Raw genomic sequence first — 72,089 nt, forward strand, 5'->3', positions numbered from 1 at the left:
GTTTTCTGTTATCAGGACATACATTTGGCACATTGGATATATCATTGGGTCCTGCCCCTGATGTGTATCCACAAAGGGAAAAACTGCCGTTTGATTACTCTACACAGAAATAACGTCCGTGGCGTGAAAGTGTTGCTGTGACCTAAGAATGTTAAAAAGTATCCCACGTAGTTGTGTGGTGATGAACAACGACTTTCTCCATTACTGCTCAAAATCTATTTATCTATCTATCGCTATCTATCTATCTATATATCTGTCTGTCTTTCTATCTATATATCTATATATCTATCTATCTGTCTGTCTGTCCGTCCGTCCGTCTATCTATCTATCTATCTATCTATCTATCTATCTATCTATCTATCTGTCTGTTTGTCTGTCTATCTATCTATCTATCTATCTATCCTGTATGAAATAATTATTTTAATTTAGCCTTTGCGGTTATAGAGGTTTCATTTTCATATAGTATTTTTCCTTTTTTAGATTAATTGACATAATTTTCACTTTGTATATACTATGTGTGTCATACATGCATTTTTGTTGTGATTTATTCTTTTTGATCTCTACTATTGGTTAAATATAATGCGTACAATAGCCATATACTTATTATGTGACGCTAGAATTGCATGGGTGGTTTGCAGTGAAATAAAACGTGTTATTTAAATTGTGCTATTTTTGTATTATGTACATTAGTGTTCTACTGAAAACATGGGTTATACGTATATCAAATGTTATATATTGAGTCATATCGTTATGTTTATTTGGTATTAATTGTATCTTAACTCGGTGTTCTACCATTTCATGCATGGAAGGACGCACGAAAGGCAAATTGGATTGAAATTCGTTTTGCAAAAAAGCAGTTGGATAAGATCGAGGACCTTAACAACGATCTTTTGTATAATTAATTTATGTCTGCAAATTAGGTAAAGCTAAAATGCTAATATAATTACCTACGACAACTTCTGAGTCAAATGAGTTACAATGTTCCAGTGGATTCTCCGCTAAGTCTTGGATACTGTATGAATGCATGACCATATAAAGAAATATTGTTGCATACTGTTCTCAGGGAGCCTACTCGTCATGCTTCTTCATATCATCGTCCGCCTTAATTCGGGTATATCATGTCATTGAGTTGTTCGTCTGTGCGTACGTCCACGTGTTAGTCCCTCTATTAGCATTTCCTTGCCTGGCCCATTTCTTTGCGATTGTTGGAGAGACTTACATAAAACTTTGAACACATATTATGACCGGAGTGTGTCACGTGAAGCCTAAACAGGCCATCATCTGCTCAAGTTCAGGGTCACAGCTAGTGGCAACACAATTATGTGATTTGTATAATTATTCAGAGTATAAATTTGCATATTTTAATGAAGCCTTAGCTAATTATAGATATAATGTATAGTCGGCCTGTCTCATACCATGTCCAAGCCTCCTGCCTCTTGTTTACCTGAAGGGAAAATATAAAACAGCGACGTGTATGCATGTACTGGCATAACCTTTAAACCAATGAAACTTTAGCCTTTATATTCCTTGACTTAACAGGGTCTGTTTTATTCAAATTCACATCTCCAGCTTCAAGGTCAATGCCACAATTCGTAATTAATATGAGTCAGTGCCGTTTCATCCTTATCAGGTGTTTTTTTTTCTCTCAGTATAATCTCGTCAGATGTTTCTATGAAACTTTACCCAGGTCCACAACATGTCCTGAAATAGGCACGCACCTTACTCCATGGACAATTGCATTAGGGACCGACCATTTCATTTTCTGGGAGTTGGGGTTGAGGTTCGGGTAGAAGTTAGAAAACTATAACTATAACAAATTCGACCTACAGACATGCCAGTATACCTTACTGTCCAAGGAACACCGAATCAGGTTACACGTTGTCTATTTGCACAAAGAAACGTATGTACACAACCGTGAAGTACTCAACACTCTATCTTTGCGCCAGTGCTTACATCACATGAAACGTATGTATCGCACGCACCTTCTCTATGTACCTGTAGAACTAGCACATAAACTGGAATGAACTAATACGTAGCCTTGTCAACGTGATATATAATCGTTTAATTGTGGTAAAAAAAAATCGATAATATAAAAAAAAATCCTATGGACTTATAAAACTTCAAAAGTGCTCACTAAGGATATGAACGAATTAGTAGAATACATATATAGAATCCTGTAAGGTACTAAGATTTATAATGACTGTAAACGTTTTACCCACGTGCAATACAAAAATTCGCAATATATGACTACTATACTTCATTCGCCTGCAAAGATTATGAAAAAGAAAACAACAACAAAACGAAAACAATACGTTTCAAACAGTAGATGGAGACGACTTTTGCTGTACTTTGGTGTGCGTCATAAGTTAAAGAATGTCACAGTTTCGTAAGTTTCCAATATTTAAGACATACCTAGAAAACGTTTACATCGAGAACTAGTTTGCCAACGAAAGATGAATGAATTGTACTGGTGGGAGTTGTGCATGTTTAAAACTAACGATTTTGGAACATGTAATGGCGAGAAATACAATAACGAAGAGGGGTGGGAGGTAATCAGGTATTTTATGGCGATTACTTTGACGAAGTAGAGGTAATACTGAATACACCGCTATGCATGCTAGAGAGATATATGACCGAACTAATACAAGATCATGTAGAGAATTGAATAAATTAACAGAAGGAGTCATTTAATCTGTTTAAGAAAGAAAATAGATTACTTATTGTACATGCAAACATACATTTTAGAATTTTTTGAATGGGCAATTGTCTTTTTGTCTAACTTTATTTTGGAGAGAGAATGGACAACAAAGTTAAGCTTTAAAGTAGACAAGAATAAATCAACCTTGACTAAAACAATTATAAGAAATATTTGATATTACACTGGTTTAGAAAGTTATAAATAAATCATTTTGCCCTAAAGAAATACCAAGACCATTCCGATAGGAACAAGGAACAATGTCACAAACTCTCTCTAGCAGAGACAAATATAAGAAGCAGTAACTTTGTAAGTTAAATATATGTCAAGCTGGCAGATTTTATATAGATATGTCTTTATCTCTTCACTTTTTATTGCTAATTACTGCGTCTTTTACGAATTCGACACATATGGAGTTTGTCTTAATGAAGTCCTTTTTGAATTCGACACATGTAGAGTTTGTCTTAATGAAGTCCTTTTTGAATTCGACACATGTAGAGTTTGTCTTAATAAGTCCTTTTTGAATTCGACACATATGGAGTTTGTCTTAATTGCAACATTTTACATTTATTCTGTCTTTCATTATTACCTACGATGAATAGTGAAATAATCAAATAATGAAATACAATATGTATACAACATTTTAGGTATGTAATTTGTTTTAATTTGTTCAGTTGATTTACTCTGAAATGTAAACTGAAGGGTATACGACGTTGGTCTTTCTATTCAAGCTGCTGTATATCATCTTCAAATCTTTCTTCTGGCAATGTGCGTGCTGCTTGTGTGTGTTCAAATCTTTCTTCTGGCAATGTGCGTGCTGCTTGTGTGTGTTCAAATCTTTCTTCTGGCAATGTGCGTGCTGCTTGTGTGTGTTCAAATCTTTCTTCTGGCAATGTGCGTGCTGCTTGTGTGTGTTCAAATCTTTCTTCTGGCAATGTGCGTGCTGCTTGTGTGTGTTCAAATCTTTCTTCTGGCAATGTGCGTGCTGCTTGTGTGTGTTCAAATTCATGAATCTCGTCTGGTTATTACATTTAGTATATTTGCCTCATTGCACACGCACACATTACATTTTCTGTGCATCTATTTTATGCGAGTAAGGCTGAACGTTTTCACACGTAAACTGCTGAGATTAGTTTATTGCCTATAAACGTTTATACAATCGTAATGTGCATGCATCTGCTAGGTAATGGGGAAGGATACCTGAAATGATAAATTTCCACATCTCTGCTATAATGCTACTTTCTCTTAATCTTTTTCTTTAATGTATGTATGATTCTCACATTAAATGGGGCAATGCTAGGAGAGAATCGAAACTTACAAAAATTGGTTGTAATGTATATCAACATTGTCTATCAGGTTGGACTTGCTGAAATAATTATTCTAACTACATTATGATTGAAAACATGGCCATTTACAGAACCTTTCACGAGTAACATCTTTTTTTCTTCAAAGAAAATCGGTTTTAGGTTTGTAAGCTACTGCGAATTCCTTTTACTTAGTCATTGACTCTCCTAAAAAAAGTATCATATGCGCATGTCCAGACAGCACGTCTGGTTCCATTATCAATTTTGCCATCACGCTCACAGGCCTAAAAATAGCAATAAAAACACCATAATAAAAGGTAAAGTGTGTGTATATTTGTGTGTATTATTAACGTAATTTTAACAATTTTTCAGTCATATCGCTACAATGTCTGCAGTGTGGCAGATTATAGTGATGTCTAGCAGTGGGGCATCATGCCGCAGACATGAGACATCATGTCCCATCCAGTTACATGATCTGATACCAGGTCGACCAGTACTAACACTAACCTTTTAATGCTGAACGCCAAGAGAGGCAGCTGCCAGTACAATTTTTATATCTTTTGGAATGACTCGGCTGGGGATCGAACCCGTGATCTCCCACATCCGAAGCGTATGCTCTAACCACTTAGTCTACCGGAGCCGTCAAGAGGTAAAGACGTTCAGCAGATGAAACAATCTTAAGAAGAACAAGGTGCGGCATGCTGATTGTCAACGCGTTTCATATAAATAGTTGTCAGCTGTAAGCCTATTATGCAAAAAGATGGAAAGTTTGAGTTTCGAACTATTTCCACGGCATGTTTTCGGTTACTTTCCAACGTTTACACATGTATGAAACCGCACCGGTGGCCTAGTTGTTAGAGTGTCCGCCTCGGATGCGGGAGGTCGTGGGTTCGATCCCCGGCCGAGTCATACCAAAGACTTACAAAAATGGTACTAACAGCTGCCTCGCTTGGTGCTCAGCATTGAGGTTACTGTTAGGACTGGTCGGTCTGGTGTCAGGATAATGTGACTGGATGGGACATCATGCTACATGTCTGCGGCATCATGCCTCAGCGCTAGACATCACTATAAACTGCCACACTGCAGACATCGTAGCGATATGACTGAAACATTGTTAAAGCTACATTAAAAATTCAAATCACAGTGATACTAAGCTGAATTATATACAGGTGACGAGAAATGATTTGTCCATAAATTTATAAGAAAAGAATTTGAATTTATTTTCTTTTTGATGTAAGATTAGGCAATCTCCAACTGGGGTTACTGCTCTCATGTAATCGGTGAGCAGCCTTGTCTGTTTATTAGTCCACGTGATTTTATTTCTATCCTTGGTTTCGCTTTACAACAATCGATCGATAAGGTAGTCTGGTACATTGTCCCCGCAGTCAAGCGTAAACTGAAAATGAAAATTCGCGTCAGATAGCCTTTTACTTACCGAAACAACGGGTATTATGTATCTATTGCACATGTTGCCAAAAATAAACCAACACATGATTGACGCACGTTATTTTCTGGGCTGGATCAAGAATCCAGCAGGGTATATCTTGCGCTGCATAAAGCGTATAACACCGCATCAAAGTTAGTCTCCGAATATGTGCTTGGTACTCGGTAGATATGTATACAGGTGCCACATAAGTCAAAAGTCGACTAACGACATACTATGGCCAAAACGAGGATATTTATGGCTATTTAAAGCATAACAACAGTTTTTGTGACTTTCAAAAGCAATTTGTTAGATATCTCTGTCTTACAAATACAAGTTACATTTAAGTGGAAATATACAATGCATCGAAGGGCGTACAGTTTAGTTGTCAGTCTTGTGATACAAAGCTTTTCGAAACTGTAATTGGAAAGGTGTCCGTGAAAGGAAAAGTACAAAGTAGTCCTGGAGAATCATTGAAGAGAGCGAGAGCTCTAGCCATTTATGGAAGTGACCAACCAATAAAAGCGGTCCTGAAAGAGGTATGAAGTTTCATTTGTTACTCAGACTCGGACTGATTCAAGCGAGAAGCAAGGTACGTATGGCATTTCTTAGACCTTTTCAGGAGTTCGGTGTCTTATTATAACACGATTCCATCTCTGAAATCCGTATTTTTGCGAGGATAACATCATTCATGAAACATTGCAAAAATTCCTTTAACTTCATGGATGCACCCTTCTTTTCAAGAACTCAAGGTTCATATTTAATTATCAGAAATTATTGAAGCCACGCTACCCTGCATATCAATACCTTTTTTCCATTTATTATCGCGGTTTGGAACAAATTATCTAGATTTGTGGTCCACTTCTTCACTGCTGACAGGTTATGAACTTATCTATCCTTTCTCTTTCTCCTCGATCCTGTTTTTCGCCCAACTTTGATCGAACCACCATTCATCAAGGTAACTTGTATTTGCTTATTACATGCAGAAATTTCGTACACATAAAATTCGCAATAAAATAGAAAACTAGAAACTTAGAATTAAAAGCAGTATGTACAAATTAATAAAATTATATAAAAATAAATCCCATGCCAGTTTATTGTCGTGTTGACTTTTCTTAGAAAGGGAAAATATGTATCTTATTTGGAATTTCTGGCATTCCTTTACATAGTGTCCGGAGTTTGAGCCCTAAAATATGTGCCTTGAGAATCATTTCAGATTTGTTACAATATTTATGTAAAATTCTCGAAATAAACCAAACAAGGGACCCTGTAGCTCGTATATAGTTCATTATATTAGGAGATGTCGTGACTTAGATGCTATATTTACAATAAAATACCTTTATTTTGAAAAAGAATCTTATAATTAAATACATTCATTAGCATGATGAACCGAGGAGATACTCGGCAGCTATGTAAAACTGGTTTTTCCGCCAGCATTTGAAGCGTGCTTTTAGGCACGTGATGTGTTAATGGTCATGCACTAAACTTGGACCTCTCTCTGCGTGGGTTCGAGTCTCGGATTCAGCCAATGTGGGTATGTGAGAACGCTTATAAGTAGCTTCTCGTGGGTCGGTGGTTCTTTCTGGGGTTTTTCCCGGGTTCTTCCTCCACCATTAATAATGGCCGCCATGTATCGTGTGCTGAAAAATGGCGTTAAACCCTACAACAACAAGAACAACTAAACTTGGAGCTCCTAAAGCTGCATTACAAACAACATAGTGATTTTCCCTTCTATGTTTCACATGTGATTCCGAGCTTTAAAAGAAAAAAGAAAATCCAGAGCTACATACGATATGTGCAATACGAAACGAACATTTGTGATACTCTTTGATAATCTTTTCTATGGATATATATATATATATATATATATATATATATATATATATATATATATATATATATATATATATATACTATATGCTCTAACTAAGACGTGTTATCACTTTAGCATGCCTTCTGAAAAGTGATTACAATATTATCATAAACGAGGATTGATTTTAAACTCATGACGTGCAGCTATTTTGAGACAAATTCAATCTCTGTCAGCCGTAGAGAATAATAAGGTTTTTTTGGCTATAAACCAATTCGACATTCAGGATTGATTTTAAACTAGATTGAATATACTGAGCGTATTTGCCTGTCTCTGTATATATAGAGCACGAAAAAAAAATTCTCTAACCAGTATGATAGTATTATTTGTATTAAAATATTAATTCTGCCTACTATTATCAAGCATTCTTCTACAGAAACCAGCGATAGCACTTTCCGTTGTGTCTGGTGTATATTTATACTTCTCTATAACTAATTCTATATACCTTGATTTCTTTCATAGGAATCCGGAATGACTGTGTAGATATATGAAAACTAATTACTAGGTCGTCATGCGAGTGTGTCTGCTACACGCGAGTGCATATGATACACCAATTGAGTAACATGTTTGGTGATGTGTGCTTAGTCGTGAGAGAATATGGGCTCGTGTGTGCAGGCAAGGCGATGGGTGCCGTTTACTCGCGGACCTGGGTATATTATTATATAAGCAATATATATATATATATATATATATATATATATATATATATATATATATATATATATATATATATATATATATATATATATAAGCAACATGGTAGTCTAAGGCTTTTAAGCCATAAAAGAACTATACTATGTTATCAAAACATAGCTTCCTCGATCAAAACTTATAACACGCATCGTGGAACTGGACCATCTCAGTAAATCTATTACTCGAGTAAATGATCTTGCAGGAAACCTTTCAGGAAAGTGAGAATTATACACAAGTTGATGTGTACAAGCATTTGTTAGATTAGGGCGAAGACTTTGAACTCGATGATTCAAATTCTTTTATGAATGCGACCCTTAAAGTTTGCGCGCCCCAAACTATGTATCACCTTTATTCTTACAAGACGACTTGTTACGTAGGAAAACGAGATACCAAATACCTACTAATTCACTTCAATACCAAGAACTCGAGCAATACTTAGATACTCACAATAGATAATACTCCATATTTGTACGTTACTCAGTATAAATGTAAAGTAAGTCACAGTGACCTTATTCTCGCATCAGTGGTTACTCTATTGTTTGCAGATAGCTATATTCCGTTTCCCCTTTTGCATGTACATTCATCTATCCAGTTACGAGGATTTTTTCTAAGGTATGTTATTTTCCTAATTTAAAAGTAAGTCATCGTGATCGGCGTTCTAGTTTTGGTGACGGTGTTAACTTTATTTTGGATAATACTGTAGCGAAGCAAACCAGACAAAGCATTTGTTAAATTCGTGTCTTACATGAGTCCTCTTTTGACAGCAGAATCAGAGATGGATGATTTAGAAGACGATGTTAATGGTGATGGTCTTTTGGAACAATCAAGATCTGGGTAAGTGCATATTATTACTTTTTCTCCAAATATAGTGTCGCCTATTTAACAATAGTTTGCGCTCCGTGCCCAATAGTGCTAAGATAGGGATGTCGTGTCTCATGGAGTTTAATAGGGATGTCGTGTCTCATGGAGTTTAATAGGGATGTCGTGTCTCATGGGGTTTAATAGGGATGTCGTGTCTCATGGAGTTTAGATAGGGACAATGTTAAAACTGAGAATTGTCTGAAATTGACTACATGTAATTTAGGATTTCAATAAGCCGATGAGAGGTAATAGCCTATATTTTTAAAGTGTATGCGAAATTTTGAGTCCCCCCCCAAAAAATTGATTTGGATATATGCTACAAACCTTACCCCCCCCCCCAATCCCCGACACCCCAACCTAAGAGTAGAAAACGTTTACTAAGCTAGGTACCTGTTCGTAGAAATAGATAAAAATTCCTTCACTGTTCAACGTCATTTACTATGCATGATTATTGCAGGACTAACAGTGAAAGTCTTGGACGTCCGAAGTTTCAACATTACCATTCTAACAGAATGAATACAAGATTTCATGAACCGGATACTAGAAACAATTATTCTCTGACAATCTCATTATCACGACGGCGAGAAAGACAGTTGGAAAGAAGTGGGATAAAGCCTAATCCAAACCCTACTGAAAGCATACCATGGGTGGGATGCAGTTATCAAACTAAAATTCATGGTGGTACGAATGTGTCGAACGGCAGTGCAGCACGAGGAAGGACCGATAAACGAGAGGCAGTCTCAGGCATATCACGACGTCATTCATCAAATGGGAATATAAACACGAAGCCTACGTTCAGTGTGAATTTGGGTGTGACAAGTTCCAGAGAACGGTACGCATATTATGACAGTGAAGGGATTAGAGGTGCCGACGAATTATCTACTTTGTTTGCTAACAAACGTATACAATCTAAAGAAGCCCAGGACAGAAATCAGAGGGATAGAAGGGCAATTGTAGATACACACAGGTGGACAGAACATTGTCATGAAAAAGAAAACCCGTTTGTTGATGTACTGACACACAGGTTGAAAAAAGATACCAGTGACAATTATGGCGGGCTCACACACTCAGTAGGCATTGATGCGTCTTTCACGTTAAAATCAAACTTTGCGGCAAATACAGCAGACCAGGGACTAAACCGCGTGGAAGGAATCGCCAGAGGGAGCGAGCAAAATAGAGAAGGAAGAGTACATCATATTTGGACTAGAGCTGTTATGGTAACCAATACAAATTCTGAAAACAAGTTGTTGACTTATTGTGAAAATTATAGATGTACTTCGACTGAGAAAGTAACTGCGAATAGATCCAATGAATCAACGCCAATCAAATCACAACCTATTCAATATATCAGGAAAAGCCTGAAAGATAAAGCGGGAAACACCACGGAACCTTCCCTTTTTAGCGATCAGGACACTGAGGAAGTATTAATGAATCCAATGAACGAAAAGGTAAGATCACTCCATAAAAAGGACCCGGATGATCTATGCAAGGTGTTAGCTAAACAGAACAAATGCATGGAGCAATTGATAAAAATAAGTTGCAGCGATCAAAGATTTCTAGAAAATGTTGTAGCTTTACTTGAAAAAGCTCTTTCATCACGCGTTTCGCAACAGGCTGCTTACGCTTTGATAATCATTTTAAAGGACGCATCTTTCTTTGAGTTAGCTGTTGTTCCATTTTTGTCTAGCTTGCTAGTAGACACATCGGTGGATTTGTCACCACATGTATCGGTTTTGGAAAAGATCGCAAAACTTGTACTTATTTTCATATCTAAAACCCCAACATCAATGGTGCTGATATTTGGCTTATTAGACCTTCTGCAACGCGTTGCATGTAATTTGCGTGATAATGAAACCTCTGAAGCATCGTTACAAGTGATCGAAGATGCTATAAGAGAAATACAATCACTGAAGGAAAATCAAGCCAGACAAAGAGTGACAAAATCAGTAGCCCACCCTGTCATTCAATCCTTACTGCACGATAATGAACAGCCGCAGGATAATTTCAGAGAAATAGCTGCATACCCACAACTTGAGGAAATCAAAGCTGAAAAGCCACCCTTTTTAAGGACAAATAAAGACACCGGGGAGTACACAAATCTTGAGCATTACCTCGATGTTCAATATAGGCTTCTGCGTGAAGATTTCATATGTCCTTTGAGAGAAGGTATACGCGAATACAGACAGAACATTGGCACACAGAAAAAGCTACAGGACTTACATTTATATTATCATGTGAAAATTCATCAGATGGTTCCTGGAAAAGACGGCATATACCATGTACTAACATTTGATGTTTCGCTTCTAAGGCATGTCGAATGGGCTGAAAGCAAGAGACTGATCTTTGGATCATTTCTTTGCTTGTCATCTGATAACTTTGAGACAGTTTTGTTTGCAACAGTTGCCGACAGAAAGCCACAGTGTCTCAAACATGGGATCGTGCATGTGCTATTTCAAACCGACATCATGGATGTCATGAAAAAATCACGCGAAACATTTGTTATGGTAGAGACCATTGCTTTCTTTGAAGCATACAAGCACGTTCTTCTTGGACTGCAACATGTAATCAGATTACCATTCCAGAAGCACTTGGTGCACTGTGAGAAAAAGGTCGATCCACCCTCTTACCTTACCCAAACTGGCATCGCATACTATGACATCACACCTTTGATTGACAGTAAGATGACCATATCAGCATGGCATTCATATAAAGGACGAACCAGATTGATTAGAGTGATGAACCTGGAAGAATGGCCATCGGCAGAGGACTTGAAACTTAATGCATCACAGTACAATGCTATTCAGACAGCCCTTACTCGCAGTCTTTCAATTACACAAGGTCCACCTGGCACCGGCAAAACATATATTGGTCTTCAGATTGCAAGAGTTCTTCTCCATAACAAACATATTTGGGGTAGAGAAAATGAATTTCTTGATACTAATGGACCTCCGATGCTGATAGTGTGTTATACGAATCATGCGCTTGACCAGTTTTTGGAAGGAATTTTGAAATTTTACCTTGGGAACATAGTTCGCGTTGGAGGTCGCAGTTCCTCTAAGGCTTTAGAAGAGTATCAGATGCACAAATTTCGAGGGTGGCTTAGGAGGCATGACATTGTACCGGAGGATATACAATGTAGGCTCAGGTTAGCGAGAGTTTCAAAAGAAAGGTACGCTGAGATAGTAGAAACGACAGCGGATCTTCTAAACCGTGAAACACACAGAATTATGTTTGATGAAGAAGAGTTGTATCCATTCATGCAAAACCACTATGACTCCTTGATTTCGGGGTTTGAAGAAAATCTTTGGAACAATATTGAAATACTTGAAGAAGTAGTGCGAAACGCAAGGCCATACAATATTATTGAAGAGTGGCTCGGCTGTGGTGGCTTGATGAAAAACAACAAGGAAATTGTTGATCTGCTGAAGAATTTGAACATCTTTGACGGAAATGCAAATGATACGGCGAACGATATTCATTTCGGAATGGTCAGTGACGTAGGGGATGTTTGTGTAAATGTCATGGATGAATCGGATGCTTTTGAAGTAGATGGCATAACGAGGAACGAAGAAAACGTAGAGAACATATCCGCATTTGGTATCGAAAAGCCATGTAACCAGGTCAAAGTCAACCAGACAACCAGTGTGAAAAGAAATCAAAATGGAGGACAAGAACAGGATGGTATTTGGCACACATCTAAAGCAGAAAGAAAAAGACAAAACAAAAACTCCAAGAAGGATCCGTATGAAGCAACTGAAATGGGAAAGAGCGAAGCTGAAACGATTGTTGATGTCTGGCAATTAGATTTTAAGGATAGATGGCGCCTGTATTTGTATTGGAGGAAACTTTGCCTCAACGCAAAAGAGGAAGATTTTATCAGGTTAGCAAAGAAATATGACGAGGTAGTGAAAGAGTGCAACAAGGTTCAGTTGATGGAGGATCAATTTGTTCTACAGTGTGCTGATGTCATTGGTATGACCACGACTTGTGCTGCCAGATATCAATCAGTACTACAGGAGATAGGACCAAGGATCATTATTGTGGAGGAGGCTGCAGAGGTTTTGGAGAGCCACATCATTACGACTCTCAGCGAACACTGTCAACATCTAATCCTAATTGGAGATCACGAACAGCTTCGTCCAAATCCATCCACGTATACTCTAGCAAAGGATTATAAGCTTGACATCTCTTTGTTTGAGAGGATGGTAAGCAATGGAATCCAGTGTGATTGCTTGGAGGAGCAACATCGAATGCGACCAGAAATATCAATGATTCTTCAACATATCTATCCAAATCTACGCGATCACGTATCTGTTACAGAGTATGAACACATCAGAGGAGTTGGATCTGACATTTTCTTTATTGACCATACTCAAGAAGAATTAGACGACGCCGAACAGAAAAGCCATCTCAATAAGCATGAAGCTAGATATGTAGTTGCATTGTGCAAATATCTGCTGCGACAGGGATACTCGCCGAATCAAATAACTGTCCTCACAACCTATTCCGGTCAGCTCTTCTGCTTGAGAAACATGATGCCTAAATCAGATTTCGATGGGGTGAAGGTGACTGTTGTAGATAATTATCAAGGAGAAGAGAACGACATTATATTGCTTTCGTTGGTCAGGAGTAATCGTGAAGGAAAAATAGGGTATCTCAAGATTTCAAATAGAATCTGTGTCGCTCTTTCGAGAGCAAAGAAGGGTTTATATGTCATTGGAAACTTTGGTTTCCTAGCTCAACAGTCAGAGTTATGGAGAAATATTGTCAAAACACTAAAGAAAGAGAAGATATTAGGAGAGACTCTAAGTCTTTACTGTCAAAATCATCCAGATGACGGCTTTAAAGCAGCTGATGCACATGATTTTGAAAAATTCTCCCCCGATGGTGGTTGCAAGATAGAATGCAAAGTACAGTTAAAATGTGGGCACGTTTGCAAAAGACTCTGCCATCCCGATGACAGAGATCACAAAAAGTATCAGTGTCAGGAGCCTTGTGAGAGACTTTGCGAAAGAGGCCACAGCTGCAAGAAGCGATGCCACCAGTTTTGTTTTTGCACAGTTATAGTTCCAAAAGTAATGACAAAGTGTGATCATGTGCAAGGCATTCCGTGCTACAAGAATCCGGATGAGGTCAAATGTAAGTTTCCCGTTTCACACACTCTTCCCGTTTGCGGACATAACGTCACTGCAGAATGCTGGATGAGTCTTAGTAAGATGAAATGTTCGATACCATGCGAAAAACGTTTCAGAAGTGGACATGTATGTCAGAGAATATGTGGTGACATACACACGACACATTGCCTTGAAAACGTGGAAAAGGTTCTAGAATGTGGTCATAAAATTCTTCTCCAGTGCGGTAATTCGAAGTCGAAAGTTATATGTACAGAAAAGTGCACACGTTCATTGACATGCGGTCACACATGTAATAAAATGTGCGGGGACAAGCATTACCATAATCAATATTGTAATCAGATGGTAACCAAAAATGCACCAGGTTGTGGACATGCGGTGCAGACTTGGTGCAACATTCCAGAGTCAACATTAAAATGCGAAAATAGCGTAGAAGTTCAATTAAAATGTGGGCATATATCCATAACCAGATGTGGGCAAGAGACTATCCAGAAATGTAACTTTATGACGAAAAAGAAGTTTGAGTGTGGCCATATTTCGGATGTTCCATGCGACAGAGCAGAGAACTCTAACTGCCAAGAAAAATGTGACACTCGCCTTGTTTGCGGGCACCAATGTTCTGGCGATTGTACTGAATGTTTTAAAGGTAGACTGCATAAACAATGTTCAGTTTCCAACGTTGAAGTCCTCATCTGTGGACATACCTGTACGGTATTATGCTCTTACTATCCACCATGTGAGAAAAAGTGTGATCAAAAGTGCCATCATAAAGGCTGTATGAAAGGTTGCTCAGAGGTTTGCGAGCCCTGTCAAGAACCATGCACCTGGTCATGTCCACACTTTAAATGCACAAAACCCTGCAGTGAAATTTGCGATCGTCCTCCATGCAACGAGCCTTGCCAAGAAAGCTTGAAATGTGAGCATTCATGCATCGGTATCTGCGGGGAGCCTTGTCCCACCCTATGTAGGATATGTGACAAAGAGAAAGTGAAAAAGCGGCGATTTGGGAAAGAAAATAGCCCCAAGTCCATGTTTGTACAGTTGTTTGATTGTGGCCATATAGTGGAAGTAACAGCGATGGACCGGTGGATACAAAGACAAATTCAACAGGTTGAATTATCAGAAATTAGATTCCCCATTTGTCCCGTTTGCAGAACTCCAATTCGAAATAGTGTCAGATATCGAAGAGAACTGAGCAAGATCCACAGAGCAATAGAAGACGTAAAGTCGAAATTATGCAGTTCCGAGACAAGAGATCCGTTGGCCCTGAACAACCTCATTTCTAAAATAAAGACGTTAGAATTCCAATTCAAGGTGAAATCCAAAGTGGGACTTGAAAAGCAGATAAGTGAAGCATTCATAAAAAGTGTGGACACATTTAAGAAGTGGGTATCAAAACAAAAGGATAATATGACGGCGCAACAGCAAATGGACATAAGAGATGAATTCACAAGACTACAGCTGATGTTGAAACTGATGATCATTAGTCATGAAAATACGAAAGCTGGCACTCAGCTGACATTGGATTTGCAGAATGCAATTGAAACTTCTCGCACTCTACTTCTTTCTGAAAAAAGGCTTGGGAACAGTTGCGTGGAAAATCTTGCTAGACTGTTGACGTCTTCTGCCTTGGATGAACCACTGATGATATTCAGAGCCAATTTGGAAGTCACAAAAGAATGGTTCAGGGAAACATGGATAATATGTGCAGCAGGTAAAGGGAATAGTATACGTAGATCTATACATCCAGAATCCTATTATAATTTCTCTTAAAACAGGCATGCATGTGTGTATCTCTCTTCCGTTGGTCTCTTGTACGTATGACTGTATGTGTTTCCGAATATCAGAATATTCATACAACCCTGATTTCATGAGAGTTTTGATAACTGGACACATGTTTTCATGTCTGGTCAGTGAGTCCAGTATTTTGTCAGCTGACTCCTGAGTAGCTTTCTTGTTGCAAATAATGTTCCGGGGCCCCGAGTGGCCGAGTGGTCTAAAGTGCTGTCCGTTACGGATCACTGCCATCTCACCTCTGTGTGCGTGGGTTCGAGTCTCGGATTCGGCCAATGTGGGTATGTAAGAAAGCTTGCCAGTAGCTTCTCGTGGGTAGGTGGTTCTTTCATGGGTTTTCTATGGTTCTTCCTCCACCATTAATACTAGCCGCCATGTATAGCCTATCGTGTGCTGAAAAACGGCATTAAACCCTACAACAACAACAGCAACAACAACATAAAACAATGTTTCTACCAAGATATGTTCTGTGCGTACGATATGTAAAAACGTCGGTGACAAATTGGTTGATTTGGTAAAATTGTATTTTATAGCATATACACTGATAAAGAGATCATCTAAAGGACATGGCCAACGCTATAACATGTAGTTCAATACCACGAACTGTTACCTGGTTCTTAAAAGTTTTCATTGATGGTAATCAAACAGGGTTTTGCTAATTTTTCACGATCTGTTCTTATCCCAATTTATGTGCATACATTATACCGAAGAAATTGTTTGACTCTGTAAGAACCATTAGCATGTAGTTGAGTCATGCTAGACCTTGCTAGGTTTGATGTCCATTCCCCGTGTACTTTCTAATAAACTTTGTCATGAGTATTTTCCTGTAATTGTTCCTCGTCTTTGCACATAGTTGTAGTAATATTTTGTTTTCTTTTCTTTAGGACACATATTTCGCAAAGTTGAACTGATCCATGGGGTCTGTCCCTCGTGTGGATCCACAGTTAGACAAACTGCTGTCTGATTACTCTACTTTGGAATGGAAGCATGGGAAGTTTATCATCACATAAGGAAGTCCTAAATTATCAAACGTAATGTTGCAGTGAGGTCAAATAGATATTTTCAGCTAATGCTCAAACGCTGTCGATGTAGAATGGGTTTCCATATTAAAGACCTTTATGATACATTACGTTCTTTAAAAAACTTGTCTTCAATGGAAAGAATAGTTAAGATGTGAACTGTACTATAAATAACGTACATTTTACAATTAGTTCATTAACAATACATTCACACAAGTTCAATGATTTCCACGTTATCATAGTTTTGAACTTGTCTCATTCGTAGCAAAAATGTAAAACCAGATTCAAATGTTTGCTTCTTGAAAGCGAAAGCGAATCTGAATATTATTTCAAAACAATAACATTGCTTTTATATATATATATATATATATATATATATAGAACAGGACGCCGCCTGTGTGAGTGTAAGATATGTGTAGATAAGATATTGATCTAAAACATATTTAATTGGTAAATTTGAGAGATCTCTATTAGTTTCTGATATGGAAAAAACTGGACTAAGAAGCAAAGTAGAACCGACGATTCATCGATTACCTCCTTTATCAATGAAGAAACTGCATATATAGAGTGAAAAAATTAATCCAAATATGATGGATATCGTTTTAAAGAATTAATATTCATGGATGTTATGATAAATGGTTATGTATATTATTTTAGCCAGTGAGATTCTAGAGGGACGTTTCTATAGTATGTTCCTTTCTGTCGAGTTGACAGATTTTTCACTTTGTATATACTTTGTGATTTATTTTACTAAAGCCTCAAATTTGATCGAGCATAATCCATACTTTACATATAAACAAATTTGTATTCAAAATTGGATGTGTGTAGCAGAGTGAAGGCAGAATGTGTTCGTTTTTTGATTTTGCATATTGTGTGTTATGTGTACATGTGTTCGAGTGAAGGCATGAAATAGACTAATATAAAACGTTATAGATTATTTCATACCTGTAATACATATTAATTGGTTCATAATTTTGAGAATTTCCAAGTGCAGTAATTGATATAGTAACAACTTAATACATGGAGGGATGCACAATAGGCACGATGAACTAGAATTAGTGTAGAAAAGAAAATGGTACCGTTCAAGAGTAAGAATGATCTCCATAAAGAAGATCATTATGGTCTTGGATCTAATGCGGACGGGTTCCAGAAAAAATGAACAGCACTGTGTTTCGCTGGATTTGAAAATTCCGTCAGTTAAGCGTTACTCTGAAAACCACTCAGAAATATAGTTTTCTTTATTTTAAGATTGAATTCGTTCGAGGGCGCATATAGTATATTGTTATATTATAACATACTTAGAAATTAAATATTGAAAAATTAATCTATTTGAACAATATATTCTGGACATGTATTCCCATTCCAAATTATGCCCTACCTGGAATTTTATAAAACGTTTAAAATGAAACCCTCGGAATCTGACACTAAACCCATTGGTTGGCATACATAGATATATCTAAGTTAGAGTGTTCAAATTTATATAATTAATACGTATATGAAACGTAGCTAAAGCTGAAATATTACAAAATTACCGTCGGTAGAGTTAAATGAACTAAAACTTTCCAATTAACTTTTAGACCAAAAATTGGATCTTGTGGGAATTCCTGACCATGCAAATGAATAGAGCTGCATGATGCTACCAACCAGTCTGCTGTACAAGCTTTGTTCACGGTGCTTAAATGAATGAGATTTTGTATAGGTTAATATATCGCATTCTTCATGAAAGCACGAACTTTGGATTAATGCATGGGAAGATTGTAATGTGTATGAAGCAAGATTCTTCTTGCATTTTGAATATATCGCTCTATAAAATAGGTATCACATGTTTGGAATCGCTCTATAAAATAGGTATCACATGTTTGGAATCGCTCTATAAAATAGGTATCACATGTTTGGAATCGCTCTATAAAATAGGTATCACATGTTTGGAATCGCTCTATAAAATAGGTATCACATGTTTTGGATAATATTTGGTATGAAAGTATTGCATTCACATGTTGTAAATGTTTTATTTAAATATCTTTCAGTTTGCACTTCCTTTGGAGTTGATTAGATTGCGCTTGGTATATAATGATAAATATTTAACGGACGTTTATAGCAACTGACCCGCAAGAAAGGAATGATGAATTGTATTTGATTGAATAAAATGATATAGCAGCTAGCTAAACTTCTTTTAATAATTTATTCAAAGACATTAAAGTATGAATTATTCTAAAAATGAAACATGTGAAGAGGGATACAATACACATTTGTTTGTAGCAGATGTTTTTAGTTCCCTACATATCGAGATAAACCGGATTAAGACTACTCAAACATTGAACACTACAGACATTTAAATGAATTGTCATTTACTTTTGAAGGCAATGCAAGGTTGTCTTTTTCTAAAATAGAATATATTTATGATCAATCGTTAACTGTTGTGCCACATTCTTATTTTGTGTTTTTTCTGCTTGTGTTCTAAGATTAATTGCGTATTTTCCATACATAATACTGAATAAGGATTTTAAATTAAAAACTGCAAGATTCATATATGAAAACCAATGATGTCGTAACTGTACGATTGTGGATACTAATTGTAGTATGTGTATTCAATAATAAATATGGAATATGTACACGTATACGTATAGAACGTATTAACAAATGTTGATTATTGTCATTAATGTTCAAAGCAGTTCCTATCAACTTTATTCAAAATCTTAGATTCCATCGGTGTGTAGTGCCTAAAGTTCAACAATTTTGAACATGAATGGACATACGATATAACGCATGTACTGGAGTTGGTTTGGAAAAGTAGAAGTTTAAATCACTTACTTAACATTAATATGCTAACACTGTTTGATTAGATTCTTATATTATGAAAGACTTCGTAAGTTCAACTGAGTTGATACTAATTTAACATGAACGTTATCTTATCACTCGAAGCTTGTTGTATAATACATGATTTGACGACAAGATTATTTGTCATACAATGTTTTCCTATAACCAACAACTATTTTTTTTTGGGGGGGGGAGTAAAAATAAATAAATGGGTTGCAAATGCATATGGTGTAATAAATACCTCATTGTACTGCTCTCTAGAACATATTCCTGCTTTAGACTCAGTTGTCGACAATAAATCTTCGAACATAGCGTGCGTTTTCTTTGAAATAGTACATCCCCTCATGCCAAAATGTAATCCCTTGTCTCCTAACACTAATTTTCTACTTTTTACTTGATATTAGCTGTTCTTATATTTTCATCATAAACCAATAAAGAAAAGGTTTAATGAATACATGTGCTAATTGTTCAAATTGTCATACCTTATGAAAGGGAATAACCTATATTTTAATATCCGTTTTCCCCCTCTTCCTGTCTCATTTTTCTTCTAGGGTTGTCTAAATGAGATTTCCAAATCATTGTTCAAGATTACCAGCATTTGAAATATGCCTTGAAAAAAATACAATTATCAGTAAGACAAACTTAGATAAAATTAGAACAAACATTATGACCTACGTGGAAAACACTTCCTAACACATCGATTGATATATTGTAGTTGGCATATTCCGATTTGCTGCGTCATCTTTCATTTAGTAATGTAAACCAAATATACAAACAATCATATTTTTCTTTCTTTGATCACAATATATGACCATGTACTTTTTAAAATTCGCCATCTTTACATGAACTGACTGCACTTGATGCACGTCTACATTAGTACTTGGCAAGCTAGCTCTAGGATGACATCACACATAATAACACCCCAAGCCTCAGTCAAGGGAGGTAATGCTGTCGATAATTTTGTACATTCTAAATCTTCATGAATGTTAATGTACATTCCTGAAATTTGGTTGTGGTAAATTTTACAGGAGAAATGGAATCATAATCTACACATAATGTGCTCTAAAAAAAAGCATGAAACCTCGACTTTTCGAAGATTATCTGCATATTTGACGTCGCTACATGACGTCGCTTAGTTTAACGCCATATTATTATGATTAATGTTGCCGCCTAAATACGAATCGTTGAAACTTAGTAAATTCATTATGTCAGTAATTGACAAATATGTCAAAAATTGTTCATTTAAAATCTTATGTATGTATCTGTCTGATTTTGTTTCTTTAATAAATCTTGAAATCTTGAAGTCTTTGTGTTGAGTATATTGTACGTTTAGCATGGCTGGACCTAACAAGGATGATATGTTTCTTGACCATTTGAGTGGAAAATATGCCGATTCTCGATGACAAAGTCTAGTACAAAACTTTGACATCGTTTCATTCTCAGTTAAAAGTATTCATTTGTTTCGGGTATCAAAATGATTGTAGGTTTTTGCCACAGCAGTCTGGTCCTATATCATCCAGCTTAAATTGTAGTCATGAAAGTGTACATTAATAAGCTATTAAAGCAGTAGCCTAGTTAGGTACACGATTCTGGAATGGAATTAATATTCTGGGGTTGACAGGTTAGATACACGATCCTGGAATGGAATAATAAATAATATATTCTGAGGTTGACAGGTTAGGTACAAGCTTCTGGAATGGAATAATATACTCTGGGGTTGACAGGTTATATACAAGCTTCTTAAATGGAATAATACATTCTAGGGTAAACAGGTTAGATACACTTTACTGGAATGGAACAATATATTCTGGGGTTGACAGATTAGGTATAAGCTTCTGTAATGGAATACTATATTCTGGAACTGACTGGTTAGATACACGATTTAGGATTGGAATACTATATTCTAGTGTTGACAGGTTGGGAACAAGCATTTGGAATGGAATACTATATTCTCGTGTTAACAGGTTAGGTACAAGCTTCTGGAATGGAATAATATATTCTTGTGTAGACAGGTTATATGCACGATTCTGGAATGGAATAATATATTCTGCTGTTAACAGGTTAGGTGCAAACTTTTGGAATGGAATAATATATTATGGTGTAGACAGGTTATATACACGATTCTGGAATATAATAATATTGTTACACGCACACGGGTATTTACTTGACCGAGCGGTTGTCAAACCCTGGCGCGATTCTCGCTAGAAGTCATAAGTTTCCCCGACTTTCCAAAGACTTCCATACAACCTCAGTTGTAAATCAGAAAGCCCGACGTGTCCATTCTATACCTAAATTTTTCCTCTAATTAATGCAAGACCACAGATAAACCAAACTGTCAACTATCCATCAACCGTACATCTGCGTGTTTTGGCTTCATTATGTTTCCGTACCACCAACCGTTCACGCCTTAGAACATATACGAGTACTCCCTAACAATGGGAACTATTTTAACTCCGCCACCTTAGGCCAGTCAATGTATGCTTTCCAGGCACATTTCGCCGATATAACTGCACCATATTCACCCGCATGGCGACATAAACGGTCTCTGCCAAGTCCTTTTTTATTTATGCCCTTGTGTAATTTACCGGTTTAATACCGTAAGTGCTGTCCTTGCAGTCACGCTACCAATGTATACCACTAGATTTTAATATGTACTATTTTACGACAGGAACAGTCATTCGGTTCTGGTCGGAATTCACTACTAGTGAACCAGGACATCATGGAAACACACTAACACTTCACTCCGTGACGTTTGCTCCTATTGATTAGCTCATTAGTTCGGGCCAGGAATATTTCCATGGCGCCAAATTCCAATAATCAAACAAGTAATCACACAAATCTAAGAATTGCTTAAAACGGGGCACTACAACCACGTGCACATACTCTAAATTTACTACAATATATTCTGGTGTTAACAGGTTAAGTGCAAGCTTTTGGAATGGAATAATATATTATGGTGTAGACAGGTTATATACACGATTCTGGAATGGAATAAGATATTCTGGTGTTAACAGGTTAGGTACAAGCTCTGGAATGGAATAATATAGACAGGTTATATACACGATTCTGGAATGGAATAAGATATTCTGGTGTTAACAGGTTAGGTACAAGCTCTGGAATGGAATAATATATTCTGGGGTTTATTTTAATTTTGTTACAAGAACGTGGATGATGTTAATGGCAAGATTTGAATAACTCTAAAAGTTTGGAAACTTCATGAATATTCTTGGTTAGGTTAATCAAAATAAAAACGTTTTGGTATTCCCGTCTTAAGTCGGGTATAATATATACTGAATTCGCCTGTCTGGCCCATACCTTGTATCGGTTGGAGAGGTGTATAATGGTTGGAGAGGTTTATAATGGTTGGAGAGGTTTATCATGGTTGGAGAGGTTTATAATGGTTGGAGAGGTTTATCATGGTTGGAGAGGTTTATAATGGTTGGAGAGGTTTATAATGGTTGAAGAGATTTCAGCATATATCATGTCTCGACGTTGCGTTGTGCACGATATCCATGCCGTCAGCCGTGGGTCAAAGGTCACGGCAAGAGAAAATATAATTCTGTTATTTGCATCCTTGTCCACAATACAAGGTTTTGAACCACTAAATATACTTTAATGAAATCTGCGCTTATTATACATAATCTATGGTGGACGTGCCTCATACCATAGTCATATCCCCTGTTTCTACAGCACCGGAAGGGGTAATATCATCAGAGACCCCTCCCCCCATACATATCTTCATATAATTTTGAAACCTTTGAAAATTTTGCCTTTTCTATATCTTGACAGTGTCTCGAGTATTCGCAGTCATGTCCCTGGTCTCAAAGGCCTATGCCACAACATTAATTAATTTAAATCAATTCGTTGCTTCCGTATCCATGCTTTATGCTTTCTTCTTGCTAGGTTGATGACACGTGACTTACAAGTCATGTCCCTAGCTCAGAGAACATGGATTTATTTAAAGACGGGATAATTTTTTCATTTGGCTACAAGATAACTTATTTTGTAATGAAAAAAAAAAATGAATATAACAGATATTTGGCTATAAATCAGAATTTTTAAAATCCTTTTTCAAGCTATTTGCGAGCTGGAATTGTTTTGTTCAAAAAGTCAAGCCCCTACCCCCTAGAAATTTCATGGTCTGGTCCTTGACTAGAGTGAATGTTTACAATACGGCCGTATCATGCACATTTTACTGTATTTGTGTTGAATTATGAGTTTCATAGAGATTGCAATGTTTGGTTTCGTCATGCAACGGACTACAGGTCAGCATAGTTATTTCTTGTGATTAAAATTCAAATAAACGGACGATAAATAGAACAAATCCTCAAGATTTTCTCACGAGTCTGTGATATGCAACGACCACATTACCAGCACATAGCTTTAAACTGCCAATATTATTTTGAACTAACTGTGGGGAATTCGAAATGCTGTTGTTATCGCATTCGCCAGTGATGTATGGGAAGTAACTCGTTCACATTTGTTGACATATTTCCGAAGTGTTTCTACCTTGACATTGTATATGGAAAGTACGAATTCTTAGTACAGATTCCGAAAACAAATGTATATATCATGCTAGGAAGTTGACCTATCATAGATAGCGATCGTATTCAGGATATTATTGCATAACAGTATGGTTCTCTTTCCGCGGCCTGTCATTGTTACACCAAATGGTATCATACCGAGCGAACCAAACAACTGCGTGAGCGTGACTTTATGGTTTTTGTTTTTGACTATTTCCAAGGACCTCAAAACAGCAACATTTCTATAATCACCTAATGACTACACACAACAAAACTCGAATTTCAAATTGGCGTGGTTTTATTGTTTCACATTGCATGATGCCCGAGTAAGCCTTTTCGAGCCGCATTATTTCACGCTATGCACAGCAAAATAAAAACCAGATACCTATAGAAAAGAATTATTACTATCTCAGTTTACTAAATCCCTCTGTTAAGAAATTAGCTTGTACGAAATTAATACATGTTGTCATAAAATCTCCTGAATTCTATACGTTATAACGTCTGCTCCAAGAAATCGGCTAATTGCTAGACTTGCGAAATATATTCCAAACACTGAATAATATGTACAACATGAAAAACACACACACACACATATATACAGTCGTAACAATATATATATATATATATATATATATATATATATATATATATATATATATATATATATATATATATATATATATATATATATATATATATATATATATATATATATATATATATATATATATATATATATATATATATATATATATATATATATATATATATATATATATATATATATATATATATTGTTACGACTGTTTGCTACGGTTCTTCCAGTCATAACATATTCTGGGTTCTGGGTTCGCCTGGCTGGTACTGGCTTGAGGTGAAATGAATGTAGTACATTGATTGTGGTGTTCCTATTGCTATTTCTGGACAACAAAAAGGCTAGAATGACAGAGGGAATTATACAGCAGAACGAAGAAATGTGTGCTGTTTATGATGTAAATAAATACAGAATAAATTGTTTAAATTTGTATTGTGTTCTCTTATTTCTTTTTTCTAATACTCACAAGATCACATTTACATTGACATACACAATAATAACTGGACCATACATATAACATAAGCAAACAAGATTGTTAGAAATGGACATAGAACACACTTAATTTTACTATATGTTCTCTACATTTGTTTCTCAGTACTGACCTTTCCACTGTGTGACAATCAATACAAATCATATGTTAATCTAAAATACCTTCAAAGATGACTTCACGGCGAAGTTCTCGACAAAGGTTGACCTGCTCTTTTTGAGATGCTGGACTGTCAACATAGCAGCATGTAAACAGAACACAGATTTCACTTCCGGATCATCACCAGGGCCTTATTACTCACTGTGCACTGTCGCCGAAATACACACAGACAGCAACAGCCTGAGCTCATATTCTCAAAAATAAAAAATTACCTTTAAATCCCTACCAAAAAAGCATAAATAAAACTCTTCTATCACCACCAAAATGAGAGAGGGAAAAATGTTCTAAAAATAGACTAGAACTACTACTACTGAACTGGAAGTATTAAGTGTGACCCAATGCCTGACAGGGTTAGACAATTTTACCTCCATGGACAAAACTTCCATCTGTGATCAAATCAATGTCTCTTAAATACTGCTGCAAAGTTTTAAGGAATTTCATCCATGAATAGGACCGTTACAGGCTTTTAGCTGACACCACTATAACACAAGCACAAGCCAATTCCAAATGGCCGAATTTCAAAAATGCACCAAACTTAAAGTTTAATTGTGATTTTGCTAATCAAGATAAACACTTCAAATAAACTGTAATTAGTTTTTAGTTCTAACACCAATTGAAAATTACTAGAAATTAAACTTGACTTTTAACTTTCTTAGAAAATTCGATTTTAAAAAATGATACAAATTTTGATATGAAAATTGAAATTTAGCTTAAATTTTAATGAAAATTTAAAACCTGAAGTTGACAAATTTTGTTCTATGGCAAAGTCTCTTCATTTCTTTGTCATAAACATCAATGGCTTTCCTTATCAGGTGTGAAGCAATTAAACCAGAGCTTGTCAATTAAAGGTAACACCTGAAATCTGGTAGCATCTAAATACGCAAGCTAGGTCTAACCAAGTACATGACATCATTTCCACCCATGAAGGGGAGGAGTCTTCAGATGTTAGGCTTCCGGTAGTATTGAAGAGTTGGTGAAGTTCTCTGAAACCAAGCTAGCATGCCTTCTCCTAGTTATATAAGTGAGAAAGAGAGGGTAATTCTTGTATTTTACATGCAGTTATTGTAACTGAAACCATGAAAGGGTACAAGAAGAGGAAGACAACTTTTTTAAAACCTGGATAGTAGTTAAGTGGGGCGATATAGCGACAATGGGAATTAGCATTAAAAACTACCCTGGGCCTGTATAGCGACTATGTAAATTTAACATTAACCACCCTGGGCCTGTATAGCGACTATGTAAATTTAACATGGACGAAAAATCGTGGGCCTGTATAGCGACAAGGGGAATTAACATGGGGAATATATTTTGGGCCTGTATAGCGACAAGGGGAATTAACATGGGAATAAATTGTGGGCTTGTATAGGGACAATGGGAATAAATCGTGGGCTTGTATAGAGACAAGGGGAAAATTAACATGGGATTTTTAAGAAAGACCTATGAGTGGCCCTGAAAAGGGCCTTGGGTTTCTTCTTCTAACTCCTCCACTTCTTCCACCATCCCCTTATCTTTCCCAAAATTCCTTTCTTCTTCCTCTTCTTCTCCTCCTCTGTTATCCAGTCAGGATGGCCCATCTCTCTAAATTTCTGCTGGATCTTCATCCAGTTGTTATTTAATCTTTCAAACTCTAGTTTCTTCTTATTCTCTTCTTCCTTTCTCTCTTTGCTCCATTTTTCTTTTATCTTCATAACTTCTACTTTCATTACCTCTCTAATTAGTTCTTCTGCTTTTATCAACTGGTTACAACCCCACTTTACGTACCACCAGTCAGTCCAATGAAAGCTATTTTCTAGGAAGCTCCTGACTTCTGTGATATGATCCAAGGCTTCCTTTAAAGTACCTACTCTCACGTAAGGTGGGTCAATGAATCCTCTGATTCTTTCTACTTCTTCCTCAATCATTCCCCCTATTTGATCTTTTGCTACTCCAAGACTCTTCACATTGTTCAGGCTACCTTCAAATCTTCCTTCCTTATTCAATCTTTCTACTACATACATCCCATCCATGATCCAAAAATAGCTATGTCTCAAATCGTTAAATAATTTTGTCACCTCCATCTTCTTTGTTTATTCCTTAGAATGGTGCGAACGACAAATACTGTGGGTTCTTATAGTGAAAGCGCGGACGTGATGGAAAACATCCTCCTAAAACAAAATTGATATTACCTAGATTATCACTTAAAACGCTCGGACGTGAAGGAAAACATCCCCTACTTTTCTCATTTCATATGATCTACTATCCACATACGTGAAGCATCAATAAACAAACCCCTAATCTACTATTTACACGCGCAAAGCATTAAAATTAAACCCCAGATCTACTATCCACACGAACCTACGTCAGCGCTTACAAACACAAACACAAACACTATAAAAAAAAGAGTCAGTGTTTATATTCACACTACTCTACCTACACACACACACACACACACACACACACACACACACACACACACACACACACACACGCATTGGCAAATTGATTACTATTTCTTTTCTAAAGGTTTGGGTAGCCCTGAAAAGGGCTGTTTGTTTTTGAACTCCAGTGACACCTGGATAATGATGGCACCTTCCAGGACTGGCACCACACACACATCTTCTTCCACAGTCTCCTTTTACCTTTTTTCTTGGGAGTGCAGAGGCGGGATAAGTGGCTTCAGAATCCCAATTTTCTGTTTCTGGGATTCTGAAATTTCTTCTCTCCTTTTCCTCCTCTTCTTTTTTTCTTCTTTCCTCATCCTCTTTCATCCTTCCCTCTTCGACAATGGCCTCCGCGGCCAGTTCATTTAGTATGCGCCTGGCATATTCCAGGTGCATCTGGAGTTCTAGCAGTTTCACAATTCTGGTATTCATTGTCTTGTCAACGAATGAACAGGGTAGCTAGACTGCCCAGCGAGCTTCAATTTATAGTGAAAGCGCGGACGTGATGGAAAACATCCCTTAAAACAAAATTGATCTTACCTAGATCACGACCAAACAACGCGCGGACCTAAAAGAAACACTCACTCACTTTTTTATACTGCCCATCACTATTCTAAAACATTTTATTAAACAAATAATATACTATTCACATACGCAAAGCAATCCAATCCAACCCCAAATCTACTCTCCCCACACTTCAAACAGCCAAAAACATGATCTTAATCTACTATCCACACCAACGTACGTGAGCACTTACAAACACACAATCCTATACACAAACACATGCACTCACACTATAAAAAAGAGTCAGTGTTTATATTCACACTACTCTACCTACACACATGGGCAAATCGATAGTTATTTCTTTTCTAGAGTATTGGGTAGCCCTGAAAAGGGCTGTTTTTTTTTGTTTGCTATGGCAATCTTTTAGTTTCTAAGAATGCGACTTCCTCTGAGGATAGACTTTCTGACGATAGGTCTGCTTCTTCGGAAAGAGAAGAAGAACTCTTTGGTGTCGATACGACAATCGACAAAGCCTCTGTCAGGTTCAGGTTCCTGCTGCTGCTGTTGTTGTTGCTGCTGTCTCTGAAGTCTGTACTTCTCTGTCCATTCCTCTTTCTCCCTGTTCACTTCTTCTCTGAAGAGCTCTTCTATCAGGTCTTCAGTGACTTTTAACATTCTCACATTCTCTATCTCTTCTGGCTTCGGTATCAGACTGTGTCTGACCCTATGCAAATTCACGTAGGCTTCGTTTAGCTTAGCTAGTTTGGAGCACATCTTCGTAGGAGGATGAGTCGACAATGGATGGTTATTCTGGAAACTACCCCGGTTCTTAAAGTCAAAGCGCGGACGTGAAGGAAAACATCCCTTTACGGTTTTCGAGCCGCAACGTTCAGTGAGTGTCATGAGAGGGATAGTAAGAAGTCAAAGAGCATGAATCAACATTCTTATTGCCAAACAAAAGACAAAGGCATTTTTTTTTCAAAACACAACATTTTTTATTCAAAATCACTTAACACTAACCAACAACTCTAACATTTTTAACAATAATCCAACAATATAACATCAAACATTTTTTTTCAATTAACACTCTACTTTAAACAGGGCTGACAACGTTGTGAATGAAATTGTGATTTCCACTGTTGGAAGTCATTAGGCCATTGATGGACACTACGTTTCCTAGCTTGAGACAAAAGATAAGCATAATGGTCACAAAACCATTGATCTACTTTCACATCGTTTCTAGAAGAAGAACGAGGATCAAAATGAGTCACTAAATGTTCTAAGGAATAGCCCAGGCTGCGATGATGCAGAAAATACACACAATATTGTCCACACACCAAGGAATCTGTGCCTTGTAATTTCACATTATTGAATCGAGTGGTCTGAGCATTTCTTCTCATAAAGTCGATGATATCGTCTTCCAAAGGAGGCAATCCGTACGAATCGAAATATTCCACACATCCTTCTTGAGGAAAGTAAACGGCTACCCAGTGGGTTCCTGGGAGATGACAACTAAATGCACGCTTAATAATTGCAACTGTTTTGATGGGTACAAGACAATATAGCCTAGGTTTTGATGGGTACAAGACAATATAGCCCAGGGTTTGATGGGTACAAGACAATATAGCCTAGGTTTTGATGGGTACAAGACAATATAGCCCAGGTTTTGATGGGTACAAGACAATATAGCCCAGGTTTTGATGGGTACAAGACAATATAGCCCAGGTTTTGATGGGTACAAGACAATATAGCCCAGGTTTTGATGGGTACAAGACAATATAGCCTAGGTTTTGAATGAATTCTCCCTCAATTGACCCGTACCTAAAGGACGAATCACGCATCATAGAATCAGGAATTTGTCTCTTCTCGAAGGTCTAAAGAAGATACGTATCCATAGGGAACATATGCCCCCAGTGCCCACAAGCCAACTTAAACGTGCTGAATACTGACTAAATGTATGCATGTATATATATATATATATATATATATATATATATATATATATATATATATATATATATATATATATACATTCAGACGAACACAATACAATTGATAAAAGGCATAATACACCCTTTCCATGTTTGTTAGTCCCATATTTCTTAGTCCTCTGTATTAGTACTGGTGACTAAGATTATCAACCAATCAGTCTCAATTATATGCACCCTTAGTCAAGATAACAGATACATTCTGTTTTCAAGTAAGTTAACCTTGCAGTGAATAAAATTGCAAAACGTTTAAAATTAAATAAAACTAAAGGAGGGGATCATATTCCTATTAAACTGTTAAAAGCTGGGGCACCAGTCCTTGCGGGACATTTTACATAATCTAATATACAAAACTACACACTCAAATATTTTTCCCGATTGTAAAGAAACAAAAACTCAAGTAGAATCGATTTTAATAAAGAGCAATCCTCTTGATACAAATAGTTATATAGCGGTCGTCATTTTACTCATCCTATCCAAACTGTTTGAGACATTATTTGAAACTCAGCTTAATATTTAGAACATTTTTAGCAAACATTTGGGAGGGTTTTATCAAGATCATGAATTCCAGACCACGTGTTACGTGTGCTTGAGTACTGGAAGATGGCTCTTGATGAAAATATATGTAGTTGCAGTCCTGGTGGACTTATCCAAAGCTTTTGAATGTCGTCCAGATGATATTCTGATTTGCAAGTTAAAGGCTTAAGGCTTGATACGTGACTCGGTAGGGATATTACTGAGTTGTATGTCGAATCGTAAGCAGCAAATTAAGTTACAGGATGTTCTGAATAGTTGGTCTGAAATTCAAAAAAGCGTTCAACAGGGATAGATCCTTAGACCATTTTTTAAAATGGTTTTGCTAACGATATCGTCTCTAATATTAGATATGACTCTTTATATAGCATTGCCAGAATAATAATAATAATAATAATAATAATAATAATAATATTATTATTATTATTATAACATATTATTATTAGTGTTAATTATTATTATAATAAAGTATCATTATTATTATTATTTGGCATATTTAGACAGCTCATTATAGTTTTGATTTTTTAAGAACGTATTTATCATTCTATCTCGAATCTCCGACATGACTTGTATCTCTGAGTCTCGCTCTCCCAAAATTCTCCGCTACCGGTAATGTCAGACAAAAAAGCCGAGATCTACTTGCTGGTCCAGGTCCCCAAGATAATTGTAGGAAGCTGAAAACGAACTGTGGAAATCTAGTTTGTAACTAGGATCAGCGCTTGCCACTCTCATTGATTCTTCGTCAAAGGCAAAATTACGAAACATATACAAATACTTAAAAACAAATGGTACTTTAAATTTACAAACATTTATAAGATAATGAATGTGACAGAAATCTACAAAAGAGCAACAAAAGTGCCATCGTTTTCTCCGTATAAAACGACGTATTAATATATTATATCCCGGATTGTCCCTTTATTACCCAATAACACTAAAATTAAAACCTACAAAACAAGAAGTTGCGAGAGAGAGAGAGAGAGAGAGAGAGAGAGAGAGATGCACGACCATCAAATGTGTTGACATATCAACAGCTTGGAATTAAAGTCTCTTGTATTTTCTTGATATCAGCGTGTCCATCATAGGTATTAATTAATATCGAATTTGCTGCTAGCATACTATTATTAATCTGGAATTATTTCCCTTTCAAGTGATGTGTTTCAAAGACTACTGATTCAAAATTTCTCAGCACGCTTCTTTAAGTCTAGCACGGACCTCACATGATATGTTCTTGGTAATCCCAAAAGAGGGTTTAAAACAAGTAATATATAATACAAAACGAATGTTTTAGAGCTGCATTCCTTCCCAATATCAGTTTGAACCGTATAGAACAAGATGTTTTGATGTTGTTACAACTCAAAACTGTTCCAAATGATTTCCCTACCAGGTATTATTACACTGATTGGGAACGTCGACTCTAATTGCCTCCTATAGCATTCCCTAAGAAAGTCACAGATAGCTTTCCTTTGATTTGTCCAGGGGATTAGCTACCAAGCGAAGAATTTGCACTGAATAGAAGGTAGCATTAACGCATAAAACGAATACCAATTGTTTATTGAATGTATCCTTGGCTTGTGTGTTTGATAGCAACAGCAACCAGGTGTGACTCGTCTGTTCCATAAAGGTAATTTGTACGAGAAATATTTAGTCATTTCCTTCAAATACAACTATTTCCTGTAAATTCAACAGTACATAAGCTGCCCTTGTATAGGTATATCCAAGCTAATGCCTATTAAGTGCATACTATTGGTGTATCAGAACGTATAGACCTGTTTCCTAGCGGTTAGAGCGTCCGCTTGGGATGATACTAACAACTGCCTCGCTAGGCGCTCAGCATTAAGAGGTTAGTTTTAGGACTGGTCGGCCTGGTGTCAGGATAATGCGCATGGGTGGGACGTAATGCTGCATGTCTGCGGCATGATACCTCAGTGCTAGACATCACTATAAACTGCTACACTGCGGACATCATAGTGATATGACTGACAAATTGTTAACGGTACGTTAAAAATCCATCACACACACACATACACACATACACACACACACACGCGCGCGCGCACACACACACGGCTGGACCATGCATAAAATGAATGGAACATACAAGAAACTTAATTAGTATGGTAATGCTGTAAATAGCATAAACGGAAGAATCCACGGTGTTCACACTGTTTTGATATTAAGCATCATAGATGAATTCATACCTAATCATTCTATGTATGTAAGCGAAATAAGTAAATCCGTTATTATGATACCAATTTTAAAAGTAACGCTGATTTTTTTTAGGTTACGATGCATATGTGTTAGAAAAGAAATCTTTCTTGAAAAATACAACTACTATACACATTTCTGTGCCAAAAAATTTGCGTAGCTTTGAATTTATTTCAACCTTTATTTGGATGCAACAGAAATTGATAATATAGTTGGAACCTTTAGGTGTTTTCATTACCCCTGGGTTAATGCTACATTAGTAATGGTACCTATACGGGTGGTTAAATGTTTCCACTTAAATGAGTCAATATTAATTTCTTCAGGCAATGCCACCATAACTGGCTTGTTTTGGCAATAGTAATATATGCAGAGATTTATTAGTGATTGTCTATAGAAATGAGTTTGATTTGTCTAATGAAAATGGCACAAACAAAGCCCATATTTTTCTCCTGGCTATGTCCACTGCGAGGAATATAGTAACGTTCTGTTGTTAAAGCATCAGCCTCTGCAGTTCTTAATTCTCAGCAGTTTAAATGTGTATTAACGATTCGAAATCAATATAAAACTGGGGTTTGACACTATAAATCAATGTTAATGTTAAGGCAGTTAAAAAGCTATGCAATTTTGTATTTTGAAATAGTTCTTGGATCTAAAAATATTTCCTAATTCTCCTTTTATGTATATACAATCTATATTGTGCTCTTGACTTTTGTCCGCGATTGAGGGTATCGTTTGTCCTACCCGACCATTGTCATGTTACGTCTACCTGATGTCATGATTATAAGTAGTAAACAAGATGTTCGCTAAGATTAGGGTTTACGGTCTGACCTTGTTTGCGAACATGAAATCATCAACTTTGCAGAACATTATTTTGTGTCGTGGGTCCGATGGCGGTTCGTGTAAAAAAAGTGTTTTGATAAACAGGGTTCTCATTCCTGTTTCATAACAATCTTTGGGAATCTATGGCCAAAGGTTTGATTTGTGATTGGGGAGGAATCATTTCTTTAAATATTCACTGGAATTATAAAGTGATCAATGATTTTTTGGACCAAACCTGCTTTGGAATTCTTGTTAATTTATTTAAGCACATTATGGATTATATCATTTTGATACATGAAGGCTACTGGTACATCAACACATTCAAGAATGATGGAACCCATTCGAAACATTCTAATATTTTGAATTTGCGATATAACATTTAGGATTCATTTGGGATTGATTCACAATACTGTGGATTTTGAATTTTTACTTTGTATTTTAGGGAACTAAATTATTTGTTGAACCATACAAAACTTGTTGATTTCTCTTCATTCTATTACCTAGTTCAAGACCATTGAGTCTTAATACCCCTTAGGCGCACACCAGTGATACACTTTCTTGAAACACGTTTATTGAGAGATAAGAAATACAATTTTTAACACTTTTGTGGCTATCTCACTTTAATAGGAACGATCGGTCTAGCGATTTCGGCAAAATATTTTGAAAATCTATGACCAGGGATTTTTTTGTGTTCTGATTTAATTTAAGGGGAATTATTTCTGTTAACATTCACGGGAATTATAAAGTGCTCAATGAATTTTCGGACTCAAACTGATTTGGAATTCTTGTGAATTCATTAAAACACGTTCAAGATTGTTGGATTTCATTTGGAACATTCTTAACGTTTGGATTTTCGATACAAGATTTAGAGTTTATTTGGGATTGATTTCACAATACCGTGTATTTTGAATTTTCACTTTTTATTTTAAGGAACTGAATTGTTTGTTGAATCATTCGAAGCTTGTTGATTTCTCTTTATTCTGTTACCTAGTTTAAGACCCTAGAGTCGTAATACCTCTTACGTGTACAAAATGTGTCATGCATCCTACAGAAAACATTAGTTATGCCTTAACAGAAAATACAACGCTTTTTGGGGTTCAACTACATGGCTTCTGCGTAGGATGACAACGCAAACATAAATGATTCGGTCGGTCCCAGAATGTTCATTTGCAATAAAGAACATTCCATTCGTTTCATTCAAATGCAGATATATGCGGAACAAAACACACAACGTACAATGACCTCTGCATTCACCGCAACCACATTAGTGTCACAACTGCACCGTGGTCTTGGTGCATCATGTCTTATGAATAATGTACTGGTTTTGACACAATAAAATGAAAATAAAATGTAGAAATTTTATAAGGACTATTATGACTCTAGGGCCATAAAGTAAGTAACAAAATGAAGCAAAATCAATATATTTTGTCAACCTTAAAAAATACTTTAATTATAAAAGATATAAATGAATATATGAAAGGAACTTATAGTATTTTGAAGTGAATCCAAAATAATCGTGAAACAGTTATGTTGAAGTCCAAAGGAATGAAAGGTTCCGTATGAATTTCATAATCGGAAATGTGATGGTTCTCCAAGAATAATGATGTCAGAAAGGCTTTGCCCAAAACTTCTTTGAATAATTTTTAATTGTACTTAATACTAGTATAGTACAAAAACTAAACACACTAAACAGTCCAAACAAATGGCTTTCCTCTATTTTATATATATATATATATATATATATATATATATATATATATATATATATATATATATATATATATGTATATATATATATATATATATATATATATATATATATATATATATATATATATATATATATATATATATATATATATATATATATATATATATATATATATATATATATATATATATATATAACAACATGAAGCACGTCTGCAGACTTGATTTTACAGTGGAAACACAGAAATAAGGACGACCACAAAATAGGAATGAAATCTGATTGCTCAGTTCTCTCCTTGGATACACATTGGAAGCGTCTCTTACAACTATTATGTCGCAATATATTCCATTTGACAGATCGTATTACTCAGTGTAATGTTTGAAAATTCCTGTTTATGCGACCTTATTTATGTAGTGGGAATTAACGTAATCCTTCCAAGGTACAACATGACCGACCTGTACAATGGGAAAAAGGCTGAATCTAGGAAACATGTTTATTAATAATCCTGTTATGAGTAGATGTACGTAAGCATGTATTTATCTATCCTATGCAGTCAGGAATAAAAATTAAACACATTAGACAAAACCATGTACCTGGAGTAACAAAAATGTAGATATTCATAAAAAGGACCTTTCGAAAAGTATTATTGCCATTTCAACACTGAATTCTACCGAGATTGTCCAGTTCAGCATTATGATTTTCTTGTAGAAACCCAATGTGTTTCTGACAAAAGTCTATGATTGCTCAGCAATATGTTTTGTATTACTAAAAAAAGCTTACTTTGAGAAAAATGTTTTAGGTTGAAAAATAAAGGGAACGTTTGGAGTGTTTATAAAGCTATCCTCGATCTTGATCGGGGAAATGATTTTTTATGTACTACATGATTAATGGCTGACACGATACTATAGTGATGTAAAATAATTGGCGAATATTTGCAAGAGTACATGGGACCAATTTGTTTCCAATGAAACATTGTTTCCAGAGGTGTACGAAATAATGCTTCAAACAAATCACCCTATGCTTACATTCTCAACTATTCAGTACATAAGGTATACACAGAATAGTTTTACAATGCATTTCTTTTATTTTTTATGTTATAAAAAAAAAAAAAAAAAAGAAAACATGTGTACTCAGAGAGCCAGCGTAATTCCGAAGTTCAATTACGAGTGATTTAACGAAACCGAAAGGCTCAAAGCAGGTAATAATGATTTAGATCACGCAAAACTAATCCATATTTTCTCTTAATGATACTCGGACGGCGATAGTGGTTACCTTTATCTCTGTAAATTCACGGGCTGTATTTAGGTAGGATTGTTTAGAGTTTCATACAACACTTTAAATATTTTCCCACTTCGTGGAGATCGCTGTAAGCATGCATGAAGAATAACGTTTCGGAAATCACCGTTTTTAGTTGTCATTCTAATGCTTCTGCCTGAATTCAACCCCATCCGTCCCCCCTCCCAGAGATTCGCTTTGTTCTTTCGTCTTATCTCTTATCTACATTTATTTCAAGTAGTTATTGTTCTTACTGAGCAATACAATAATGACAGACGATCAATTTTGTCTTAGCTTTCGCGTTGAAACACAACCTTAGATTAGTCTAATCTACAACTTATGGATTTGACAACTTCATTTGCATATGACAGAGTCCTTATGGATATGTATATAAATAATGCGTCTAAGAAATAAAGTCAAAACAACGGTTCTGTTTCCTTTCATCAACGCATATAATCTGATTGAGTTATGACCTGGCTGGGCAATCAATTCGTCTAGATGGTTTCAGCCTATTTAGTAAATGTTAATTTGTTTTCTGTTATCTTCATATCACGCAAGTTTATAATACCTTTTCCTTGAAACTGTTTACGGCCAAGCCTGGATCCGTTGTTGTCTGCTTTCCTTAAACTCAGGCTCTGTATCAAAGAACATGACAGCAGAAGGTGAGATATCTTAGGTGAGGAATTTAGGAAACATAAGTAAACATCTACATGATCATTTTCACTTCCTGGACCTCAGAGGTAAATGGTAAAGGTAGAAATGTATACCAAACATAATCCAGTTGTATAACATATAATGCCGCAACATTGCCCCATGCTAGTTCTTGATCTTGTTTTACAACACCATTTTGATATATCCGTGAGGGGTACTTAAATAATTTAATCCTCAGTGCTTTTGTGTCATTATTAATAAGATGCTTAAATGATAGCTTCTACTTTTTGTTTTGCATGTCAAAACTGTGTTTTCAAACTTCATGTAGTTTTCATGTTTCATGATTTGTTGGTCAACATTCAGCTATTATTTGGGGAGCCATATTTATCGTCTGGTTTTTAATTGAAAGATGAAATCTATTAAAAAGAGCGTATATACATTACAGAAAAATACAACACAATATGATGCAATAGTTGTTTGATTGTTTCAATACTGTATCTGGAACATGAATCTGTGGTTGTTGTCTTTCACTAAAATAAACATTTTAGTCAGCATGTATTTTAATTTATAATTGAAGTTACATAGATTCTAATCAATGTGTCAAAATTATGTACCTTAATTTTTCCATCGTTGATAATTTACTTCACTTTAGCAGAATTTGTTGTATAGTTTTCTGAAAATCTGTTATAGGTTTCTCTGTTTCTAAATACAGTATTAATGGTTCTAAATGTTATAGCTACAAGAATGTTTACAGTAAAATGATACTTTCTAATCAAAGGATCACTAAAGTCACGATATTTGCAAAATAGCTGCTCTATTTCTCATGATTGTTTCTGTTTATGTCTTTTTTTGTGTATTATACTTTATCTCGTTTCACATGAGCAGTCTCGGAGATGTTAATATTTTGCATCTTTCCACATATGATTATCTTTTTTATAACTTAGCTATACCAAAAGATGTTTTCTTCTATTCTAAATAACCTTATTTGTAATTTTCGGTCTTCATAACTGTATTTGCGATACATCTTTCTCACTCAATTCTTGTTAAACAGTTAACGTGTTTTTCGAGTTTACCTTGTGTTATTTGTATTTAATTTGCATTGTTTATTTGTTATTTTTTACAATTTCTTTTTATTTCATTGATATTGTAATGAAACATCGTATAATAGACTTAACATTGTCGAAAATCAAGTTTATTTTCTATTTTAACTGAATTATATATTTTTTAATTTTTCTAATTTATTATGTAAACAATTAATGCATAATTAAAATGTTCTCTATTTGTATGGATTTATTAACAGCATCACTGTAAATCGAATTAAATATGTTTAGTTGGGTCTTGGTCTAGGTTATTATGATTCCCATACAATCTACCTGCTGTACATGACATTATCCAAGTTATATGTTATAATTTAACAACAGACTTCTAAATACACCTAACAATTTTTGGTAATCATTACGAACGTTCTAGAAGGTTAGTTTACTTTATGTAATGGTGTTCTTGTTAGAAAATGCTAATTGTGACCTGAGGTCAAGCAGAAGACAATATAATCTTGTTTCTGGGAAAAACTATTGATCCGTGCTAAAGATCTAGCAGAATCTATTGGTATTATTGTTGTGTTCAGTGTTCATATGGGCTGGAATCTATTTCTTCAAATTATTTAATTCAGTGATTGTTTTCTCTAGAAATACAGACTGCTCACGCAAAATAATATTCTTGGACAGAGACATACACTAGGATTTATTGTGAATTCAATCCTGGAACTATATTGCTGTGTTTCAACATGCAAGGGATAACAGAGGCACCAATACTTCAGCCTTGGGCATAATTTTGATTCCTACAAACGTTTGTTCGGAACTTTAATTTATTAGGAGTTGCATTTGCAATCCCATAATTATTTTGGGATTTAATTCGCAATACCAAAAGTTTTTTTTTCCATTTTCACGTTGTATTATTGGGAAATAAATTTTTCAAAAGCTTCTTATGTTAAGAGCACAGACTCGTAACACTTGTCAATTAATATCCCTGAAATACCGATATTTGTATAATTTCAGTACATGTGATTGGAATCAATATTATTCACATTTTTAGTTTCCTTGACATTGAATTCAGAAATTTAATCATCTTCACAAATATTCCAGTTACAGAAATGTTATTTTCTTATCAACGTAAAATCATAATGTTTACGAATATCACATTTTGCTTTCCTAATGTTGCTTAAAATATATGCAGAAAGGACGTTAAGCACATTTTTATGTCTCAATAAATATTTTCAGTTTAAAATGATTTTAGTCATCTTTGCTGTACTTGTTTAGTTTCGCTTTTGCTGACACATGTCTCTCTCAAGCACACGCACAATCAAGCAAACATTCGATTAGTTTTACTTCCGTAACTGTAACCTGATACCTGTTACAACAATGAGGACTACCACTAGTTTTACTTCCGTAACTGTAACCTGATACCTGTTACGACAATGACTACTACCACTAGTTTTACTTCCGTAACTGTAACCTGATACCTGTTACGACAATGACGATTACCACTAGTTTTAGTCCCGAAACTGCAACTTGATACTTGTTACAACAATGACTACCACCCGTACTTATGTCTAATGCTTCATTAATCTTGTGATTCAGTTGCTGGCTCATGTAACCTGTCAGTATCTTTATCTTATTGACACCCCCATTTTTTCTAGCTTCTCTTTCTCTCAAAATTTTGTAAGACATGAACCTCCACTCTATTAGTGTTGCTGTCTACAACTTCAAATTAATAAATGACTTAACTCTAACATCTATCTACACTAATGAGTAATACTTAATTTACCGGATCAGTCACAATAAGTCAGGTGCAGTATGCATATAAATAATATGGTAAACAAATTATTAATTCCTGTTTTAGGTTCAGTCTGTGAAATAATTTACTGCGTTCAGAATTTGAGAGTAATTATTTATTTAAATTATTCATTGGAATTACAAAGTGCTTATGGACTTTGTGTACGAAAACACTATTTTGGAATTTGTGAGGACTGATTCAAAGACATTCTGGATTATATCAGTGTCATACCCTTTTTTTAAGACTACTAGTACATCGGCAAATTAAAACTATTGGTACATAAACACATTCGTGACTTTTGGAATTCATTCGGAGCATTATATAGGTTTTGGATTTGTGATAGGAATTTATAATTATTTGGTATTTAATTCACAGTATGTAAGTTCCTTTTAAAATTTCACTTGCAGTATGGGGAAAGAAATCATTTCTTGAATTTTATTCAACGTGTTGTTTCGCTTTCTTCCTAAAACATAGTATTGACCATTGCGTCTTAACATTATACATTAGTGGATTTTATTTCTGGGTTCAGAATCTCGTCTAATTTTACGGTCCTGCATGTACAGCTGAATTCGTCTGACCGAAATAAACGTTTGAAAACAATTATTCTTTAGAACTTCTCTCTGACAATCTCTACACAAAACTGATTGTCATACACGTATGTATTGAGTTATTTGTTTTAAATATGAAGGTACTACAAGTGTAATAGCTTTTAAAAACAAAATACACATCCAATAGGTTACAATATAGCATCAGAAAACTACAATGAGTTTGTTAAAAGACCATTTTAGTATATTGCCCCAATCATTTTAATTTATTTTTTGGACAGAACATGGAGTTCCGGTCCACCAAAACCATTCGGAAGATAAGAATGTTATCGTTTCGCTTTAATTTAATTCGGCTACATAATCAGTCTGTCTTTCTTTTTATAGTTATTCTGATAGGCTTTGATCATCCATTCTCAGGGATATTGCACAGATCTCCGTGTCAACTGTCTGGTAAAGATTTTTTAAACTGGCATTCTTTAAACGTTAAATCGGCTTTATATATCTCTTTTAGGAAATAAGGTTTCAGTTTTGTTGTCCGCCACATCCACCCTTTTGCTCATCTCAAGGCCCATGTCAACGACCATCTCAAGGACCATGTCAACGACCATCGCAAGGACCATGTCGAACTACGAATCTGACTTTACTTCAATGTTTCTCTGTTTCGCATCAAAATGTAGATGATTTAACATTTCATGTTAAATCATATAATTGCTGATCGTGGTCACATGATTACGTCTTGATATAAGCAACTACCCCTGACTTGAAAAATTCACAGTAATTGCAATTTGAAATCGAGATTTCCTTTCATGGATCTCTACGAATATTATTTATCGTACTTGTTGCAAATAGCAAAATAAAAAGTCAAATTATAAATTAAAAATTTTTCTTCAAAGATCTGTTGGACCCAAGTGGTAACTAATTCTTTCCTGTGACCATGTGTTTAACATCACAGTTGATGTCAAATTTTCATGCAAGCGAACAACAGAGTGCAACGTCTTTATTCAGTGTGGATTCGATATTTGTGTGAATTTCTATTTTCTTCTTTCATTGGAAAGCAGTTTTGATTGTATATATATTAACGCAATTGGAAAACAACTTATAGATTATATATATATATATATATATATATATATATATATATATATATATATATATATATATATATATATATATATATATATATATATATATATATATATATATATATATATATAAAGCTTGCAAATTATATCAGTAGTTTTAGTCTGCTTCATTTGTGTCAGTCGTATGAGCTTTCAAAAGATGAATGTATGCCAAAATCGATTCCCCAATAATCTGCTTTAAATGTGATGTCTCCTATAATCCACTTTAAATGCGATGTCCCCGGCGGTCTTTTGAATTTTTTTGTTGTTCAAGAATTATATTTAATCGGCAAATACAAACGTTTCTGGTATCACGGATTGATTGTACTACATGTGCAAGTTACCTTATATCAATCAATAATCATAATGATATTCCCTTTCTCATGCGTTCCTTCTTATGCTAATTAAAATTCTAATAGGTTTGGAACTTTTCAATTTAAGCCGTTAATTTGTATGGTGGATATTCATAAATGTCATTATAGCTAGGAGATTTTATCCTTACTTGTAAATGAATAATCCTAATCAGGTATTAATTCTTGGCCTGTATTTTCAGAAGATGAAAATTTTTATACTGTGGCTTTGACGACTGCAATTTCCGATATCAGTTAATCAGTTTGCAAAGATACGTTTCTGTGACGATGTAGAATAACCATGATCCTTATACACTAATGCCTTTTATTCAAATAACAATAATATTTGTTAATGTATATGGTGTGTATTTATTTGCATCTCTTTCTGAACCGAGGTTTTCATACGTATAGAGAGCGATACGATTAACATTAGAATGTTACGTTTAGTGTATAGAAGTAAGTTTCAAAGTTTCGTTCTGGAAAATCTAGGAATCTAGTGCATCTGGACAAAAATATTGTTTTTACCAAAGTTTGAGTCTAGTTATCAGCCAATGTGGGTACGTGAGAAAGCTTTCCAGTAGCTTCTCGTGGGTGGGTGGTTCTTTCCGGGGTTTTCTCGGGTTCGTCAAACACCATTTTTACTGGCCGCCATGAATAGCCTATTTTGTGCTGAAAAGTGGCGTTAAACTCTATAACAACATCAAGAACTATTTTGCCAAATATAGTTTCCGTAATAATTACATTATTACAGTCCTGAAGTTGAGGAAAGTGCATATAAAACATCATATAAAGTGTCTAAATTTCTTGTAATAGATCATCTAACTAGGTTTTCAGTTTCTTGCATTATGTCAGAATATTCAAGTATACAGAAATAATATTCCATACAGAAATAGTATTCCATTATCCAGAAATAATATTCCATTATACAGAAATAATATTCCATTATACAGAAATAATATTCCAATATACAGAAATAATATTCCATTAGAAGTTATCAAGATCCAGATTATGAGCCACTTAATCATTTCCGTCCTTTAAACCGGTTATTCACTTTCCATCAATTTTAAACTTTTATAAACTTCCATGTGATGATCCGCCAATTTATATTTGAAAAATTGTTATCGAAATTCCTAGGCGAAAATTTATCAAAATCCACTGTCCAGTACGTACATTTCGTCAATATTCCGTTTGCAAACCCTATGCCTCTGGTCTTCTAAATTTTATGGAAAACAAACTGAGCGATTAATCATATACATTAAAAAGAAAACATGTGCCATTAATCTTAAAATATTATGAACAAAATCAAGGGCAATCGTTATCAAATCAGAACAAAGCCTGGGCTAACGTTCTTCAAACTTCTATGAAAATAATCATGCGCCAATAGACTTGAGAACTGTATGCCTCGCCCCCCTCCCCCGACCCCCGCTCGGTCTTCTGACTTTTATTAAAACGCTGAATAAGTATATATTTTATATTCGAAACAAATGCATTTTAGATTCTTTTTCATTCGTTTTTATATTAGGGAATGAAGACATTTGGTCTTTTACTGTATCGTTTTATAATGAATCCATACAAACAAAACCTAAATATTAATAGAATATATTTAGAATTTGCCAAAAAAATAAAATAAAATGGGAACTACTTTATTATATTCAGTGATATAATAAGCTACATTTGGCATGTCCATTGCTCAGTTTAATAACTGTTTTGACTGGAAAAGATGTACAACCTAAATGTTGCAGTATTAATTTATCGATTTTCTACCCTTTTGTCGTTACTTCATGGTAAAGTAACATACTAATTGTACTAATTTATCCATTACTAAGATCCAAACTGTTAGGCAGAGTTTATATCAAATATGCAGCCTGACCAGGTCATGAAAATCTCGTACATTGTAATGTTAAAGTCGCAATATATCGCTTTTCTCGCGTCAGTCCATGTTTTACACTTTAGGGAGTTAAAGTTTTTTCTGGCTAATCTAACATGTGCTGATACATTAGATAGATTTTACTTACCGAAGGCGCTTCTCTAATACAAAATGTTTTCGTACTGAGATTGCAGTTCGGATAAATACCATATAATCGTATATAATTTGGTCATCTCATAACATATTTCAGTACAATAATCTTTTCAAATTCCTACTCTATATACTATATAAAAAGTACAATGTTTGGATTTATAGTAGGGAAATAAGCCATACAGGTCAGGTAAATCGATCGGGTCAAACAACGAATATACAAGTGACAGGGCATAAATATATGTCTTCTTTAGCTGGTAGCAAGAATGCCAGTAAATATATTTTGCACCTTGAAATTTCTCAAAATGTACTTTGTGAGTCCTGTTAATCCAAACTACACAGGTTCCAAAACTTGAACTGTAATTTCGACAACATTTCCAACAGAAATCGCATTCTTCTTAATGCAATCAAAACGAAACGAATGTGATCCTCAATAGCGTCATTTTGAGAATTTTATGTTTCCAAACAATCAACAATAGAACAGAAACACAGGCGCAGTAGAACCCACATCTGTCCTCCACTTGTCAGATCACATGTACATAGTACGGAATTGACCCAGGTAATAAATTATGCTTGTTATAAATAGAAAACAGAATTTAGTTGCATCGATTGAGAAAACAAAATATATATTTGTTCCAGACTAACTGGAAAAATTGTTTCAATGCGCATTCATTCATAATGCTACTCTGAATTTCAGTTTTAAGTAGACTAGAGAAGACATTTTTGTAAAGGTAATGACTGAGCACGCGCTCAAATTCAAAGGTTGCTGGGCGGTGCTTTGTGGCTCATTAATATTGTTGCTGTGTCCTGACGAACCTACACTTGTGTCGTTACATTGAATCCAGTAAAATTTAAATTATATTGCTTATTGTTGTGTGATTTTATTATTCAGTCTTACATAGAAAAGCCAAATGACTACCGGTATATATTAAATAGCTCACATAAATGGTATGGGAAAATATGAACTCGCGTTTTTAGTAATACTGCACTCCTGAAGTCGTGCAGCATTGCTCAGAAAAAAGAATTTCATCTCTGCACAATTTCAAAACAGCTTTTGGCACATATCTTGATCATACATGGTGTTATGTATATTGTGTGCTTAACTTTTATCCATGATAATATGTTGTAGGTTAACCAATCTAATGGTCATTTGTAAACAACTGTTTAGACAGCTAACGTGTGTTAAGTGTTGTAGTTTAAGAGTGTGGTAATTTGCAAACATGTTGGTGTTTCATTTTGTCCATATAATATTTTGGAGGTGAACATATGACCCACATCCTGGTCACCTTATTGTGGTTTTGGGTTTTATTAAAGGTTTTCATAAAACAAAAGTATTAATTCGTATTTTATTATAAACATAGTGGAATACATTTTAGTTGTATTCATATATTATTTGAGATACATCGTTATTTAAATCATTAGAAATGATAAAGTGCTTATTGACTGGATTGACACTGTTTTGGGGATTAGTGTGAATTATTTCAAAGACTTTCTGGGTGATATCACTGTGATATATCAAAACTTTTAGTACATAATCATATTCATAATTCGAATCTAACTTTCAATTTTAAGTAGCCTAAAGGGCAATTGTTTGTAAAACTAATGACAGAGCGCTTGACCAGGTTCATACATTGCCGGGCAGTGCTATATGCGCATTAATATTGGTACTGTGTATTGATGAACCTACTGTTGTGTAATTTCTTTAAAATCTAACATAACGTCCATTCCATTGTTTCTTGTCATGTCACCATTAATACTGGCCGCCATGAATAGCCTATCGTGTGCTGAAAAATGGCGTTAAACAACAACAACAATTCTTGTCATGTGTTTTTATTTTAAGTCTAAGATAGAAACTCCAAATTAATATATATTGATCAGCTTGCTACAAATGTATGGGAATATGTAAGCTCGTTCGAATCTGAACAATGTTAAACTCCTATAGTCATTCAGTATTACTCAGAAAAAATACAAATTTCATATCTGCACAATTTTATAGCAGCTTTTGGCACAAGTCTTAATCGTATGTGTTGTTATGGACATCTAGACTGTGTCCTTAACATTTATCCATAATAAAAGGTTGTAGTTTAAGCTTATGGTCATTTGTAGGATAGGCAACGTTTAACTGTTAAAAGATATAGGTAATTTGTACAAATGTTGATATGATATTTTGTTCTCCAATTTTCTGGAGGTGAACTTATGACCCACATCCTGGTGACCTTATTGGTGTTTAATGTTTTATATAATGTTCTGATACAATGGTTTTATTAATTCCTATTATATTAATACAGTGGAATCAATTTTATTTGTATTCAGATACGTTTTGAGAGAAATCATCATTTAAATCATTCATTAAAAATGATAAAGTGCTTCTTGACCGGAGTAACACTATTTTGGGATCATTATGAATTGATTCAAATACTTTCAGAATTATATCATATAGTAAATTAGAATATTCAATGTTGGAATTAATTCGGAGCACAATACACTTTTGAACTTGTGATGTAACATTTAGGATTAAATTACAGTAATGTAAGTTCCTCTTCAATGTACGAATGATACCTAAGATATTTATAGTATTCGTCGATTTAAAAACAATTGCTGATTTCGCTTCGTTCTTTTACTTAACTTAAGACCATTGAGTCGTAGTAGAAATTAGGGGTCAATAAGTCATATCCCAGGACCATGAATAATTCTTTTAGCTGAACATTTAATTGCTAGTGTTAACGTACACGTAGATGGCATTATATAAAACAACCATAAAAAGAAACACTGCTTACTTGACGACGACTGAATTGGTCATTCCAATCAGTCGACAAATTCACCAGCACTAGACTGCTAGCAAAGTGTTTGGAATTGATAATTTGCTGGTAAGCATATGAGGAATATATATATATATATATATATATATATATATATATATATATATATATATATATATATATATATATAACAGGATTTATCTCAGTTTATGAGTGATGTGATGTTATAGATAATGTTCGTTACTCATCAAACGTTTCACCATATTGCCTTATGTCCTTATAGATCTACAAACTTGACCATTACTGTTTCGCATTTTCGTTATAAATGCACTTACCTTATACATATCCAAGCAAAGTGATATGTTGTGAGATTGTAAGTGGTGATGCACATATTTGTTTCATAATGAATATCCTAAGGGTTTCGCATTTTAAACAACTTGTCTTTGTACTTAAAGATAGCATATTGCACAACTTGTCTTTGTACTTAAAGATAGCATATTATACAACTTGTCTTTGTACTTAAAGATAGCATATTTCACAACTTGTCTTTTTACTTAAAGATAGCACGTTACACAACTTGTCTTTGTACTTAAAGATAGCATATTTCCCAACTTGTCTTTGTACTTAAAGATAGCATATTACACAAGTTGTCTTTGTGCTTAAATATAGCACATTACACAACTTGTCTTTGTACTTAAAGATAGCACATTACACAAATTGTATTTGTAGTTAAATATAGCATATTACACAACTTGTCTTTGTACTTAAAGATAGCATATTACACAACTTGTCTTTGTACTTAAAGATAGCACGTTACACAACTTGTCTTTGTACTTAAAGTCAGCACGTTACACAACTTGTTGTTGTACTTAAAGATAGCATATTACACAACTTGTTGTTGTACTTAAAGATAGCACGTTACACAACTTTTCTTTGTAATTAAAGATAGCACGTTACACAGCTTGACTTTGCAATTAAAGATGGCATATTACACAACTTGTCTTTGTACTTAAAGATAGCATATTACACAACTTGTCTTTGTACATAAAGATAGCATATTACACAATCTGTCTTTGTACTTAAAGACAGCATATTACACAACTTGACTTTGTACATAAAAGTAGCATATTACACAACTTGACTTTGTACTTAAAGATAGCATATTACACAACTTGACTTTGTACTTAAAGATAGCATATTACACAATTTGACTTTGTACTTAAAGATAGCATATTACACAACTTGACTTTGTACATAAAGATAGCATATTACACAACTTGACTTTGTACTTAAAGATAGCATATTACACAACTTGACTTTGTACTTAAAGATAGCATATTACACAACTTGACTTTGTACATAAAGATAGCATATTACACAACTTGACTTTGTACTTAAATATAGCATATTACACAACTTGACTTTGTACTTAAAGATAGCATATTACACAACTTGACTTTGTACATAAAGATAGCATATTACACAACTTGACTTTGCACATAAAGATAGCATATTACACAACTTGACTTTGCACATAAAGATAGCATATTACACAACTTGACTTTGTACATAAAGATAGCATATTACACAACTTTGTAATTAAAGATAGCATATTACACAACTTGACTTTGTAATTAAAGATAGCACATTGCACAGTAAAAGCAGAAAGGTCATGTTAAAACTTTAAAACTAAAATGGGGATTGCTACATGTATTTATAAACGCTTTATAGTTAATTTATTCGTATCCCATGTAACTGCTACATTGTCTTTCAAAGTTCTTGAAAAATAAAGCATGTCCTTTTCATGTAAGAAAAATGAAAGGACGCAGATTTAGTTATATTTGTAAATGGTTTTATTCCTTCTACGTTTGAGTGAAAGTAACGAAACAAAAACGTAACTAAAGAATGAAAGCAATAGTTCGAATACATTATTACATTATTATGTTCAGATGTGCTATTATTTTAATTTGTATTATTATTATTCTTGCTTTTGTTCTTCTTTTTCATGATCTTCTTCTTCAAGATTGTTGCATACATGATTTAGTCAACTTGACTTTCACTTCATTCCTTCTCCGTTTGAATTCAAGTAATGAAATAAAGAAGTGATTAAAAATTGTAAGCTCTTGTTCAAATATGGCATTAAATTATATTGGTCGGATTTACTAATATTATTTTTTTATCATCGTCATTATTATTATTATTATAATTATTATTATTATTATTATTATTATTATTATTATTATTATTATTATTATTATTGATATTGTTCTTGTTCATTTTCTTCTTTAATATAATTGCATACATGATCACGATAAATGATACGTAAAAGAAAATATGTCGATATAAAACCATCGGGAACGAAACACGTGACTTGTGTACAAGTATTTTATCCTTTCAGGAAATGATTACACTGCTTCAAATACGCTTTTGAAATCGTAATGTGTGATAAAGACCCATACTCATTAGAGGTACGCTTTTGAAATCGTAATGCGTGATAAAGACCCATACTCATTAGAGGCACGCTTTTGAAATCGTAATAAGTGATAAAGACCCATACTCATTAGAGGTACGCTTTTGAAATCGTAATGTGTGATAAAGACCCATACTCATTAGAGGTACGCTTTTGAAATCGTAATGCGTGATAAAGACCCATACTCATTAGAGGTACGCTTTTGAAATCGTAATGCGTGATAAAGACCCATACTCATTAGAGGTACGCTTTTGAAATCGTAATGCGTGATAAAGACCCATACTCATTAGAGGTACGCTTTTGAAATCGTAATGTGTGATAAAGACCCATACTCATTAGAGGCACGCTTTTGAAATCGTAATGCGTGATAAAGACCCATACTCATTAGAGGTACGCTTTTGAAATCGTAATGCGTGATAAAGACCCATACTCATTAGAGGTACGCTTTTGAAATCGTAATGGGTGATAAAGACCCATACTCATTAGATGTACGCTTTTGAAATCGTAATGTGTGATAAAGACCCATACTCATTAGAGGTACGCTTTTGAAATCGTAATGTGTGATAAAGACCCATACTCATTAGAGGTACGCTTTTGAAATCGTAATGCGTGATAAAGACCCATACTCATTAGAGGTACGCTTTTGAAATCGTAATGCGTGATAAAGACCCATACTCATTAGAGGTACGCTTTTGAAATCGTAATGCGTGATAAAGACCCATACTCATTAGAGGTACGCTTTTGAAATCGTAATGCGTGATAAAGACCCATACTCATTAGAGGTACGCATTTGAAATCGTAATGCGTGATAAAGACCCATACTCATTAGAGGTACGCTTTTGAAATCGTAATGTGTGATAAAGACCCATACTCATTAGAGGTACGCTTTTGAAATCGTAATGCGTGATAAAGACCCATACTCATTAGAGGTACGCTTTTGAAATCGTAATGCGTGATAAAGACCCATACTCATTAGAGGTACGCTTTTGAAATCGTAATATGTGATAAAGACCCATACTCATTTTGAAATCGTAATGCGTGATAAAGACCCATACTCATTAGAGGTACGCTTTTGAAATCGTAATGTGTGATAAAGACCCATACTCATTAGAGGTACGCTTTTGAAATCGTAATGTGTGATAAAGACCCATACTCATTAGAGGTACGCTTTTGAAATCGTAATGTGTGATAAAGACCCATACTCATTAGAGGTACGCTTTTGAAATCGTAATGTGTGATAAAGACCCATACTCATTAGAGGTACGCTTTTGAAATCGTAATGCGTGATAAACACCCATACTCATTAGAGGTACGCTTTTGAAATCGTAATGCGTGATAAAGACCCATACTCATTAGAGGTACGCTTTTGAAATCGTAATGTGTGATAAAGACCCATACTCATTAGAGGTACGCTTTTGAAATCGTAATGTGTGATAAAGACCCATACTCATTAGAGGTACGCTTTTGAAATCGTAATGTGTGATAAAGACCCATACTCATTAGAGGTACGCTTTTGAAATCGTAATGTGTGATAAAGACCCATACTCATTAGATGTACTGACGAGCTGCAATCAGTGACTATTATTTAATAATCACATAGGAAATTTAAATACGTCATTATCTTTGCATGCTTTCAGAGCGTAAATGCTACCTGAAATAAAGTTAATAAGAATTGTTACCTTACACTACGTTTGCAGATTGTGATGAGAAGAATAATTCATCAATAACATGCTCCTTTTCTTAGTGTAATCCACTACAGTACAGAGAGAAACGTTTGAGTATCAGATACAACTTTAGTTTAAAGTTTTATTTGTTTTCTAGAGTTGTAAAGGATCTGAATTAGAAACAGAAACACGGAGGCCAACCATAGATGTCAATACTTGGATGTTCGGATCACACTTAAATGTCCCTCCTGTTCTTATTGCGTTTATAAAATACAGCAAAACAGCATTTTATGAAGCAAAACAATACAGTTTTCTCTAGCATAATTTGATGTAAAAACAAACGCTTGCAAAAGCAAACATTGGACGAAATTATTTCTTTTGTATTGTGGTGAATAATTATTCTTCTTAATGCTAGAGACTTCGATTTCATAAATTGAGCGATTTTGTAACCTAATTGGTAGTGCGAGAAACAATGAATTAGCATCGTGAAAGCACCGTTCTTCGTTTTAACAACTCAGCTGAACATATGCTGTGGATGGCAGCTATCTGTATAAAGCAGTTAATGAGTGTCAGATACTTTGCAAAGTCCCATTTTATTCAGATTATCCCTTTTTTCAAAGTTATTTCACTTTAACACGCATGACGTTCTTAAAACAGTCACTACAGTCATGCTTGATGATAATTTAAGGTCTCGCTGTAACTGCTGTTACCAGAGTAAAGTGTTTAGGAGGTTAAATTTTGTTCCTGACAATTATATGTATCTTTAAAATCTAAACATTGTTTCTGAGTGAATATATATTATTACTTAAGAATCTGTTCATTAGGTAATACAACCAGTCACACTCCAACATGCTTCAACAAAGGGTCAACATAGCTTAAGTTCCATTGCTAAAGGTTTTAGAATGGTCTGTTAAGTTCTGGAAGTAGTCGAATTAATCTTGGCCTACAAAAACCGATTTCACACAAATTTTCTAGTATAATGATAAACTGGCACTGCAGCTCCGATTCTAAAATATATCGATTTCGGTCCATGACAACGGTGGTAGTTTCCTTATCTGTCTTCCTTTTTACCTATGATTTGTTTTAAAAGAAATTTTAAAACGCCCACAATTTATGACTTAATGAGGTTCGAGTTATGATATAAACAACTGTTATGGTTTGGTTCTAAATCAGAGACGAAACTCCGTAATTTTCGAGAGCATAATTAGCTGACGGCTAGATTTTCATTTGAATTTGGATTCGAAAGACTATTTCCTTTATTTTTTTATTTTAGTTGAAATGAAATCATGCCGATAAAAGTTTTCCAAAATCTGTCACGTCTTCATTCAAACTGTCTATATTGTCTGTGGTATACAATATTTAGACGTTTTGACCGTAAACCGTGCTCCTCAGGTGTCAGAAAGTGACGGTTGAAAAAATTTAGCAATGAAGTTTTGAGTCCGGATTACAAACCTATATAACATACTCTACTAAGTAGCTACAGTTTCATCCTTCTAGTATGTTTACAGTCTCTGTCCGCAACTTGGCGTCTCCTTCTTTGGAGATAAAACAGTGTAATCAAGTTGCTAATTTCACGAAAATAACGTTTCGGATATTAATTTATTAAATGAAAGAAGATTTTAGACAGGACATATCTATTTTGCCAAAGCAACTCTGGTTTTCCGAAGTCGTGCAAGTTTGGTTTAACAACCTCTTGATAAAATAAATTTGGCTACAAATATATAATTTTTTAATTTGTTTCTCCCGATAGATATAAAAATTTATGAACAGACTAAACAAAACGTATTTAAACATTTCATTGTGGTTCTTGTCTGTAATTAACCCATAATGTTAAAGTTTCATAAGGCTCCTTTGTGCCCTCCGTCCAAACGTATTGTCAAATTCAGAAGTACTCTATAGTGGCACAAACATTTGTCATATTCACATAAACACCATTAAGGCCTAAACGTAATGTTAGATTCCTGCGTGGATTATGTCTTTCCAATTAGCATATTTACTGATTTGTTTTGAAGACCATTCTTTAAGTTTGTTTTTAATCTGACATTTTCAAATCCACTGATGTAAATGTAGGCAACTGAGAATTTCATATTTATTACAAGAAAGAAACAGAGAAGAAAATCATTTTTGATCGTTCGTAAGAAAAAGTAACTCAGCGTGTTGGCACAAAGATAAAAACTAAATTTCGATATCGAGAGGTAACCGGTTTACTCAGTTAACAAACGTACGACACAATGTTAACTGCAGTCTGGGCGTTGTGTGTATTTTTGGTGTACTAGTTGACCTATTTCATTTGTTGCAATTGTAAATGTGTTATTACTTTGCTGATTTGTATGTTTGTTGGCGGGCGTAAACCTATGTGTGTGTTTGTGTTGCTGAGTTGCATTAGACGTGCAAACTGAAGTGTTGGTTTCGAAACGAAAGATAGTGTCTTTTGTGATTACTATATTATACCATCTCTCTCTCTCTCTCTCTCTCTCGATCGATCGATAGGAATCATAATGGTTGTTTTGCTAATTTCCTGCCAAAAGTTGCAATTGGTCTTTATTAATTTATAATCTTCTAAGCGTAAAATTTGAAAGTCGAACCTTTTTTTTTGAATGGGTAAATATTGCAACAACACAAGCAGTAACCGCAATACATTGCTTCCATTGTAGAAGAGAAACAACAACGAAGCTGAAAACTATGGATGGAACAAACTTGCCAACAAAAATTTAAATAATGATGTTGTTAACGTTACACGATAAACTCAGTTCGGACAAGCAGCCAATTTAATTGAATTTCAGTATTGTTCTGATCTGCAACGGGCGAGAATTATGCAAACAGCTCTCCTCACTCAGAGCTACACTTACGATTCTTTTTAGTGTTGTCCTTAGGTGCAAGAGGTGAGAAAACTACAAACAGCTCAACCAAGTCAATTATTCCTTTCAGAACAATTCAGTATTCTAGACAATATGCTAGTCATTATTGCCAACTACTTTATGATTATCTTGGTCTTTATGTATGTATGTATGTATGTATGTATGTATGTATGTATGTATGTATGTGTGTGTGTGTATGTATATATGTATGTATGTATGTATGTATGTATGTCTGTCTGTCTGTGTGTATGTATGTATGAATTTATGTATGTGTTAAAGTGTGTGTGTTGAAAAATAAAATAAAAAAATCAGATCCCCTCCTTCTGCATGTGTGCTTGTGCGTCTGAAAACAAGGAATACCTTCTCCATTTGCATGTCTATATACACTTGTTTTTTACTTCATATATTTATGTCTTTATGAGATGGTATGTATGACAAAAATAATATACCCTTTCTTTGAAACCAGTTGTCTTAAGTTATGTTCGAAAGCAATATAATAAACCCACTCTTGGGATGTGTTTGTTTGTATGACAAAAATATGCTACGCACGCATTTGTGCAATTATTTGACAAAATATCGTATCTTATCACCTTTTCTAGGTGTAAATATGTGTCTACGTGAACAAATACCCTTTGTTCCTCCAAAAAACGATAAAAATGTGTTGCAACGGATTGGATAGACGATATTAATCTTTACTTTTCTTTTTAAGATTCCACCAACACTATTATCTATTTTTTTATATCGGACATTCACATTCTTGAGAAAAACAAAAGCATACTTATATCTTGCATTGTGTTTATTTTTCAGCTCTCTTTGGATGTAAAAAAACATACTACTGGTAAATGAAATGCATGGAAACCTTGATTTTGAGAATTATATATCACAAATGTATGAAAAGATGAAAATTGATTAGTGCATTTCAAGGCATGTTTGTTTGTAGATTGGTCGTATGTTAGATGACTGTGTAATTGGTGATGGTAAGATGTCATTAGAATCCCTGACAATTCCATCAGTAATGTTAAACTCTCATAGTGGTCAATACCCATCCTAACATAATCTATAATTCCCCATTTTCCCCAATATTTATTCCCCTCATTTTAACATTTATATAGACACACCGAGTGACACCCTGTTACCATTATATTATCTAAAAATAATTAACAACAAAGAGCTAGAACCAACAAGTGTTATAAAACCGAAAATAAAATTCATTCCCCTAAAATACAAATTTAAAAAATACAGTGTGGTGATTTAAGTCCAAACAATCATAAACAATTCTATCAAATCCAAAAGTATTTAGTAATACAAATGAGTTCCAGTGAGATTCCGAATGATGTTCACTAATAAGTGTATATATATATATATATATATATATATATATATATATATATATATATATATATATATATATATACACACATACTGGTGTACATTTACCATTGGTAAAATCACGATGATATAATGTGTTTAAATGAATTCACAGTAATTTCTGAATGTATGTATGTATGTATGTATGTATGTATGTATGTATGCGTCATTCGGAATACATTAAAAATAACATTGCTTTTAAAGTGTTGGTATAAAACAATTTGATATACCAATAATATTGTTATATCAAGTTGTGATCCGCCCATGGCGGAATAATTCGCATATATAAACATTCTTACAACCGTGTTCTGTTGATTCGAGATCAATGATGAATTTCCACATATTGGTCATTAGGCGACGTTAGAAAATAACGATAAAAAGTATTAATAATCCCTGTTTTCTAAATTAATTTAATATAGTTACAAATATCTCACTCCTTTCTGCTTTCTGTTCCCCGACCCTTCTCACGCATAACGTTTAAACTACGCAGAAATCTTGAGTGAGATAGACAAAGCATTTGGGCTGGATGAAAATTTGAAATTGAATTTAGACCAAGTAACCTACATAAATATGCTTCGTCGTAACGGTATCTGTGCGCTTTCCTTGGGATTTATCTGTAGTGTTTTATTTAAGCAATGATATAAAGTTGCAAAACCTGTCGACATTATACATTTAATTTCTCGGTTGCGTGGTATACATAATGTGATGTATTTAATGTTATGTTGTTGTTTTAGTTTCTTAAACCCCTTATAATGTTCTAAAAATCTGTTTTTATTAATTGACTATGAAAATGTCCAAAGACCAAACCATTCTCTCTCTGTCTTTATTTTCTATGTCTCTCTCTTTCTATCTCTCTCTGGACCATAGTAGCAATATACTGGAGACGATCTAAGAAAAGACGAGCGTAGACTATTTTCGCTTGTATCGTTACACGATGTATCTGGTCTTATGAGAGAGAGAGAGAGAGAGAGAGAGAGACAGAGACACAGAGAGAGAGAGAGAGAGAGAGAGAGAGAGAGAGAGAGAGAGAGAGAGAGAGAGAGAGAGAAAGAGAGAGAGAGAGAGACAAGACAGAGAGAGAATCTGGAATCTAATTATTCAAATTAATGATTTCAAGTGATTATATTCTCTAGAAATACAAAAGTGCTCTAATAAAAGTCTTGGATAGAGACATTCACTGGAATTTAAAGTGAAATCAAAGATGGAATTAAATTGCTATGATTAAATAAAAGACCGTTGACAAATCAACACTTTACGAGCCATCACAGACACATTATCGTCTTCAGTTTGGAATTAATGTGAACTTCTGCTGAATTTTATTCAGGACTTTAAATTAGTATGACTTGAGTCTGTAACTCTGTGATTAATTGGGATTGAATTCGTAATGTGGTAATTTCCATTTCATTTCATTGTTACTTTGTATTATAGGGAAATAAATTATTTGTTGAATTTTCCAAAGGTTGTTGCTTTTAACCCTTTTGTGTAACTATTTTTAAAAACACAGACTCGTAACATAATATCAAATGATTTTTTTTTCATTTTCACTTTGTATTATAGGGAAATAAATTATTTGTTGAATTTTTCAAAACTTTTTTGTTTTCAGTCGTTTCGATTTATTTTATTTTAAGAGCAAAGGTTCGTAGCACTTGTCAAGGAAAATATTGACATTTTGATAATTTCAGTACATGTGATTGGAATCAGCATAATTCCATTTGTAGTGTCCTTGACATGGACTTCAGAAATGTTATGATCTCCACAAATACTCTCGTTCCTGAAAGTTTATTTACATTGCAGTTTAAATCATAATGTTTACGAATATCACAGCTTGCTTTCCTAATGTTGCTTAAAATATATGCAAAAAAGTTACGTTCAGATTTATGTGTGAATAAATGATTTCAGTTTCAAATAAATTTTGTGATTTTTGCTTTACTTATTTAGTTTCTCGTTTTGCTGATATGTGATTCTCTCAATCTTATGCACAAAAAGCAGTCATTTTCTTTGGCTTGTCTTTCTCGCAAAATCGTAAAACACATGAACGCTCAGTCTATTAGTGTTGCTGTCTACAACTTTAAATGAACATTTGACTTAACTCTAACATCTATCTACACAAATGACTGATGTTTCATTAACCGGGTCAGTTACACATGGTCAGGTGCAGTCTCAATGGTAAACAAGTTGTTCATTTCTGTTTTAGGTTCAGTCTGTGAAATAAGTTTCGGTGTCTAAATATAATTTGAGAGGGAGTATTTATCTAAAGTATCCATTGGAATTACAATGTGTTCACAGACGTTTTATACAAAATTACTACTTTCACAATCTCTACAAGAAACAGACTGTCTCAGGTGTATGTTTTGAATTTATAAAAAATATAACTTTAACACAAGTATAAAAAAAACAATAGTTTAAAAAATAGCATAAGCAAATGAAACTGAGTTTATCAAAAGATCATTTAAGTATTTTGCCCTCCATCGGTGTTTTTAGCAGTACACATAGATCAGGTCCACCAAAACCGTTCGAAACATGAGAACGTTTTCATTAAGTTTAATTTAATTCAGGTATCTAGTCAATCTGTCATCGGTCTTTCTTTCTATGGTTACTTGGATAGGCTTGGACCATCCGTTGTCGGTGATACTGCACAGCTCCACATGAACACTGTTTGGTAAACATTTTTGTGCTAATATACTTGAAACGTTAGCTTTGCTTTATATATCTCTTGTAGCAAATAAGGTTTTAATCTCTTCGTTGCCACAGCCATACTTTTGTGCATCTAAAACTACATATCTGACGTAATTCCAACGGTTCTTTTGCATGAAGATGTACTTGACTCAACATTTTATGCACATATATTAATAGCTGATTGTGGTCGTTTTGATAAAAGCAATTATTCTTTAACTTGACAAATCCACAGTAATTGCAATATGAAATTGAGATTTCATTACAAGAAGCCATATGAATATTATTTACTGTGCTTGTTGCAAATTTAAAAATAATAAATAAACTTATAAATTAAGTATTTGTCTTCCAATATATGCCGATAATCTCCTATATTCTGCATTAAACGTGATGACCCAAGTGGTCATCTTCATTTTATTTTTTGTTCGTACCAGAATTATTTTTAGTGGGAAAACAAAAACATTTCTGGCATCACGGTTTTGATCGTAATGCCCTATATCGATTATTGAATAATAATGCTATTGTCATTAATGTATGTCCTATTATCCTAACAATAATTTTAATAGTTTGTAAGTTTTTAATTTAACAGGTTAATGTTTTTGGTTGGTTTTCATAAATGTCATTATATTTACGAGATTATATCCTTACTCCTTAACGAATACTCACACTCACGTTTTACTACTTGGCCTTTATTTTGCCAAGACGAAATTTTATTAACTGTGGCTTTGAGCAAAAGCAATTTCTGATTTCAGTTCAGCAGTCTTGTGTAGATGTGTTTCTGTTACATTGTGGAATAATCATGAGACTTATGTAGTATTGCCGTTTTATAATAACAATAACAATAAGTTCTGGTAATTAAATGCTATCTATTATTTATTCTCTTCCTGTACCGAGGTATTCATAAGTCCAGAGAACTATATGATTAAAATTAGAATGTTGAGTTTAATATATAGAAGTAATTTTCAAATGTTCGTCTATCAAACGCGATCTCTATGCATCTAATGCATCTGGACACACACAAAGTTTTGATTGTACCACATATACGCTTCGTAATAATATCATTCTTACAATCATGAACCTAGGAAATTGTTTAGAAAACCTTTTGCAAATTGTTATAAATTTCTTTAATAGGTCTACAACCTAGATTTTTAGTTTCTTGAATGACGTCAGAATATCCCGTTAGAAGTTATCAAGAATATTCCTTTAGAAGTTGTCATGATGTAGGTTCTGATCCGCTTAACATCCATTTTAGACTTTTCGTCCACTTTAAACTACTTTAAACTATCATGTTTTTTGAAAAATTGTTATTGAAATTCCAAGGCAAAAATTTATTCAATTGATCAAAACCATTTCCCAGCAAGTATCTTTCGCCAAATGTCTTTCTCCAAATCTTTATGCTTCTGACCTTCTAAGTTTTATAAAAACCTGAGCGATTAATTATAAACATGTAGGAGAAAACATGTGCGATTGATCGTAAAATATTATAAACAAAAATCCGTCATATGTACGTAATATCCTTTCATTAATGCAGAAAAAAGTTTTCATTATGGATAAAGATAATTAAGAGCTAAAATTGTACTACTAGATTATATAGGTCCTATAACAGATTATGTAATTGGCACGAGACTTTCAGATTATTAAATGTCTTTGATCCATATTTACATAATACATTTATAATATATGAATTACAACAATTGAGAAGAAGAGGTGATAAAGAGAAGATCAGCCTTCCTCAATTCATTCGATACTCTGTAGAGATTATATCAAAAATTTACTTTCCTCAACTCATTGGAGCAATAACAATATGTTATTATTATGGCCTACACCGTTGCGATGAAAAGGAAACCTAACAAAACCAAATAAAATGATATGGTGCTATATATTCCCATTCCCAAACAAACAAACAAACAAAAACACTTAAGTTGAAAAGGTGATCCCCAACAGTTTATTTGCAATGTATAGAATGGAGAGTATTGATAGTTGCAATAGATTGAATACGGATTGAGGATGTGGCCCAGGGCATATATAATCAGTATTTTGCATGCTCCTCTTTATCTTCGGTAACTTCAGATTGTCAGAAACGTGCATTATTTTCCATACTGCAATAGTATTAAGAAAATAATATTAAGGCTATGGGCTATCGTGTCTCCCGTAGAGCCTTACCATTTTTTCACTTTTTTCTTAATACACTCAAATGGAGATGAAAGTAATAAACTATAGCGTCTTTTAAAAATTTTAATTACACGGATTTATATTTTCCCACTTTTTGTTTCCAAAACAGCAAACAACTGAACAGAAACCCTGGTGCAGTTGAATCCAGGTCAGTCCATCAACTGATCAAATCGCATGAACATAGTACGGAATCGACAAAATTAAAAAGTTCTGCCCATCATAAATAGAAAAGCAGACTTTAGTTGCATAGACAGAAAAACAAAATCTATTCATTCCAGACCAACTGGAAAAATTGATTTAAAGCTCACTGATTCATAATACGACACTAAGTTTCTATTTTAAGTAGGCTAAAGAAGTATTATTTGGAGTTCTAATGACCCAGCGCATTAATATTGCTACTGTGTATTGATGAACCTGCGCTTTTGTATTTACTTTGAAATCCAATATAAATTCAGTTATGTATTGTTCTTGTAGTGTATTTGTATTATTAATTCTTAGATAGAGAATCTAAATGAGTATATATATTAAATAGCTCATTACTATTGTATTGGAAAATATGAACTCGTTTTTTCTGAGTAACACTACGAATTACATCTCTCCACCATTTCTAAACAGCTTTTAACGTGATAAGTTTTGTAGTTTAAGATAATAGCAAATTGTAAACATGTTGATATGTCATTTTGTCCTATGAATATTCTGGAGGTAAACTTATGATCCACATCTTGGTCACCTTATTGTGGATAAGTTTTTCTAAAGGTTTTGATTAAACACAAATATTACCCCGAGTGGCCAAGTGGTCTGTAGCGCTCACCGTTACGGATCACTGCCATCTCACCTCTGTCGGGGTGGGTTCGAGTCTCGGATTCGGCCAATGTGGGTATGTGAGAAAGCTTGCCAGTAACTTCTCGTGGGTCGGTGGTTCTTTCCGGGGTTTTCCCGGGTTCTTCCTCCACCATCTTTACTGGCCGCCATGTATAGCTTATCTTGTGCTGAAAAATGGCGTTAAACCCTACAACAACAACATCAAATATTAATTAGTATTTTATTATAAATATAGTGGAATAAATTTTAGTTTAATTCTGATATGATTTGAAATAAATAGTTATTTAAATCATTCGTTAGAAATGTTAACCTGCGTACTGACTGGAATGACACTGTTACGGGATTAGTGTGAATCTTTCAAAGACGTTCTGAATTAAATCATTGAAATATATCAAGACGTTTAGCTCATAAGCATATTCTATATTGGAATTGATTCGGAGTACTCTGCACCTTGGACATGTGATTTAACTTTTAGGTTTAAATCACAGCACTGTAAGTTTCTCTTCAATGTACATACGATACCTTAGAGTATTAAAGTATTTATTGATTTTAATATCTTAGTAGTTTTGCTGCTATCTGCCACTTAGTTTAAGTTCATTGAGTCTTAGTAGTAATTGGGTGCTCGTCCGGGATTTGAATTTCGTTACCGTATTTCAGAGATATTAAAAGTTGTTTCTATAATGTAAGTTGAGTTTTTTCTCGAACATTTAGTTCCCTCGCAAAGATTGTAATTTTAAAATAAAAATGCAAAGAGAGATAAGAGAAGCTAACACTTATGCAGAGAGAACAGAGGCAGCTGCAGAGAGAGAGATAGAGAGGGAGAGAGTGAGACAGAGAGACAGGGACAGAGACAGATAAATAAATAACGACGGAGAGAATGAAAGAGTGAGCATAAGTTTGAGGGAGATAGAAGAGAGAGAGACAGATGTAAATACAAATTTAGCGAGAAGAAATTGATTTGCAGAGAGAAGAAAGGGAAATGAATTTGAAATTAAAAACATTTGAACTGGCCGGCGGAGTACCCTCTTCCCCTTTTATGTAGCAGCAGAGGGGGCGAACAGACCGACCTTAGAAGGGTCCAAAACCCAAAATAAGGCTTCTAACTCAAAAATATTTCGAGCTGAACATTTGCTTGAAATAAATGATTGTCTAAACAAATTGAGGTCTCCGGTTAATTAGACCATTGCTTTCCTGATCTGAAAACTCGTGAAATGAACCAACTTGAGGTCATCGCCCCCTCTGCTGCTATAATTAAATCATTATGTTATAATAAAATGGTACATCCGGAATCTCATACTGCAAGGATAGCTCGAGAACGATTAGAAGCAATTAAAAAATTTCTTCCTGTTAGAGATTCATTTAGAAAAAATCTACAAGCGCAGCAAGAAGCTCAAGTTGAGTACGAAGAAGAAACTAAAAAACTGTTTAAGCCCGTCACTGCAGCTACTGAGAAAGTTACAACTGTCATCAAAGAGGATCTTCTTCCGGTATCAAAACAAACTGCGGCGCAGACTGAAAAAATAGCAAGAACTAAACAGACAAAAAGGATTTTACGAGACCTTCCAACTGATATAGCTGCAGCTCAACCTCCACCTGTCGGTGAAGAAATACTTGAAGATATTGGAAAACTTCGTACTGAAGTCGCCGACGTGAGAAAAAAACATGCATCTGAATCCAAACCAGTAGGAGAAAACTTAGAATTGATTGCAAGATTTAACGAAGGGGTTGTTGAAGATATTAGAAATACTGAAAGAGAAAAATTACCTGAAATGATATTATTTGGTAGATTTAATAAATCTGGTATTTTAAAACCTAGTCATGAAAAAGTAAATGATGATAATTTCATTAGGTGGATATATCGCGTATATTACAACAAAAAACAAGCTAGAGGTCCAGAATACGAAAGTCTTGGTAGAGAAGTAAAAAGACTTTATAGAGAGGGACTGGAACAACTAGAACAAGAACAACTCTCTCAGTATCAACTTCCTCCACCTCTGCAACAACTAGAACAAGAACAACTCTCTCAGTATCAACTTCCCCCACCTCTGCAACAAATAAAACAACAACAATCTTCTTCACCGCAGGAAGAGATGATGTTGAAATCACCTATGGAGAAAATAAAACAGGTGGCGAGAGAAGTAAAGCAAAGAATGAAGAAAGGATTGAGAAAAAAAACTAAACAGAGGGGGGAATTACGTTCACTGGGTGAAGAAAGAGATCCTGACGATGATCCTCCTGGCGCTGTAGGAAGTGGTTTTCTGACTGCATCAGGAGAAAATAATTTTGTTTGTCCTAATAATATCATCAATGACGTGTCACGGTTAGAAGTTCTTATAGGGGGAAAACGTGCAGGAAATAACTCAACAGAAATAACCAATGAAATATCTGATATTTGTCGAAGATTATTTCAAGGTGGTATTATGGATCGCAGCATTTATCGTTCACTTATTGATGAAATTGCTGATGATTATCACAGCGACTAAACAATTAATTAATCAGTATATAAAAATGATTATACATACTGCTCAACGTGGACCGATCATGGTCAGGGTAGTAAACTCACGACTGCCAAATTACAAAGTAATTTACGGAGATGGACTTGGTGATGTTATTCAGGGTCTGTTTAGAAGGATGGCTCCAAAAGCAATACCGATTGCAAAAGAATTAGGTATGAAGGCTATTGAGGCTATTCGTGAAAAAGCTCCTGGTGCAATTGTCAATGTTACTGGTAAGGCGTTCTCGGCGATCAAAGATAGACTAGCATGATTAATAAGACGAAAACAACAACCACCAGTGAAACTGGCAAGTACTGAGGTTATGCCAGCAAATGTCAGTAAAATAATAAATCAGGCTGCAAATCAAAAACTAGCGGAATTATCTGAAGAAGCAGAAAGAAATATAACAGCGAATTTAATAGCAGGAAGCGGTCTTCGTCGACGATGATTACCATTTGGAAAAATGGTAATTACAATAAAATGTTTAAACGCATGTCCGACCCAGCATTTGACATAGATGCACCGGTCCTCAAAGATGAATCAGTGCGTGATTATCAATTTTATTCCTATGACGCAAGACAACCAAATCAGCGGGGGAGAATCGAATTACAGGTTCATGATACAAGTAGATATTTCTTGCCTGCTGAGGCGTTTATTGAAGTAGAAGGTAGACTTGTAACAAATGTTGTAGCTAATACGCCATATGCTGCTAATTTGCGTGTTGGTTTTGTCAACAACGGGATTATGGCACTGTTTGATAGCGCCACATACATGATTGATGGAAAAAATATTGAATCAATTCAGAAGGATGTCGATGTTGCTACAACAATAATTGGTCTAGCGAGATATTCTGATGATTACACAAGATCAGCCGGTCCAACAATGATGTTTGCCAAAGATATTACTGACTACGCTGATCATATCAGGTATGCTAAAATACGAACACCAGTAGGTACTGCAGTTGATCCACAACCAGTTGCTGATGGTCCTGAATACGCAGACAGACCAGCTGCTGCTTTTGATATTGTACGAGGCGATAGCGCGACTTTCAACCTAGGATTTGCAACACGCCAAGCAGCGTTGTCAGGAAATAATAGAAATTTTTCATGTGCAATTCCATTATCTCACATCTTTGGATTTTGCAGAAATGTCAGAAAGGTTATCTTTGGAGCTAAACACACAGTTGTGCTCGTAAGAAAAGGTGATGATAATGATGCAGTCTGGCGAGGTGCTGGTGTTGCTGATGGTAAAGTAAATATATCAAAGCTTTCATTGTGGATGCCAGTAATGATTCCATCTATTACTGAAGAACAAAAATTACTATCTTTTATGGATCAAGGCGGTAAATCATTGATATCATGGTTAACAGTAACCACAGATGCTGCTCAAAGTTCTGTTAATGGTTTATTAACATGGAATATAGCATCACAACAAGGCGTTTCTGCCCCGCGACATATTTTTATTGCGCTGCAAGATGATGCTCGGACGAGTAATCAAGAACGTTCACATATGATATTTGACAACCTTGGAGTTAATGAAGTTTCCTTGCGGATAAATGGACATCAAGGACCGGCTGAGGATATATTGTTAAATTTTGATCAAAATCACGTAGCGCGTGCATATCATCGTTTGATGTCATTCATGGGACGTGATCAAAACGTAGATACTGGGCTGCAAATATCACAGTTAGATTTTACAAAACTATATCAGATTTATTACTTTTCGTTGGAACATCTTGATTTATCCAAACAATCTGTCGTTGATATACACTTTCGAGCTCGTGTTACTAACCCTCCTCCTGATATAGCTGGTCCAACACTTGTTCGCGGCGCCTACAAAGCAATCGCGGTTATTCTCAGCGATAAAGCCATGTTACTTGAAGGTGGTAGTGGTCGAATGAGAGTCGTTGATGCACCAGTGGAAAATCTTTAATCATGTTATTTAAAAACACGAGTATTATCATAAAATGCCATATCAACACGTTAGTGTCAGTCTGACTCACGGTCAGATTAAAAACCTTCAATCAAATTCAGCAAAAAACTGCGGAATGAAAATATCACTAAAGCGAGATCAGATCACGGGTGGTCAAAATAAGCTATCATTATCAGAACGCCAGCTTAAACATTTCAACGACGCTAAACAATCAAAAACAGGCGTCAAACTCAATCTCTCTGCGGGTGCGGTTAAAGACTCAATTAAAACAGGCGGTATTTTTCCACTCCTCGCGGCTATTCCAGCGTTAATAGCTGCTGCCGCGCCAGCCGTAGCAAAGGCAGCCGCGTTAGGTGCTGTTGGAACAGCTGCTGGAATGGCTCTAAAGAAAGCAACAGGAAGTGGATACAAAAAAAGGGACGCGTCTTAAGATTGCCAGGATCTCGTTGGGGAAGAGGTCTAAGGCTTCCACGTTAGACGTTCCAACATCAAATTTTGATTTACTTGATGCTGCTAAACGATTAAAAATAAAAGCCTTTAGAGGTGTTTTCATGCGAGATCAATTACCAAAACAACCAAACAAACTCGAAACAGGTATTATTAATCTCAACGAACGTTCTGGACCTGGTACTTATTGGGTATCATACGCGGTTCATCCACGTGGAATCGTTTATTTTGATTCATACGGGTTAGCTCCACCTGTTGAATTTATCAAGTATGTTGCACCACTTCACGCAAGAACCTCTGGTTCCAAAGTTTGGTATTCAACGCTACCCACACAAACAATGACAGATCCGCCAATATGCGGCCGTGAAGTAATTAATGTACTTGACGCTATATCAAAATCATCCAGGTCGCCACATAAAGTCGTGCATGATTATACAAGCAACCGATTCGTTTTAAACAACAGGTCTTATAATAATGGTTGATATTTACGGAAGATCTTCTTCACGTGTTAAGAAAAAGCCCGGCGACATTGATCTATCGAAGTACGCGACTAAGGATGACCTCGCTGATATTATGAACCTGGCTGGAGTTGACCCAGATGAGGTTGTTATTTTTCAGGATTGACATGGTAAACTAAAAAGCAGCAATATCAAATGGAATGATATAATTCGACGAGTACTTGGTGCAGTTACGGATAATATATCCGTGTTTACTGACAGCGGCAGAATCAGGGATTCAAGTATATCGTTTACAACCATCAGAAATCAAATTACGGCAGCTGTTGATAATCGCGTAAAAAATACCGGTGACACAATGACAGGTGAACTTAGCATGAACGGAAATAAAATAGTAGTTTTAGGAGATCCAACATCCGGTGAAGATGCTGCAACGAAAAATTATGTTGACATTAGCTATGGTATCGTAGATAATAAATTATCCACGCTACGAGCCGAGTATGATGTTCACGTAGGCGCTTTTGGAAGATTTCGAAGAAATTTTCAAAAAACCGACGAATCCATAGATAAATTCTTCGGCACTCCGCACGCCATTGACATGAAACTCGTTGGTATCAAAACTAACCTAGACACGGTCAAACAAACACAGCAAAACATCGTAGCGGGAATTCCTGAGATCGTTAATAAAACCAGTCTGATTAAAATCCCAGCCGGAATAACTTCCGGGCATATTACCAACATCGTATGCACGGTATCATCGGGATTTGCAACATGGTCGCAGCAAAATAATACTATCAAATATACTGCAACAGTCACTGGCGTGTACAGGCTGTCTGTGTTTAGTGCTGCAAAATTTGAAATATTTACAACGTATCCATGGCGTCATTCAACTGATAAGTTTTCCGGGGTTGTATCTGTCATATTAAATAACGGAACCGAGGAAATATTTATTCTGGAAGCAGCTGATAAGAAATTAACCGCAACATCCTTTTGGTGGTGTTTGGAATTTGAAACACCTCAATTGGTTACGGCATAAAATATAATGAGTGCTATCAACGTTCAAGGATTTAGGTACAATCAAGCGCGTGAATGGCAGGCAGCGTTGAAAGATCGAGTCGAACAATATACAGTAAAAATAAAAAAGTATCAACGACGATTAGTTATCATCGACGTTGTTGTTTATTCGGTATCCGCTGTTGTTGCCGGAAGCGGAATAATATTATCCGCGGTAACAATGATGGCACCAGTAGCTGTGACTATTTGTGTTTGTGCAACTACGACAATTGCAGGTGTGCTTAATATCATTGCAAAAAAAAATATGTACTTGCACGAATGAAAAATTATCCGATTACAAGATAAAATTACACATAGCAACTGTCGCATACACGAGGTTATCTTCGTTGTTATCAGCGAGTCTCAATGATGGAATTATATCCGATTTTGAGTTTTCAATGATGATCAGCGTATACAATTGCGCTGGTATTAAAGGTACGAGTATCAATAATGATGGAATTACTGCAGCAGATCGTGACGAACACAACCCCGCACAAGACCACGATGATCTCGCTAAGCTCGATTAATCCTGAATTTAACATCAATTTTCCAACAGCAATTCGCGCGAATGAAATTGCACTAGCACAATTACGAGTATATTACAGCTGGCCAAATATCAGATCAAAATCATTTAATGGTACACCAGCAAATAATTCGCTTGTATTTGCTGATAAAAATAAACCCGATGGAATACCTGACTGGGTTGTTGTTGGAATACCAACTGGTAGTTATGAGGTTGAACAAATAAATGATGAATTTGCGCGTAGAATAAAATCAATAACCGGAAAAGAAGCAAAAATATCAATTAATGTTCATGAGCCGACGCTGTCCTCGACGATTGAAATAAACTCGCCTGATTATACCGTTGATATTTATCAGTCCACGATAAGATCCGTACTAGGATGGCCTGAAATATCACCACCGATAACACAGATACCACCAGAACCGAAAAAGTCTGATTATGTCACGGATAGGCAATCATATCATGAAATTAATCCATCATACCGGGAACAACTATGTAATTTAAAAAATAAATCACTGTTTAGCTTATTTATCCTTATCGATGGTATTGAGGCATGGACTTTTAAAAATCCCGGGGAAACAACTACTTTAGGTATTCGTCAAAGTTATATTGTTAAATATTTTCAGGAAATCAATCAAGAATGTAAAAAACAACTAGATCAACTAAATCAATATTTTAACGAACATATTTTTGACATATCAGCGTCATCACGTGAAAAAATCATCACGCGTGTGGAAATATTAAATCAGCTTGTATCAGATATGGAATATTTTAATGACCGAATAGTTCAAGCTATGGTTAGTTTAAAATTTTCTGAAGGATCTAATGCAAAAGCATGGTTAGATAAATATAAATTAACAGAAGCCGATGTACCAAATGTTAAATTTCCCGGGTATAGTGTAGTTGAGTTAAGAAAATCTGTCAATGATGTCATTGATGAGTTCTTTCCTAAAATACTTGATGCATGGACAAAAATAGCCCTACCAGCAACTGTTCTTAGATATAATAATGATCCACTCGGCCGCGGCAGACACATATCTCCGGGAATCGTTAATATAACATCGATGGTCGGGGTTAATCTAGTTTGTGACGTAATCGAAGGCAGTTATCAAATAGATCTTGGAAAATCAAATCAGGCTCAACAAGGATACATCCTATACACGTTCACACCACAAGTTCCCCCTGGCGATTTGATCGTACAAGTACCAGCTAATCCTGTTTATCTACGCACACATAATCAGTATTTGTCACGAATAAATTTCAAACTCACAGACCACCTTAATCGCTTAATTGACCTACGTGGAGAAGAGCTTGTAATAAATCTGTATGTGAAATCGTAGATCTTTGATTTTAAAGATCCAGTAATGTACCAGCACTTGAGGGCTTTTATACACTTGAAAAGGCGCGTTTTCACAAAACACAGAGCAATTTAGTTATTGATGAACACGGAAACGAGGATTTCTTATTAACACAAGAACAGTTAGATGAACTCCGTCGAGATCATTTGTAACAGAGATCAGGCACACTCCTGCATCAAAGTCGATCAACTTAAATAAATAAATATATCTGTTAAAAAATTCATCTTTTTTAAAATGTTTTATTTTTTTCTGAAAATTTGATCATTTCACATAAATCTGAGTACCAACTCACCCATCAAAATTGCAAATTGCATAAATCTGAGTACCAACTCACCCATCAGAGTTATAAATAAATAATAATTCAGAAATAAAATAATAATTCAGAAATAAATAATTTGTAAAATTAAGAAATTTGTACAATTTTGTAAATTTGATGGGGTAAATGGTAATCAAAATTAAGAAATTTGTACAATTTTGTTAAATTTCAGTAAAAAAAAATTAATTCAGTAAATAAATAAATTAATTCAGTAAATAAACAAATTAATTCAGTAAATAAATAAATTAATTCAGTAAATAAATAATTTGTAAACTTATACTCAAAATTAAGAAATTTGTACAATTTTGTAAATTTGATGGGGTAAATGGTAGTCAAAATTAAGAAATTTGTACAATTTTGTTGTATTTTGTGAAATAATTTAGAAATTCTTCATTTTGATGGGGTAAATGGTAGTCAAAATTAAGAAATTTGTACAATTTTATGTTTTTGATGGGGTAAATGGTACTCAAATTAAGAAATTTGTACAATTTTGTTAAATTTCAGGAAAAAAAACAAATTAATTCAGTAAATAAATAAATTAATTCAGAAATAAATAATAAATCTGAGTACCAAGTAGCCCATCAAAATTATGAATAAATAATAATAATTCAGAAAAAATAAATAATAATTCAGAAATAAATAATAAATCTGAGTACCAACTAGCCAATCAGAGTTATAAATTGCATAAATCTAAGTACCAACTAACCCATCAAATTCAGAAATAAATAAAATATAATCTCAGAATAATATTTCTGATCAAAGATCTCAGTCATCTTCATCAGAATTACTACTTTGGATCGTTTCACCAACTAGGTTACTCGCTAACATAATTTTCTTAATAGTCTTATGCGAGTACTAATTGTTTTCTTTTCCTCGTACTCGTGGGATAACAGCGATCTAATTCCTTCCACTGTGGCAGAGAGAGGAACGAATGCCTTCACCTGATTATCTTCTACGGTAGCTAGCGACTGAAACATTGCCGCCTGAATCCGTTTCATGAGCTTATATTCAGATGATAGTGTGTGTATTCCTTGGTTTTTACGTTCTTGTAAAATCTCAAAATCAGAAACTATTTTTTCAGGATTTAGTTCATTAGATATATTAATTCCATCTTTTTCCAATTTTTAATAGCAACAATTACATCATTGATATTTTCATAGTTCATTATTTAGTATATATATATTTAAAATAAAAAAATTATCCCTATAGATCCCCTAGCGAGTGTTTAGCGAGTTCGTCGGGATGTTTCAAGGGCAGCACAAACATATATTATGAAATGTGAGTATGCAATGAATGAAAGACAGTACAACCAAGAACTCATAGCTTGCCATCGCATTCTATCAAGTTCATCAGGCACACGAAATATTCCTTCTACGAGAGCTTCTAACCCGTCAAACAACGGTCTAGAGGCCCAAGAAGGGGGACGGCACAAACATATATTATGGATGAACCTCTATTCGAGTCTTTTAGCAGGTTCATTAAGTATGAAATGAAATGAATGAAATGAATGAATGAATGAATGAATGAATGAAATGAGATGAAATATATATAATGAGATGAAATGAATGAATGAAATGAATGAATGAGGCCATTTTCTCCGCTCAGCAGAACCACCTACCCCAATAATCAACCCGTAGGTAATACAAAACATGTATTTACCACCGGTGATATGTGGTTTGGGTGGTTCTGAGAGCAGAGGGGCTGGCGGAGTCCCAATTAATTATAGACATCGCTAATATGCGTAACCACCCGACCAACTGTCAGTCATGGGATTCGATCCTGGACCGCGAGCGTCACAGTCCAATACGATACGGATTGAGCTATCGAATTCATCTGACACTATATGTTATGGAAGTTAATATATAGCTACAGCATTTCTGAATTAAAACAGCGGAATAGTTTCTACATTTAAATAACTGTTTCTACATTAAAATGACGGTTTCTGAATATATCTGTATTATAACAACGGTTTCTGAATATAACAGTGTTTTTCGTAACAGACTGCAAATACAAACCTGCGTATCAGTCCTAAGCGGTATGAATACACCTGCACATCGATTTGTGCATAACAACGGTTTCTAAGCAGATTGTAAATGCAGCATGTTCTGCCTACAACTACTTGCGGATCAATAACAACGGTCCAGTTACCTCAGTTTCTCGCTATGTTGTATGATGGGAAATTTCTATTTTGTAAGTTACAAACCATAAATATACTTCTACGAGTAATTAATTACGACGTAAATGGTTAATCTGACCATAAAAATCGGAAATTTACGAAGAAAACTATATATTACAAAGTAATCTCCCTTTTACATGATTAAAAATTCAGTAGTATAAGGGGATATACAGCGACTCCAAATAATAAATATAATTCGAGGTG

The 72,089-nt window shown here is 34.8% G+C and overlaps 1 protein-coding gene and 1 long non-coding RNA gene across 4 annotated transcripts; both read left to right on the plus strand.

Moving 5' to 3' along the window:
- The first annotated feature begins 5,746 nt into the window (after positions 1 to 5,746).
- LOC149798593 (uncharacterized) lies at positions 5,747 to 9,450 on the plus strand. Of its 2 annotated transcripts, none has more exons than XR_016420995.1 (3): positions 5,747 to 6,014; positions 8,753 to 8,819; positions 9,304 to 9,450. It is a non-coding gene; the product is annotated as an uncharacterized LOC149798593 (long non-coding RNA). The 2 variants fall into 2 exon arrangements; XR_016420996.1 differs by having other exon boundaries at positions 5,747 to 5,961; positions 8,750 to 8,819.
- Positions 9,451 to 9,650: 200 nt separating this feature from the next.
- LOC149798594 (NFX1-type zinc finger-containing protein 1-like) lies at positions 9,651 to 20,911 on the plus strand. Of its 2 annotated transcripts, XR_016420994.1 has the most exons (3): positions 9,651 to 15,692; positions 16,657 to 16,803; positions 18,369 to 20,911. XR_016420994.1 is itself a non-coding variant. In XM_089957414.1 (2 exons), exons 1-2 carry the CDS (start codon positions 10,061 to 10,063, stop codon positions 16,734 to 16,736), a joined length of 5,712 nt encoding a protein of 1,903 aa, XP_089813540.1. In that variant the 5' UTR covers positions 9,651 to 10,060; the 3' UTR covers positions 16,737 to 20,911. The 2 variants fall into 2 exon arrangements, 1 of the variants encoding a protein (XP_089813540.1); XM_089957414.1 differs by having other exon boundaries at positions 16,657 to 20,911.
- The last annotated feature ends 51,178 nt before the right edge of the window (positions 20,912 to 72,089 follow it).

This window comes from Sinohyriopsis cumingii, chromosome 5 (genome assembly GCF_028554795.1).
Source record: "Sinohyriopsis cumingii isolate HCF-2022 chromosome 5, ASM2855479v2, whole genome shotgun sequence".
Classification (NCBI taxonomy): domain Eukaryota; kingdom Metazoa; phylum Mollusca; class Bivalvia; order Unionida; family Unionidae; genus Sinohyriopsis; species Sinohyriopsis cumingii.

Bases quoted from the DNA above. Each gene is read 5' to 3' on its own strand.
- LOC149798594 (XM_089957414.1), top strand. From the start codon at position 10,061: ATGGTAACCAATACAAATTCTGAAAACAAGTTGTTGACTTATTGTGAA. The intron at 15,693-16,656 runs GTAAAGGGAATA...TCTTTTCTTTAG, and splicing joins ATGGATAATATGTGCAGCAG to GACACATATTTCGCAAAGTT.